The 64,590-nt window shown below is 67.9% G+C and overlaps 5 protein-coding genes and 1 long non-coding RNA gene across 13 annotated transcripts; 3 read left to right on the top strand and 3 right to left on the bottom strand.

The window, feature by feature from the left end:
• The first annotated feature begins 21,593 nt into the window (after positions 1-21,593).
• On the top strand, positions 21,594-27,272 carry LOC149125866 (uncharacterized). Of its 4 annotated transcripts, XR_016211344.1 has the most exons (5): positions 21,594-21,914; positions 22,254-22,330; positions 23,188-23,257; positions 26,455-26,513; positions 27,025-27,272. It is a non-coding gene; the product is annotated as an uncharacterized LOC149125866 (long non-coding RNA). The 4 variants fall into 4 exon arrangements; XR_016211342.1 differs by lacking the exon at positions 22,254-22,330 and having other exon boundaries at positions 21,616-21,914; XR_016211345.1 differs by lacking the exon at positions 21,594-21,914 and having other exon boundaries at positions 21,921-22,293.
• Positions 27,273-30,294: 3,022 nt separating this feature from the next.
• On the top strand, positions 30,295-39,212 carry TTLL10 (tubulin tyrosine ligase like 10). Its single transcript, XM_089299409.1, has 11 exons — positions 30,295-30,311; positions 30,380-30,661; positions 30,909-31,024; positions 31,922-32,051; positions 32,589-32,674; positions 32,747-32,918; positions 33,514-33,685; positions 33,951-34,091; positions 38,210-38,326; positions 38,418-38,511; positions 38,797-39,212. Exons 1-11 carry the CDS (start codon positions 30,295-30,297, stop codon positions 39,078-39,080), a joined length of 1,611 nt encoding a protein of 536 aa, XP_089155535.1. The 3' UTR covers positions 39,081-39,212.
• A 3,341-nt stretch (positions 39,213-42,553) lies between these two features.
• Positions 42,554-45,486, bottom strand: TNFRSF18 (TNF receptor superfamily member 18). The gene is made up of 5 exons (XM_051840520.3): positions 45,251-45,486; positions 44,722-44,841; positions 43,320-43,407; positions 42,993-43,195; positions 42,554-42,925 (listed from the first exon to the last, which is right to left on the bottom strand). The coding sequence occupies exons 1-5, from the start codon at positions 45,396-45,398 to the stop codon at positions 42,798-42,800; spliced, it is 687 nt and encodes a 228-aa protein (XP_051696480.1). The 5' UTR covers positions 45,399-45,486; the 3' UTR covers positions 42,554-42,797.
• A 2,698-nt stretch (positions 45,487-48,184) lies between these two features.
• Positions 48,185-50,067, bottom strand: TNFRSF4 (TNF receptor superfamily member 4). Of its 3 annotated transcripts, XM_051840549.3 has the most exons (7): positions 49,909-50,067; positions 49,703-49,825; positions 49,323-49,424; positions 49,162-49,228; positions 48,721-48,917; positions 48,516-48,632; positions 48,185-48,434 (listed from the first exon to the last, which is right to left on the bottom strand). In XM_051840549.3, the coding sequence occupies exons 1-7, from the start codon at positions 50,045-50,047 to the stop codon at positions 48,364-48,366; spliced, it is 816 nt and encodes a 271-aa protein (XP_051696509.2). In that variant the 5' UTR covers positions 50,048-50,067; the 3' UTR covers positions 48,185-48,363. The 3 variants fall into 3 exon arrangements, with proteins under 3 accessions (XP_051696509.2, XP_051696508.2, XP_089157721.1); XM_051840548.3 differs by having other exon boundaries at positions 48,185-48,632; XM_089301595.1 differs by lacking the exon at positions 49,162-49,228.
• Positions 50,068-52,560: 2,493 nt separating this feature from the next.
• On the bottom strand, positions 52,561-60,429 carry SDF4 (stromal cell derived factor 4). Of its 3 annotated transcripts, none has more exons than XM_089301594.1 (7): positions 59,643-60,429; positions 58,772-59,100; positions 57,536-57,672; positions 56,513-56,626; positions 53,648-53,806; positions 53,394-53,569; positions 52,561-52,968 (listed from the first exon to the last, which is right to left on the bottom strand). In XM_089301594.1, the coding sequence occupies exons 1-7, from the start codon at positions 59,733-59,735 to the stop codon at positions 52,792-52,794; spliced, it is 1,185 nt and encodes a 394-aa protein (XP_089157720.1). In that variant the 5' UTR covers positions 59,736-60,429; the 3' UTR covers positions 52,561-52,791. The 3 variants fall into 3 exon arrangements, with proteins under 3 accessions (XP_089157720.1, XP_051696506.1, XP_051696505.1); XM_051840546.3 differs by having other exon boundaries at positions 60,334-60,429; XM_051840545.2 differs by having other exon boundaries at positions 58,772-59,078; positions 60,334-60,429.
• Positions 60,430-60,656: 227 nt separating this feature from the next.
• B3GALT6 (beta-1,3-galactosyltransferase 6) lies at positions 60,657-63,944 on the top strand. Its single transcript, XM_051840547.3, has one exon. The coding sequence runs from the start codon at positions 60,799-60,801 to the stop codon at positions 61,789-61,791; it is 993 nt and encodes a 330-aa protein (XP_051696507.3). The 5' UTR covers positions 60,657-60,798; the 3' UTR covers positions 61,792-63,944.
• The last annotated feature ends 646 nt before the right edge of the window (positions 63,945-64,590 follow it).

Genomic DNA, 64,590 nt, shown 5'->3' with positions numbered 1-64,590 from the left:
ATGGGCACAGGGACACACAGGGACACAAATACACAGGCACATGCACACACATGCACACAGACACACACGTGCACACACACCAGCAAATGCAGATATGCACACACCTGCACTCAGACACAGACACACACGTGCACACAAGCGCACGCACACACATGAATAGAGGCACATGCAGACCTGCACCCATGAGCACATACAAGGACACAGAGATGCACACCCTGCACCCACACAAGCACACATGCACACACACGCACACACGTGGGCACATGCACACACACATAGTCGCAAACAGCTACAGGCTGCAAACAGCTGCCTGGCCGACCGCAGTGCAGCCAGGAACAGGAGGGGCAGGAGACGGGGTCCCCCTGCTCAGGACCCCCTGAATGGCAGAAGGAGCTGAGTCGCTGAGGCAGGGGGTCGGGGGGCCAGGGCCAGGCTACCTGGGTGCCCTATGGGAGAGGGGCCAGGGCCAGGCTACCCTGGTGCCTTGTGGGAGAGGGGCCAGGGCCAGGCTGCTCAGGTGCCCTGTGGGAGAGAGGCCAGGGCCAGGCTACCCTGGTGCCCTGTGGGAGAGGGGCCAGGGCCAGGCTGCCCTGGTGCCTTGTGGGAGAGGGGCCAGGGCCAGGCTGCTCTGGTGCCCTGTGGGAGAGGGGCCAGGGCCAGGCTACCTGGTGCCTTGTGGGAGAGGGGCCAGGGCCAGGCTACCCTGGAGCCTTGTGGGAGAGGGGCCAGGGCCAGGCTGCCCTGGTGCCTTGTGGGAGAGGGGCCAGGGCCAGGCTGCCCTGGTGCCTTGTGGGAGAGGGGCCAGGGCCAGGCTGCTCAGGTGCCCTGTGGGAGAGGGGCCAGGGCCAGGCTGCCCTGGTGCCTTGTGGGAGAGGGGCCAGGGCCAGGCTGCCCTGGTGCCTTGTGGGAGAGGGGCCAGGGCCAGGCTACCCTGGAGCCTTGTGGGAGAGGGGCCAGGGCCAGGCTGCCCTGGTGCCTTGTGGGAGAGGGGCCAGGGCCAGGCTGCTCAGGTGCCTTGTGGGAGAGGGGCCAGGGCCAGGCTACCCTGGAGCCTTGTGGGAGAGGGGCCAGGGCCAGGCTACCCTGGTGCCTTGTGGGAGAGGGGCCAGGGCCAGGCTACCCTGGTGCCTTGTGGGAGAGGGGCCAGGGCCAGGCTGCCCTGGTGCCCTATGGGAGAGGGGCCAGGGCCAGGCTACCCTGGTGCCTTGTGGGAGAGGGGTCAGGGCCAGGCTACCCTGGTGCCTTGTGGGAGAGGGGCCAGGGCCAGGCTACCCTGGAGCCCTGTGGGAGAGGGGCCAGGGCCAGGCTACCCTGGTGCCTTGTGGGAGAGGGGCCAGGGCCAGGCTGCCCTGGTGCCCTGTGGGAGAGGGGCCAGGGCCAGGCTGCTCTGGTGCCCTGTGGGAGAGGGGCCAGGGCCAGGCTGCTCAGGTGCCCTGTGGGAGAGGGGCCAGGGCCAGGCTGCTCAGGTGCCCTGTGGGAGAGGGGCCAGGGCCAGGCTGCTCAGGTGCCCTGTGGGAGAGGGGCCAGGGCCAGGCTGCTCAGGTGCCCTGTGGGAGAGGGGCCAGGGCCAGGCTACCCTGGTGCCCTGTGGGAGAGGGGCCAGGGCCAGGCTACCCTGGTGCCCTGTGGGAGAGGGGCCAGGGCCAGGCTACCCTGGTGCCCTGTGGGAGAGGGGCCAGGGCCAGGCTACCCTGGTGCCTTGTGGGAGAGGGGCCAGGGCCAGGCTGCTCAGGTGCCTTTTGGGAGAGGGGCCAGGGCTAGGCTACCCTGGTGCCTTGTGGGAGAGGGGCCAGGGCCAGGCTGCTCAGGTGCCTTGTGGGAGAGGGGCCAAGGTCAGGCTTCCCAGGTGCCTCGTGGGAGAGGGGCTAAGGCCAGGCTGCCCGGGTGCCTTGTGGGAGACGGGGCCAGGACCAGGCTGCCCAGGTGCCTCGTGGGAGAGGGGCCAGGGCCAGGCTGCCCAAGTACCTCGTGGGAGAGGGGCCAGGGCCAGGCTGCCCAGGGCCATTTGGCTTTTGTGCTCTGAACTGCAGCCTGGCCGTCTGCTGCCGCTGGAGGGCGAAACCGAGGCAGGCTCCCGACAGCGCTGGAGTCTCCAGACCTGAGAGGTGCCAGCCGGGGCCTCCTGGAGGGACTGTCCTGTTTCATTAGCTCAGGAGCGGGGCCCCGGGGCCCAGCGTGCCCAGGCCAGCTCCCGGCTCCTCGGGGGACACAATTATCCACAGTTGGCTCCCGGGGGGGCAAATTTCCTGGCAGCCCAGCTCCCTCTACGCCGGGGGGGGGGGGTGCCCCGCAGCTCATCAGCTCCTCCCAGACGCCTCCAGTAAGAGCAGGTGTCTCCTCCCTGGGCTGCGGCCAGTCCCCACCTGCTGAGCAGAGCCGGCAGAGAGACCTGCAGCCTGTGTGCCTGCCCTGGGTGGGCCTTGCAGCCCCCCTGGGCGCTGGGCCGAGGGACCCCGTGTGAACGCAGGTGGCCTGGCCATGCCCCTCGTGGCTCGGGGCCAGGCGGAGCGAGGCCTCCCGCGCTCTGGGCAGGAAGGGGAGGCCCAGCCCCGGCGAGGGCGCGACAGCCGTGGGCCCTGAGCTCACTCGGAGGATTTTGCACCCGAGCACCCTTGGGGCCTCTCCGGGTGGCCATTCTGGAGCCAGCCTGCAGGGGGCGCCCCTCCACCCGGACGAGGCCAAAGGTCCCCGCGTCTCTGCTTGATGTCCGTGGGAAGACCCTGGCCAGGGATATCGCGGAGGTGCCCCGCCCCACGCCTTCCCCACACCAACACCTGCAGGGGCAGTGGGCACCATGCCGCCCAGGTGTGCTCTGGATGCTTGCAGGGGCTCCCGGGGAGTGGCTCCGGCAGCGCGGTGGACGCTGGGGCCTCCAGCATGGACATTGCCTGGCGTCCGGCTGCGAGGACGTGGGCTCCCTGGCACGGAGCCGCTTGGCTCAGGACTGGGCAGAAGGAGCCATGACCACAGCGACAAGAAGCAGAAACCCTCGGCCAGCCTGGGCCAGGGCCCTGCAGCGGCCTTGACCTGGCATTGGGCTGGGCCTCATGCAAGCTGGCTGATCCGCCCTCACAGACCCCCCTGGAGCCCCTGGCCATGCAGGGCTGCGGTGTCCAGCAGCCCTGGCTGTCGCCTCCCGGCTGCTACCTGGGTTATGAAAAGCCCACTCTGCTGGGACCGCCCTGGGAGCACGGCTGCTACACACGTGTGTGCGTGCGTGTGAGGGGGGACAGCCGTGCCCCTCAGGGTCCCCAGCAGTGTCAGGGCGGTGGCGACAGGAAGTGCCCTGAGACTGCTGGTGTGGCCACTGCCCCAGAAGCCCCTGCCCTGCCCTCTGCCCACTGGGGCCTGGTCACCATTGCTGGCCTCTGGGACCCCCGGGCCTCCTCCCGGGGGTCAGCGCGAGGTCAGCCCTGCCCTCGGGGGGCGCTGGCCCCTGTGCCATGGAGGGAGGCAGCACCCCCAGCCGCGCTACCTGTTCTTGGGGTGCTGCGCTGGGACCCTCCCCTCAGGCCCCCTCACTACTTCCTGCAAAGCCGAGCCCCACCCTGGGCAAATATTTGTTTGGAAACAGGCTCACCAGGACCTAGGCAGCAGCGGAGATGAAGGAGCCACTGAGGCCCCCAAGCCGGGGCGGAAGCAGAGGGGCGTGACCCCTGCGCCCCTGTGGCCGCCAGCCTAGCCTGTGGGCTCTGGCAGGTGACGCAGTGACCACAGAGCCCAGGGCAGCTCTGGAGGGCCTTCCCTGGGAGGTGGACGCTGAGGGCCGGACCCCAGGCTGCTGCCCGCTCCCCAGCCCTGGTCACCGGCCTCAGGCGGCAGCACAGCCAGTCTGGCCCTGGGTCTCCTGCAGCCCTGTGTCTCCTGCAGCCCTACCTCCACCTCTGCCCCACAGGACTCATACCCGCCCTGCAGGCCTCGGGGACCGAGCCCCACTCTGACGCTGGGTGGGGGCTGGCTGTGAGGGCTGGTTCTGGCTTAGCATCCACCCAGGCTTGGACACAGACCCCTGAGTTGCCCCAGGGGAGCTCCTGGGCTATGCCGACCTCCCTGGGGGCAGAGAGGCTTTCAAGGGGAGAGAGAAAGAGAGATGCCAGCGCCGCGGCTCACTAGGCTAATCCTCCGCCTTGCGGCGCTGGCACACCGGGTTCTAGTCCCAGTCGGGGCGCCGGTTCTGTCCCGGTTGCCCCTCTTCCAGGCCAGCTCTCTGCTGTGGCCAGGGAGTGCAGTGGAGGATGGCCCAAGTGCTTGGGCCCTGCACCCCATGGGAGACCAGGAGAAGCACCTGGCTCCTGCCATCGGATCAGCGCGGTGTGCCAACCGCAGCACGCTGGCCGCGGCGGCCATTGGAGGGTGAACCAACGGCAAAAGGAAGACCTTTCTCTCTGTCTCTCTCTCTCACTGTCCACTCTGCCTGTCAAAAAAAAAAAAAAAGAGAGAGAGAGAGAGACGAGGCCCACCTGCCCGCTGCATAGCAGTGGGCTTTTGGAAAGCCCATGGGCAGACAGGAGGGCTGGGCCTGGCCCAGGAACACCTGTTGTCAGTTTGGGGCCTGTGGGAGACGGGTGGGCAGAAGTGGTGGGGAGTGGGAGGCAGGGGCCTGGGGTGCCCACAGCTCTGGCAGGCAGATCCACTCATAAACTCAGCAGCCCTGTGGCCAGGCCCAGCCCTTCCAGGCCTCCCCAGGGCAGCCCGTGGAGCTGCAGGGACTCAGCCTGGCCGGGCCTGGCCTGGGCCCCAAGTCCCCTCCATGCCTGTGGGGGACGTGCCAGGTGTCTCCCACCCATCCAGCACTGCTGGGCTCTGTGGCTTTGCCCTGGGCTTCTCAGTCAGCAATGGGCAAGGCGCCCACCTGCTCCCCCCATTTAGCACAGGAGACCACACCTCGAACGTGGGACATCCTCACCCCGCACCTGCCCCTCAGCACCCACTGGGACGGGGGCGGCTTGGCTACGAACCCCACGGCCTTCTGAGGCCGTAGAAGTAGTGCCATGCCGCCCCAAGGCCCGGTCTTGTGGGGCTCTCGTCCTGGGTCAGCTGCTGCTATGAGCGCAGCCCCCCGACCCCTCGCAGGAAGGGACCCCCACTTTGGGCCCCTTGATAGCTGGGTCCTCCACTGGACCTGCCTCTCCCTGTCCTGGTAGACACTGAGAGCCCCCTGGCCAGCACTGCCTGCCCAGGACATGAGAGCTGGGTGGAGCCGACAGGAGGCCCCAGTGCAGGCCACCAGCTCTTGTTGGGGAGGGGTCTACACCCCTGACCCCTGTGGCGGCGTCCTACCCTCCCCCCTGCTCATGCATGTTGGGGTCCTCAGGATCTGGTCCCACCACCACTCCCCAGGCTGGTCCTGGCCCCACCCCGTGCCTGCCTGGCCCTGCCCACTCTGTCCACTGCCCTCCTGGGGACGCTTTCCCCCAGAGACCCTCAGTCCTGCCGCCTCTTCAGGCCACAGGCAACCCCCAAGGCAGCCCCCACCCCGGTCTCTCCCACCACCTGCTCTGATCGGGATGGGTGCAGGGTCTTCCCCAGGGGTCTCATCGGGGGCCACGGCTCCAGCACCCCTCCCGGCTCAGATGGTGCCATCGCTCCTGTGACCCCCCCCAGCTGTGGCTCTGAGTGCCTCCTGGAGCGGTCAGCAGGCTCCTTGCCTGTCACCTTTCCCGGGGAGGTGGGGGTTTGCAGTGTCCCTGAGCCCGAGCGCTGACACGAGCATTGCAAACACCATGGGGACTCCCATGGCCACCGTGGGGTCTCCTCCAAGGCCCTCCACCTTCCCAGAGTGCCCGGGGGCCAGGCAGAGGACCGGCCCTGCAGCTGGCCAAGCGCAGCCGTGTGCCGACCCCGGGAGCGTCTCAACAGACGTTCTTCAAAGTCAGGGTCCGGCGCCCGGTCACCACGAGCCGCACAAACACACGGGAGGCGCGGGGTCCCTTGGGGAGAGAGGACAGGGCCGAGGCACGCGGTGGGGGGGGGGGGTCTCTGCGCCAGAGCCCAGGGCCGGCCTGGCGGCCTCGTGCCCGCAGTAAGCGGGGCTGCACCTGCAGGAGGCCCTGGAGACCGAGCAAAGAGCAGGTCCCCGGGCACGGGCGCGAGGAGACAACCAGGCCTCCCAGCCCCGCGTCCAGCCGCGGGAGAAGCCGCCCCCGACACCTGCGTCGTGCCCGGGATCCAGGGTCACCTGCACTCCCGCCCCACTGCACGCGAGGACAGAGACCGGGGTGGAGTCCCCGGCTCGGCCCCGACCACTGTGGGATGGGGGGGGGGGGGTTCTCTCTCCCCCTCCCCAACTGCGCTAATGCGTTAATGAAATGAATGCAGAAATGTTTAAACCCGCGCCCGCCGCAGGGGTTTCGGGACCCGGGCGCACTTGTCGCGGAGGCTGCGAGAGACAAAGCAAGAATAACCAGGAAAACTGCAGAGGAGAGAAGGGACCCCGGCCCCCACACACACACTGCACACGCGCGCTGCGGACAACGGGCGCCCCACGACCTTGAGCACGCGCAGTGCGGACAACAGCGGACCTGGCCAACCCTAGGCTTTGCGCACGCGCAGTGGGGGAACAACGGCCAACGGCCGCTCCCACACTGCGCACGCGCACTGCGGACCACGGGGGGGGGGCCCGCACAAACTTTGCGCACGCGCAGTCGGGATAACTGCAGCCCCGGCCAAGTGCAGGCTTTGCGCACGCGCAGTGGGGACGCGGGGTGGGCACTTTGCCCGATGTCGCTGGGGACGCGGGCTCCTAATGTGCACAAAATAAAACGGGGTGCACCCCAGCGGGCATGGAGAGAGCTGCTCTCTGAGGATCTGGTTGTGTAGTGCAAGAGCAGCCTGTGGGCCCAGTGGGGCTGAGGGCGCCATGGTCCGGGCCGAGCCTGGGCGGGGGTCCGGGGGAGGTTCATGAGGGCCGGCGGCGCTGTGACCCCAGGCCCCCCGGGGGGGGGGGGAGAAGCGGCGCCTTCTTCTTGGGGGAGCCCCTCCACCTGGAGGCCTCACCAGAGCCGGGATCGCGCGGGTGGGCAGGGACCCCCCTGAAGCCAACGTCGGGTGACCGGGGGAGGCCGAAGCCGCGTGTCCCCAGTGCCCAAGGGGAGCTTGGCCAGGGACGCCGGGGTGGGGTGAGAGGCACCAGGGCTCCTGACCGCCAAGCCACGCTGGACCCGACTTCAAGGGGCGGATGGGGCAGGTGCTAGGGGTCCCCGTTCCCGGCCCGAGCCAGCGGGGCCCAGCGGCAGCCAAGGGGATGTCTCCAAGTGAGCAGGGCCGAGGGTGTGCAGGGAGCTGAGACCCCGGTTCTGGCCCCGCCTTCCCTCCACGCTGTTCCTAGAGAGGCCGAGCAGGGGCCACAGGAGCAGGCTCAGGTGGGCGGCGATGCCCCCCCAGGGCCCCTTTGGCGGAGCCAGGCTCTGGTGACCTCGCAGGTGTCAGGTGACAGTAACAGGGAGGGAGGCCAGGCTGTCGCCTGGTGGTAGCCTGACCCAGGTGCACGGGGGCTTCGCCCTGGGTTCAGTGGGTGCTGCAGCCGCCAACGTGTGCAGGGTGGGTGTGCCTGGCCTGGCAGAGCCCGGATCACCGGGTGGGCACGGGGGTGGGGGAGCGCCCACCAGGCCAGCACTGCCGGGGGCGCAGAGGAAGCTGAGACCCACCCTGGGTTTCTCCCAGGTGGCTTCCCTCTTGCCCCCAGGCCCCTGCATTCCTGTGTAGACGCCCCTGCAGGAGCTCTGGTTCCCCCCAGAGCAGAAGTTAAAGATTATTCAACGCAGAATTCCTGGGCTGCGGAGCCACTGCCGCTGTACCAGGCAAAGGTTTCCACGGCGTTCCGCCCGGCCAGGCTGCAGTGAGACAGCGTGGGCGCCCTGGGGAGCCGCTGGGCCCAGGTAGGAGTGCGGCTTGGCCATGGTGGGAGGCGCCGGGGGCAGGCGGTCTGGGGGCCGTGGTTACCTCTGCACAGCCGGAGACCCCCGCCCCACCCTCGACGTCTGGACTCAGCACTCAGGAACAGCCTGGCTGAGGCCCAGCCCCCGGGTGTCTGCGGTGTTCCTGGGAGGGCCTGGGGTCCCGGCCTGTGAGGTGGAGGGGAGGGCTCAGCCTGGCTGGAAGCTGAGTGGGGTGGGGGTCTGTCCTGCCTGTGGTCTGGGGTCCTCTGAAAGCAGCTGGGAAGGCGGGGGCGTGGCCGGCCTGGGGTCCCGCAGTGCAGAATCCGTGGGGTAGCTCGGGGGTCTGGACCTCTGGGAGCTTCCTGTGTGGAGATGGTGAAGGCCCCAGGCCATCCTGGCCCAGCTGGGCGGCGGTGTTGGCCTACACTCGGGGTTCTAGAGGCATCCCCAGTGTACAGGTCGCGGCTGAGAGCCAGTGGAGCTGTGGCCGCTGCGGCATGTGGCCACGGGACGGCCATGGAAGCAGCAGGACACAGCCTGCACTTGGCCTCAGACACAGGGAGGCTGCCAGGGTGTGTGGCCAACTGTGGCCAGGCAGGGTGCAGAGACCACACTGGCCAGCATGGGAGGGAAACAGTGGTGGGCAGGTGACCGGGTCTGTCCTGGCAGAGGGCGCTGGGGACGGTGGCCTCAGCCGGGTCTCAGCTGTCCCGACCCAGTGAGCAGTGTGTTCCCTGTCGGAGCCGTACGCCTCGCGCTCGGGGTCCAGCGTGTGTCCAGCTGGACAGACACAGCCACGGCCACCCCCAGCGGCCTGAGCACTGTGCGTCCAGCGCCTGCTCTCCCTCTGTGTTCAGGAATGGGGTCGGATTCTCCGGGCGGCGCCTGCAGCCCTGAACCCCCACCCCCCACCCCCCCACCCCCGCCCCAGGCCTCTGCTGTTTTCCCCAAGTTAATCATTGCCGGCTTCTCCCTGCAGTTTCCCGAGCTCATTCCCAAGTCGCACTCAGACGCCCCAGTGCCTCGCTCCCCCTGTGCCTCTCCTGCCCCGGCTGTGGCCCTGTGCCGGCTGCCCCTGGCTCCGGGTCTGGGTCCTGCTGGCCTCTCCCTTCTCTCTGCTCCGTGTGCTCGGCTCTGGTTTCTGCTGTCACACCGACTGTCGAGAGTTCATCTTGTTCTCTGAGTAATCCCCGCCGTAGAATTCTCATTGTGTCCTGTGGTCGCATGGTTGTCTCACCGCGTTGAAGACATCAACAACAGCTGTTTTTATTTTCAAAGTTTTCCTGCTTGTGGGCTGCTAAGGACGCAGCCACACAGCCACTTCTCGGAGCCCATTTGGGGATGGGAGTTGAGACATTGTAGCAGAGTCCGCCAGGGCCGTGGAGGAGAAAATCTTTCAGTGCAGATGAGGAATGTGTAAAGTTAGTATCAGCTTATTTTTTTTTTAAATTTAGGGGGCAGGACCCAGTGCTGTGGCGCCGTGAGTTAAGCCTCCGGCTGCAGTGCCAGCACCCACAGGGGCACTGGTGCGGGTCCCGGCTGCTGCGTTCTGATCCAGCTCCCTGCTGAGGCTGACCCAAGTGCCTGGGCCCCTGACCCTCCTGGGAGACCCGGGTGGAATTCCTGGCTCCTGGCTTTGGCCTGGCTGAGACTTGGCTACTGTGGTCATTTGAGGAGTGAACCAGCAGGTAGATCCCTCTCCCTCTCCCTCTCCCTCTCCCTCTCCCCCTCCCCCTCCCTCTCCCCCTCCCCCTCCCCCTCCCCCGCCCCCGCCCCCTCCCCCTCCCCCCCCTCTCTCTGTCTCCCTCTCCCTCTCCCTCTCCCTCTCCCTCTCCCTCTCCCTCTCCCTCTCCGTCTCCCTCTCCCTCTCCCTCTCCCTCTCCCTCTCTTTCTCTGTTGCCTTGACTTTCATATAAATAACTTTAAAAAACTATCAAAAGTCTCTCTCAAAAACTCTCTTTAGTTTGTTCCATTTCAGAGAGGCAGAGAGAGCTCCCAGCTGCGCTCTCCAGGCACCCTCAGTGGCCAGGTTCCGCCAGGGTCGGGTGGGTCTGCAGCTGGGACCCGGGAGCTCCCTCCTGGTCTCTCGCAAGGGCTGCAAGGCCCCCAGCTCACAGCTCCCCCACCCCCAACAGAGGCCCCTTTGCTCTCTGCCTTTGTGCACCCCCACTCTGAGCAACCCCACCCCCAGCAGGCAGCAGGCGTGCCAGCACCATGCCCAGGGCCCTCAGCCACCATGACCTGAGCCGTCACTGCTGCCCCCCAGGGTCTGCATCACAGGAACAGAGCTGGGAGTCGAACCCGCACACTGCAGCGTGGAAGGCAGGTGTCCTAACCACTAGGCCAGACACCCACTGCGGGAGTGCCTAATGGTTTCTAATGATGATAGTTATGTATTTGTTTATTTATTTGAGAAAGAGAGAGATCTTCCACCTGCTGTTTCACTCCCTAAATGACTGCAACGGCCAGGGCTGGGCCAGGCTGAAGCCAGGAGCCAGGAGCTTCTTCCGGGTCTCCCACATGGGTGCAGGGGCCCAAGCACTTGCGTCATCTTCCACCGCTGTCCCAGGTGCATTAGCAGGGAGCCGGATCAGACGTGGAGCAGTGCCCAGGATGCCGGCGCTGCAGCCGGTAGCTTTACCTGCTATGCCACAGCGCCGGCCCCAACCCACGTGTGCTTTGAAATTATCCAGAGAAAGGCAAGAACCTGTGGGAAGGCAGGAGGAGTCTGGACGGGAAGTCAGGGAGCCAGGCCCAGGGACCTGAGCGCAGAGCCGAGGCCCCCCTGCGGTGTGGGGTGTGCGCGGGAGGGGCCTCTCAGGGCTGAGAACCTGGGCCTGCTAGGGGCCGGGTTGCCCAGGGTGGGGGTGCACAAAGGCAGGGAGAGTGAAGGGACCGAGTGCTGGGGTCCATGTCAGGTCTGAGGGGGGCTGGGGTGAGGCTCGCTCCTAGCGTGACCGACCCTACAGATGGCAACCCCCAGCCCCCGCCCAGAGCTTGCTTCCCCCAATGTGTCCCCACACACGGTGGCTGTTCAGGGCCAGCAGTAGCCACACGAGGTGACCTCGAGGTCTGCCCACAAGGTGTGTGGGCCCAGGGGCCTGCAAGGCGGGCCCTGGGCTTGTCCTCTGGAGCAAGGGCGCTGCTCCGCTGTGGGCGAGAACGCTGCGGCCCCGAGACACTGGGCTCACGTCAGTGGCCCCATCGCCCCCTCACTGCCCACCGCGCCCGCTGCCCCACCCCCTCCACTCTGCACCGATCAGAACAGATCCCGCCAATAGACTCCTCACGGCTCTGCCGCCCACTTCTCCCTGCTGTCCCCCAGGACGTGGTCCTCCGGTGTGGTCAAGGCAGGGAGGGGCCCACGGACGTCCTGGGAAGATGCTGACCGGCCCCGGGGTCTGCCCAGCATCTTCCAGGCAGAGACCAGGGGCCTGGCCTGTGACAGCTGCCAGCCCCTCCCGGCTGCCTGCAAGCCGCAGAGCTGGGCAGAGACAGGTGTGGTCGGCTTTTTGCCTTAGCTGGGCAGAGATGGGCGTGGCTGACTTTTCGCCTCTGCCCGTGGCCATGGCAGGAAGGGAGGATCCCCAGCCTGAGCCCGTGTCCGCACTGACCCCGCTTGTCTGCAGCCACCGCTCTAGCTTCCAGGAGTCAGGGTTTCCTCTCAGATCAGAACCGGGTCTCTGGGGCGCAGTGGGAAAGCTGGTTCCAGTCCCACCGTCCTGCTCCCATCTAGCTCCCTGCTGTGGCCTGGGAAGGCAGCAAAGGATGCCCACTGCGGGGGCCCCTGCACCCACGTGGGCGCCTGGCTTCATCCTGGCCCAGCCCTGGATGTTGTGGCCATTTGGGGAGTGAACTGGAGGTCTCTCTCTCTCTCATTCTCTCTCTCTCTCTCTCTGTCTACTCTCTCTCTCTGTTGCTCTGCCTTTCAAATAAACAAACATATCTTAGAAAGATGGCCGGTACTGCGGCTCGCTAAGCTAATCCTCCGCCTGCGGCGCCAGCACATCGGGTTCTAGTCCCGGTCGGGGCGCCGGTTCTGTCCCGGTTGCCCCTCTTCCAGGCCAGCTCTCTGCTGTGGCCCGGGAGTGCAGTGGAGGATGGCCCAGGTGCTTGGGCCCTGCACCCCATGGGAGACCAGGAGAAGCACCTGGCTCCTGATCAGCGCAGCGCACCAGCCGCAGCGGCCTTTGGAGGGTGAACCAACGGAAAGGAAGACCTTTCTCTCTGTCTCTCTCACTGTCCACTCTGTCTGTCCAAAAGAAAGAAAGAAAGAGAGAAAGAGAGAGACAGACAGACAGACACAGGTCCCTCTGTCCAGGGGCCAAAACCAGGTCAGAGAGTCGTGGATGACAGGTGGGGGAGGGGCAACACACGGGCCGTCCAGGGGCCTGGGCAGGGTTCCGGGCAGAGCCAGGCAGCTGGGTTGGTGTGTGTGTGTGTGTAGTGTCCGTGTGTGTAGCATGCGTGTAGTGTATGTGTGTGTGGTGTGTGTTCTGTCCGTGTGTGGGTAGTGTCCGTGTGTGTAGTGTCCATGTGTGTAGTGTGTGTAGCATGTGTGCAGTGTATGTGTGAGTGTGTAATGTGTATGTGTGGTGTGTGTACTGTCCGTGTGGGTAGTGTCTCTCAGGCTGAGCTGGCAGCGTTAGGCCGCGGCCTCCTTGTCTCGGGCCGGATCAGGGTCTCAGTGCAGTCCACAAGCTCAGGATTTGTCCATCCTGCAGGGCTGGGCTGGGGGCTTCAGGGCTGAGCGGTGAGAAACCCCCTGGCACCAGTCAAAGCCAGGGCTGAGTCAGGGCCTCAGGTGAGGCAGGGCTGTGGCGGGGTGGGGGCGGGGTCCCCAGTGAGGCTTCTGCCCTACACATCCGGGTTAATGGGGAGCAGGTGCAGACTCAGGCAAACAAAGGTGGGGTTGGCCTCGGTTTAACCCTTCCCTGGCCGCCCAGGGTCTGCAGGTGGGTCAAGGGGTGGGGCCCACAGCCCGGCTGGAGTGGGCAGGATGGGGTTGTGGCTGGGGAGGGATCGGTCAGATCCCCTTTCCCTTGCCGCCAAACCCCCTACTCTTCCTGGGCTCAGGGCAAAAGGAAACCCTGGGGCCTCCTCTTGGGGGCAGCTTTGCAGGAAACCTGAGCCTGGACAGGTGCAGGGAGACAAAGGCGGTGCCACCCCCGCCCCACCCCACGGGGCCTGTGCCCGGCCCAGCTGAGCGCCACCCCTTCCAGCCTGAGCCCTCCAGACTTGAGGGGTGTCTTCAGGCTCCATCCCCCACCTTCTCTTACCCCCCAGGGCCTGGGCAGTAGCCCCCAACAGGGCTGCAGGCGGCTGAGGGCCACCTGCCTGGGGACTCTGGGGAGACCGTGTCTGGCTGAGCCACAGCCTGGGGGCCACGGGACCCCAGGGAGGGTGCACACTCCCTTCCCCCAGGGACCAGCACGGTGGGTGTCGTCCCGCCCAGCGGGGAGGGGCTCTCAGGGGAGGTGGCACCGTCTTCTCAGGCACCAGCCCCCACCCAGGACCCCTCCTCTGACACCCAGGGCCCTGTGCTGCCTCTGCCCAGCCTCTTCCTCTGGGCTCCTTCTGCATGTGTCACACATGCAGTCACACACGCTCAGACACGCGTGTATCACAGGTGTGTGCACCTGGAGCCCGTCTGCCCTGCCCCTCAGTGCCCGCGGTCCGTCCCGGGCGCGTTCACCTCTGAGGGCTTCCTGCCTCCCCTCGCCTGGCACAAATCTGCAGGGCCCTGGGAGGCGGCGAGGCGGAGGCTCAGCCACAGGCCTGAGCATTCCTGGGGGAGGCCTGGCTGGGGCTGAGCTGCTGCTGACCCCTCTCGAGGCTCAGGGCAGGACTGGAAACCCTGGTCCTCCCAGGTCTATTCCTCCAGGAAGCCCCCCACTCCCACCCAACCCCAGCGGAATGGAAGGAAGAGGGGACAGAGCTGCCAGCCACGGGCGGTCAGGGCCTGAAGCTGCAGGACGGCCCCTGGGGGCCAGGCCTGGCTTTCCTGATCTGGGACCAACTTTCTGGAAAGCTAAGTGTGAATCCGGACACGAGCATCCTCTCCTGAGTCCTTCCAGCCTGCCGGTCGCTTGCAGCTCTTTCGCAGGGCCACACGGCTGGTTCCCAGGACCAGGCCCTATGTCCCCAGGCCCCCAAGTCCCCATGTCCCCCTATCTCCAGGCCCCCATAACCCTCTTTCCCCTGTCCCCAGGCCCCCATGACCCCCTGTCCCAGGCCCCCTGTCCCCCTGTCCCCCTCCCCCGTCCCCTGTCCCCCAGGCCCCCCGTCCCCCTCCCCAGGCCCCCTGTCCCCCTCCCCAGGCCCCCTGTCCCCCTCCCCTGTCCCCCGTCCCCCTCCCCAGGCCCCCTGTCCCCCTCCCCTGTCCCCCTGTCCCCCTCCCCTGCCCCCCTCCCCCATCCCCTGTCCCCCAGGCCCCCCATCCCCCTCCCCTGTCTCCCTGTCCCCCTCCCCTGTCCCCTGTCCCCCAGGCCCCCTGTCCCCCCACCCCCTCCCCTGTCCGCCAGGCCCCCTGTCCCCCTCCCCTGTCCCCCTGTCCTGTCCCCCTGTCCCCTGTCCCAGGCCTTTGTCTCCGAGGCCCCAGTTGATCCATGAGCCCCAGTGTCCCTCACTTCACCATCCAGGCTGTGGTCTTGGTGCCCAGGGCCGGCTCTGCATCACAGAACCCAAATGTCCAGCCGTGTGCCTCAGGCTGTGGTCAGGGCTGAGTGGGGACAGCTGCTCCCCAGCAGGGGGTCTCAGAGGGCCGGGACCCCCGAGTCTCCTGGGGAAGTCAGACTTCTTGACTGACTGCCACTCAGTGAGAGGCTGACACAGACCCGAGCCCTCCCTGGCACCTGCTGCCGTCCTGGGGGTGCCCTCTGCTGCTTGCTTCGGGGTTTGTCACAGAAAGATGGGCAGAGGAGGGAGGCTGTGTGCCCCCTACCACCATGCAGGCTGCCAGGGGCCATCTCTGGGCACGGACGGAAGCAAGCAAGGCTGGCAGCCTGGGCTGGACCCGTGGGCACCTCCACACCGGCAGGTGCAGTGCTGCGCCTCGGAGGGGGACAGGCTGAGCCGCGACCCCGAGGCTGGGCTGTGGACAGCTGCCCCTTCCTGGCCTCCTTCCTGGCACAGGATTCCACTTTTGCTTCGGGTGGGTTTCTGTGTTGAGCGTCAAGGAAACCCTCCCCTCTGGGATTGGCCACTCTGTCTCAGCCCCGCCCGGCCTGGGCCTCCCTCCCTGCCAGGCCATCTGAAGAAAAACGTTTGTGTTGGAGAGATGGAGATGGCGCTCCCATCCCCTGGCGACTCCCAAACTCTGACCACGGCCGGGCTGGGCCGGCTGAAGCCAGAAGCCCGGCGCTCTACCCAGCCCCCACGAGGGCGCACTGAGATCCCGACCCTGGCTGCTCCCTGGGGGCCCCGTGCCCTCAAGGATTCAAGAGCCAGATCTAAGGGGGCTGCGTCCAGCCAGGGCAGGGAGGGGACGGCGGCCTTGGGCTGTGGTGACTCTGTGGATGGACGCTGCCCTGCAAGACACGGACGCTGGGGGGCTGGGGCCACTGCATCCCCCATGCAGCTGAACCCCCCCAAGTACGTGGGACAGATGTCCGTCACCACTGGCAGCCCCCTGGGGATCCACAGTGACCACTGTGGGCTCTGCCACCTCTCCCTGCTGGAGAACGGGCCAGGACCTGCATTGACAGGGTGGCCCACCAGTGACTGTGGCCGGGCCTGGGGGTGTGGGGGTGGTGAGCACCTGTGGGGCCACCTCCGAGGAGCCTGAGGGGCTGGGCGGGGCCCCCTAGGCTGGAGCAACTGCCCTACGTGGAGGCCAGGGTCCCGAGGCTGTGTGTGTGCTGGGGGCAGCACCTGTGCCTATGGGAGGCAGAGGTGGCCTCAGCAGGTGGAGGCTGGCAAGGGTCAGGAAGGCCAGGGGCTGCCGTGGACTCTGGGAGGAAAGCTGCCCCAGGACCCGCCCTTGGTGTGGCCTGGCCCACCTGCTCAGGTGCTCCTGTACTCAGGGCTCTGGGTGCTGGGGCCTCCAGGGCCCACGTCTGATGCAACCCAGGTGCCAGGAAGCGGTTGTGACTGCCGGGCTGTTGCCACGGCAGGGAGCAGGCTCTGCCACCTGTAGCGCTAGGCGGCCAGCCCCTGGGGCCCCCTCAGCCCTCCAGGCCTCCAGCTGTCCAGACAGCTGGGAGCCCCAGATGCTCCGCCTTCCCATCCTGAGTGACGGGTCCCCGGAGGCAGGAGAGAGTCACAGAGCCACTGGGGACAGGCACAGCCTGCCAAGCACAGCCCCACTCTCCCAGCCGGGGGCCAGGCGGGCCACAGGGGCCGTGGCAGCACCTGGACCTTGGTCTGGGGCTGGGCGGGGCACAGGGTGCACTTTGCCAGGGGCTTTGTCTTTTGTGTGGAAGAAAAGTCACACAATGGAAACTCAGCTGCTTTAGGGTGGCGTTCACTGGGCAGCCACCCTGCCTAGCTCCAGAAGCCACCATCATCATCACCACCATCAAGCCCACTAGCCACTGACCCTGCCCAGTGAACTTGCCCGTCCTGGGGCGTCTCCAGCTGTAGACAGCTGTTCAGCAGGAGCCCTGGCCGGAGGCCGAGCCCCTGGTCATTGCTGGGCAGGCCTGGGCTTCAGCCCCCATGTGGGGTCTCCCAGCTGATTTGTGGGTGGGGTCTCAGCCTGGGCCAGCTGGGACACAGTCTCACAGAACCTGAGGACCTGGCCCTGGCTTGGCTCAGAGCTGGGTGCGGGGCGGGGGACCTGGCCAGGGCTCCTCATCCCAACCTGGAAGCCAAGCCAGCAGAAGCTCACTGGGACCTCAGCCGAGGGCGGGGCAGGAACAGTCCTCCCAAGGGTTTAGCAAAACCGGACACAGAGAAAGGGAGGGGACACTCAGGGACACTGGGCAGAGGTGGGGCGGCTGAGGGGTTAGGATGCTACTGTGGGAGCCAGGGGCCCAGATGACCCTCATGGGCAGGGCCAGAAGGGACCTGGGAGGCAGGAGTGGGGACGGGGGGAGGTTGGGAAAGAGTGGGGGGACCCTGGGAGGGATCTGTTGGCTCTCAGCTCTGCTGACCCCAGCTGACCTCCTCCCTGGCCCTGGCCCTGGCCTCGTGCTGTGCCTGCGCCCCCCCCCTTCCCCATTCCCACAAGGTCAGGTGCATCTGTGTCCACCTCAGGATGCCTATGCCCTGTGGGAGAACCTTCCGGAAGAGGGGCTGCGTGCCCACAACAGGGCTGGGGTGGGAGCTGTGGAGGCCAAGGGTCTTGACTGCAGGGAGCAAGTCCCTTAGGCCTGACCCAGGCAGGTCAGGGTTCAGAGGCCACTGGGAGCCAAACAAGGGCCAGGGTGCAGGGCACACGGCTGCCCCAAGACCCCAGGCTGGGAGGGCTGCTCTCTGGGGAGGCCCCTTTCGTCCACCCACCTCTGACCGGTGGCTCCCTCCCCCTTGCCCTCTCCCCCTCCCCCTCCCCCTCGAGCTGCATGCTGATGTGGGAGCTGCTGCTTTGGGAGGCAAATCTGGCCCTCACTCCTGTGGACCTGGGCGGGACTGAGCCTTCCATGGGCTGGGTGCCCAGTGGGGCTGGACGCGCCCACAGGGTTCAGGGCAGTGGCCTCAGAATGGGGAGGAGGGAGGTGGAGGGGGCATGGAGGCCACACTGCCTGGCCCGTAGCCCAGCCTTGCCCAGGGTCTGGAGGGGCCGTGGGTGGAGGAGGGGCGCTGCCTGCCCACTGAATGCTTCAGAGAGGCCTGGGGCAGAGTGGGTGGAGCACGGTGGGGCTGGGGTCCGGGGGTGGCTGCAGACCCCACTGGACAGGGGTGAGAAGCCGGGGGCAGCAGGGACACTGGCCTGGGCCAAGCCATGGAGCTCCAAGTGGCCGCTGGGTTTGGGCCTGAAGCTCACGGGGCCTCAAGCACCAGGGCTGGTCCCTTTCTCCCTGGGCAGGGGCGTGACCACAGGCTCCTGGGCCTCGTGCCCGCTCGCACGCACAGCCAGGCCCTGCCTGGTCCCCGGCACCTGCAGGAAGCCCCACCCACCCCGGCTGCTTTGTGTTTCTTCCTGGACTGCTGGTCAAGGCCCTGCCCCCACCTGAGAGAGCAGGCCCCAGGCCCGGGTCATGGCTGTGGCTCAGGGCAGACATGCATGTGGTCATCGTGTCCTCCTGTCCCCAGGGCCAGCCCCACTGTGTTTTTGTTTGGTTGTTTTGTTTTTTAAGATTTATTTATTTACTTGAAAGGCAGAGAGACAAAGAGGGAGGGAGGGACAGAGAGAAAGAGACAGAGAGAATCTTTCGTCTGCGGGTTCACTCCCCAATGGCCGGAGCTGGGCCAGGCCTCTGTCTGGGTCTCCTGCGTGGGTGGCAGGGGCCCAGGTCCCTGAGACATCGCCCACTGCCTCCCAGGGCACCTCAGCAGGAAGCAGGAGCTGGACTTGAGCCCAGGCACTGCACACGGGGTGCAGGGTCCTGACCGGTAGATGGATGCCCTCCCTCTGACGGTGGCCGTGGAGCCGTTGTCCCCGGGAGGCATCCACCGTCGTCTTGCTGGCCCCTGGCAGGGGACCTGCCCTGCTCGGCCCGACAGCCTTCAGCACCTGGTCCTCGGGCATGGATTCGGTTTACTGGTCCTGCTCGAGACCCCTGGGTTTCTGAGTCTGAGCCGGGGTTCGCAGTTCTGGAAAATCGCCCCTCAGCCCCTGCTGCCAGCGACCCTCCCGCCGGTGCCTGTCGTCCTCACACCTGGCTTTGCCCGGGGTCCTCACGTGGTCCTTTGGTTTCTCTTTAATCTCTGACTTCTGTTCTGGGGAATTTATTCCAAGTGTCTTCCGGTTCCCAACTTCTCTCTTCAGCCCTTTGACGCGCCGAGTGTCATTGGTTCTCGATCTAGCAGGTCACTTTATGGCTGTATGGTTTCCTTCTCCGTTCCTCCACAGGGCGTTGGCCGGCTCGGGTGTGGATCTGAGCTCCTGCCGGGCTCTCCCTTGTCTGCGCTTGCCCTGGCTCTAGCGAGTGATGTCCACGTCCTCGCAGCGCAGGACTCCCACACTGCGTCCAGCTCTGCACCTGGACTCCTGCCATAGGTTTGGTGTCCGGGAAGAAGGTGCTATCCCAACTTGGTTTTCTTCCCTGGGCACCTGGGACACGACCCAGGTCCCGACTTGAGGCTTCCTGGAGGACCCAGGGGCACGAGGGCCCACGGCAGGTTCACTCGTGCTGCACCCTCATTTACGGGTGGAAGCCTTTGAGGTTTGCAGGTGTTGAGGGAGGGTCCCTGTGGACACGCGCATGCACGCACATGCAGGCTGGCCCCTGAGCTCACAGTCCAGCGCCCAGCAGGCCGCCCATCGGTTTTCAGACTTCAGGGCTAAGGCCCAGAGCTCAGCGGCCCTGACGGCCGGACCCCAGGCCAGCCCAGCAGGATGTGCAGTGTCCCCAGAACAGGGCGACTTCCTGCCCTGGGCTTGTGGCAGCCAACAGCGGCCTGGGCCTGGAAAGGAGTGAGGAGGGGCCTCCTGCCCTGTGCAGCAGCCGCCGGGGCGGGAAGCACCTGCCCCTGGGTCCTGCCACGGGCTGGGAGGGGCCTCGGCCACTCAGAGCGAGCACCCTCAGGGGACGGTGCCCAGAGCAGAACCTGCACTCCTGCTTTGATCCCAAACTCTGGGGTCAGGCTCTGCTGCCCTTGGGATGCCGTGGCCCAGGCCGGGCTGACCAGCAGGCAAAGGGGCAAGCGGCCCCAGGCCCTTGCCCACCTCAGAGGACCAGGGACAGGACGGTGAGAGCAGAGGTCCAGGCTGAGTGTGGCCTGGGGCGTGCAGCGGGTCAGGTGCACATGGTCCTAGGCAAACCGTGTCCGAGGCCACCCACGCCTTCCCTGGCACGGCGGCCAGCAGCCCGAGTCACAGGTGTGGGGGCTGCACAGGCCGGGACTGAGGGACCCGCATGAAGTCGGGGCCTGGAGCCAGCCCTGTCCTGAGAACCTGAGCCCCTCCCAGCAGTGACTCCAGCACGTGGGACCCCCAGCCCAGCCCTGGGTCCCGCAGTGCCCAGGCCCTGTGGCGGCTGCAGCTGGCAGCCACGCAGAAAGTGGTCTGGACGCCGGAGGACAAAGGCCTTTTGTCCGGCCCACCGCGCCCAGAGGTCTTGGACTGGCTGGGGCCTGGGGTGGGGGGCCAGGGGCCGGGTCCCCCACACCAGCTGTGCTGAGGGCCCCAGTGTGCAGGGCTCTGGCCGCCATGGCCAGGTCAGGCCTCGAGGTGGAGCAGCCAGGCCCCCCTGGCCACCTCCCCCTCCAGCTACCATGGCGATGGCACACCCAGCAGGTGGCCGGCCACAGCCTAGGTCTGGTACCACCTGCCTGACCGGAGCCTGCACTCACATGCTGACCCATGGGGATGTTGCCCAGGGCTGAGGCCTGCTTCAAGACAGACCTGCGCTGGCCACCGCGACCTCCCTTGCCTCAAGGCCTCAGAGCTGGCCATCGGCAGGACCCGGTGGAGAGCTGCCGTCAGGTGGCCATGACCCAGGCTGGCTAGGAGGTCCCATCTCGCCAGGTGTGGCCTTTGACGTCCAGCTCAGGAGAGGCGGCCACAGGGCTGGGGCTGTCCTGTGAGTCCTGCAGAAGCTGGCCCTGCTCAGCGGTCAGGCCCCCTCCCCGGCCGGCTCTTACATGCCCACTGTAGGGAGGGCCAGGGGCAGCCACTACTGGGCCAGGAGCTGCAGTCAGCCAGGCCAGCATCTTGCTCTCTGAAGTGAGCACGTCCGGCCCAGCCCCACGCCGGGCGGCTGACCCTGCTCTGGCTGTCTGCTGCACTGGGCCCGCGCAGCCGCCACAGCCCGGTGGAGGGCTTTCAGCAGTGAGGCCTGGACAGGGGGTGCAGGTGCTTGGGCCTGGAATCCACCCCAGGGTGGGTGGGGTCCTGGCAGCGGTGAGGGGCGGTATGTCCTCCACAGCCTGTGGGGGTGGGGGCCAGGCGGAGGGTCAGAGGTCGCCAAAGCCCCAGGCTGTACTCTCTGGAGTGCGGGAGGAAGGTCCAGGCCAAGATGCCCCTGCCCCAGCTCAGCGCTCTGGGGTGGGGGGTCGTCCTAAGCCTTGTCAGCCCTGGCGTGCGCCTGGCACAGCCCCTGAGGGCCCGGGGGACAGGGCGCAGCCGCCAGGAGCTCGTTACGGAAAACTCGGGGCTAATTGCTGGGCCCCTGAGGTTCGTTAGGTGCCCTCCGGAGGCCCCAGGAACAAACAGCTCCCTGCCGGAGGCACATGGAAGCCTCTGGAAGCTTCAGTGGGGCCCTGCCCACCGGGCTTCCGCCCCCTGAGCCCCCAGTCCAGCACAGGGGTCTCACAGGAGACCCCAGAGCTACGTGAGGGCGGCCCACCCGCAGCCGTGGGTCTGCGGTCGGTCAATCCCAGGGTTGCGTGGGGGGCAGCGCGGGGCACAGCTGCTGGGGCGGGCACAGACCTGACCGAGACACCTGGCTGCCCGTCCATGGCAGCCGGGGGCGGGGCCGGCCCCCAGCCCCATCTGAAGCAGCCTCAGAGGCACCTGTGGTGCTCAGGTTTTTGTTCAGCCTCGCTGGGCCACGGCCGAGGTGGGGGGAGGGACGTGTGGAGCCTGCGTCACCCGAGCGGCCTCCCTCCCGGCCTATGGGAGCCCGGGGGACACACCTGTCGGCGGCCGAGAGCAGAGATTGGCCGCCCGGGAGCAGGCACCTGCGCGGGGCGGGCCGAGGGGCCCCTTGTAAGGCCTGCGGGGGCCTCGCCCCTCTTCCCTGGCAGCGCCCGCCCACCCCTCCCATTGTTCAGGGGCCGAGAAGCTTCCCGCTTGCTTTTGTGCCGGTGGCGAGCTCCGCCTAGCCTTCTCGTACCTGTCTGCAGGTGGGGAAGGCTGGCCGCAGGCCCACCGGCTTTGGGAGACCCAAGCGTGGCTCGCGCCCTGCCCTGTGCAGGGACGGCGCTGGCCGCGGCCGGGGGCGGGAGCGACCTCCAGCTCTGCTTCTCGGCTGCCGGAACCAGTCTGGGCAGGTAAGGGCGGGCGGGCGGGAGGCCCGGCTGTGCCAGTCCCGCCGTGGCTGCCACGGAGGACGGGGCGATGGTGACAGATGGGCCTCGGCACCCCAGCCGGCATGTGGGGAGGCTTCCGCATCGGCGGACAGAGTGAGGCAGGCCCTTGGCTCCCGAGGGCCGGGTGGGACCCCAGGGCTGGGACATCGCTGGGTTCCGGGTGTGGAGCCATCTTGGCCGGACGTGGGAGCTGCCTGGCCCCACAGGCCACGTACTGGGGGCCAGGTGGATGTGGGCTGCAGCCTCGGGTGGAGGGCAGACCCCAAGGGAGTGGACGGTCCCCATCGTCCCTGGCGACAGCACCTTCTAGAAGCTTCTGCAGCAGCCACTGACATCTGAGGTACCGCGTCCCCCGACCCAGGGGCGGTGGCCTGGAGGTGGGTGTGGGGCCTCTGGCTGGATTTCCTGGGGAGGCTTCCATCCGCCGTGTGGGCAGCAGTAGGCCGGGCCGTGCTGGTGGCGACGGCCTGGACATGGCCCCTGCTCGGGGCAGCTCGGGCAGCACCATCTGGTGGGGGCGGCTCCCTGTGCCCCCGCGCGGGGGTGCGGCCCCTCTGCCGGGCAGTCCAGCTCACTGCGCTCTGTGCTCCCGCTGGCCCTCAGGGGTCTCCCAGGGCGACGTCCGGCACAGCGAGTTCTGCGGCCGCCAAGCTTGGACAAAGCCTGGTGATCTGCAGAGACGGTGTTTGTGGGCGTCTTGTGCGTGTCTGGGACGACAGCACACGGCCCCAGGAGGAGCCGTGTCCAGGGTGGCCGGGGAGGGACCATGGGCGACGCCTGCCGCCCGCGGTGAGGGAGGAATGGCGGCTCGGCCACACAGCCACACCGCTCTAGGAGTCAGCCGGGCGCAGACGGGGCCGCCCCCTGCACCGCCACCCTACGGGGGTGGGGGAGGGTGTCAGGGCTTGGTGGGCTCGCCATTAAGACTGGGGCAAGTTAACCGCGAGTGAGTCTCACACGGAGGACGCACTCCTGCCCCGGCTGGGCCCCCGGGGGCGCTGGCTCTGTGGCTGGGGGGGCTCCTCCCTGGATGTTCCCGTGCTGGGCCTGGCCACAGCCCCGATGATTAACCAGGCCGTAGGGCGGGCTCTGAGGGGGCGCGGGAGGCGCTGCCTCGGCAAGGCTCTCCACTTCCTGGCCGGCGGCCACCGAAAGGCTCGGCCATATTCTCTTCCCTCTTGTCGGCCCGCACCCCTGTGCCAAGCAAAGCTGGAGCCATGTCCGCCCCCTGCAGGCTCCGAGCTCCGTCCTTGAACTTGTCCTCTGCCTGTCCCGGGCCCGGCCATGCAGTTCGAGGCCCCCAGGTAAGCACAGAGTTGTGGTTGAGCCTGCTGGGCAGTGGACGCTGGTGTCCGGTCCCTCTGGCCCATGTCAGGCCAGGCCAGCCTGGGCCCTCGGTGTTCCTGTGTGTCCAAGGGCACTGCGGGCAGCAGGTGTACTCCAGAGCCGTGCCACAGGAATGAGCGTGGCCTGTGTCCCCGTGGCTGGGGCTGTGAGGGGAGGCAGCCAAGCACCTGCCCCCAGCCCCTCCCAGCCTGGCAGCCAAGACTGGGGCCTGAGACCCGTGCCCTGGTGCCCGTAGCTCGCAGACAGCGAGGTTGAGGCTCTGATTTTGGGGGGGTGGGGACAGACCTGTGCCCATGAGAGTGCTGGGCAGGGTATCAGGCAGTGGGCTGGACCCCTGAGCCCCAACAGAGTCCGTCAGCTGCTGGGTCCTGCGGGCACGGGGGCAGGCCTGGATGGGGGCAGATGGCCGGGCCCTGAGCCCCTCCCTGCAGCCTCTGTGGGTGGAAGGTGCCAGAAAACCGAGGGCATGCCTGGGTGGGGATGGAGAAGGTGGGGATGCCGCAGGCTGGGCCCTCCGGGCTCTGAGCAGGCGCCTGGGAGCTGTGTTTCGGGCTGTGACCGCCCACAGCGAGGGCCAGGTGCAGGCACAGGGCCCCCTCTGTCCCCCGCCCACCTTCAGACCTGTAGCTCTGGCCGGGAGTCAGTGGGAGGAAGGGCACAGGCCTCACCACTCTGCTCCCAGTCTCCAACCTCTCCTGGGCTGTTGAGGGCCAGGCGAGGGCTGGGCAGGGAGCTGGCCATCGGGGCACCCACAGCTGTGGCCCCTGCAGCCTCAGACCCAAGAATGGACCACACCAGGGACTTCCAGGGGCTGGGCCTGCTGCCAGGCCTGGGAGAGGCTCTGGCTCCTCTCCCTCAGGCCCCCTTGGGTGTCGGTCCTAGCTCCAAGCACTGGGGCCCAGCTGTGGCTCCCCCTCCTGGGACGTCCACAGGCCCAGGAAGCCCTGGCCCAAGTCCACCCTCCAGTTGGCTCTGTCCTGTCGTGGCCCTGTCCCCACCTCCAGTAGCTCCTCCCCCTCAGGGTCCCACTCTTCTTGACCCCCAGTGGGCGGCCCCAGACCCCTCGGGTGGCCGTGGCCATCTTACTGGGCAGCATTGGATGGTGACTGGTCTCTAATACTGCCTGGTAATGATGGCGGCGGGGCCCAGCACGCAGCAAAGGGGCCGCCCCGCAATCCTGCCAGGGCCCTGGGCAGAGGCACCCCTCCCCCACCCAGGAACCCCCAGAACACAAGGGTTGCTGACGGCACTGGGGGGTCTGGCCCTGCCCACAGCGCCCTGGGCAGGTGCAGCTGCCACACCTGGAGAGGGAAGGCCCAGCCTGCAGCTTCCTGGCCCCAGATGGCTTCGCCGGGAGCCGCCTCGCCCGGCCTGGCCTCGGGGTGGCCAGTTCTCCCCAACAGCCCCCTTGGCTTCCTGCCGCCCACCTGCCGTGGCGGTGGCCCAAGGTCTCCCTGCTCCAGAGCAAGCAGGATGGCTGGCCTCGGGGTCTCCGCGGCTGCCTGGCCTGCCCTCGGGCCTCTGTGGGCATCTTACTGGACAGTGCTGGATTCTCGGCATGGCTCTAACACTGTCTGGTAACGATGCTCACCGCTGTCCCACGCTCATCGGCGCCATCCAAGCTCCAGGACGCTGGGATGGGTGGGGGCGGCGCGGCCCCTCCCCAGGTGGGTGGTGGGGCTGCCTGGCACCAGGGTGCGGCCCCCTCACACCTCCAGCTGTGGCTTCCCTGCCAGGCAGGACCCCTCCCCCGGGGACCCTGGCCTGCGGGGGCAGGTGGGGTGGGCTTCCAAGCCTGAGGACAAGGAGTCTCCATTCCCTCCCTGGGGCCGCGGGGGCGGGAAATGTGGCCAAAGCCCAGAGGCCAGGGTTACCCATGGCTTCCCCTTTTGATCTGAGGCCGGGACGCAGGGCCTGGGAACCCCACCCTGCACCAGGCCCCAGCTGGCCTCTCCTGGGGGGAGGGGTTATTCATTAACCCAACCGAGAGCAAGGGCAGGTGGCAACCTCTCCCGGCTGCGCTTGCGCCCACCCCTGGGCCGGCAGCTGCCTGGGGCCCGAGCCTGGGAGCCGCCAGCCTTACCCCCACAGCACGAGCTCCAGGGCCGCCTGCTCTGCCACGCTGCCTGCCCACGGGCGTCTTACCAGACACGGTTAGATCTGGGTCCTGCCGTCTAATACTGTCTGGTAACCCGTCCGTCCGCCGGACCCTCGCCACGCCGCCCGCGGGCCGAGCCCTGGCCTCCAGGACCTCAACTGCCCCATCCCACAGTGGCTGTGACCCCTGACAGGCACATGCAGAATCCCACGTCCTGGCTGTCCCCAGCCCCCTCCTTCCCCTGAGAACCGGGGCTGCTCTGTGATAGGGGCTGGGAGGGAAGCCCCTCCCCAGGGAACGGATGTCACACCCCCCCAGACCAGGCCCTGACCCCAGTGCCTGGGTGTGATGTCACACCTCCCAGACCTCAACTCTGCATCTGGGACAGGGCCTGGGCGCTAGCCCCGCCCCTGTCGTGCCCTGAGGGATGGCAGTGTCCTGGACAGCTCCGAGGGCCCCTCCAGCCTGCGCCACACTTCCTGTGCAGCTAGGAGAAACCCCAACAGAGCGACTCAGGAGCCCTCAATAAACGGAGTGGTCGTGACATCATACCTGCGTCAGGTCCTGATTTTATTCATGCCCAGGGCTCACCTGCAGCCTTGCACAGGACAGCTGAGGACACGGCCCAGCCCCTCCCCGCCTGCACTGACGGAGGCCTGGCCGGTTCTCCACACGGGGGATGGGGAGGAAGCCCTGACCCACACAGGGCAGGTTCAGTGTCTAAGCCCTTGGGCCTTCCTTGGTAGGGGCAGGGCCCCCTCCCCAGAACCCCGTGGGGGGCCCAGGGTGTCTGGGATGAGGCCCTTGAAGTGATGGACGGGGCAGGGTTGGACAAGGGCCCTCCCTGGTACTCACCCACCCAAGCTCAGCACCCTCTGGGAAAATGGGGCCTCCGGGGGCAGGTGCCTGGACCTCGCCCCTGCTGCTCTGGGGGTGAAACCTCCTGCCCCAGGGCCCCCGACAGGACCACCAAGCTCTGTGAAGCAGGGGGACCGCCAGACTCTAGGAGTGGGGGCTGGGAGAACCCCAGCCCTGGCTTGGTGGTCCCTCTTCCAGGCAGGACTCTCAGTGGGACGGATGGAGCCCTGTGGACCCCTGTGGACCCCGGCCAGCAGGTGAGACTCCACGTGGGGAGGAGTGGGGGGTACCCTCGGGGCGAGGATGGGTTCCAGGGGAGGTTCATTTCCTGGGGCTGCCAGGAAAAGCTGCTACAGAGAAATCACACACGGGGCCAGTGTTCTGGCGCAGGCGCTTATAAGACCCCACCTGCGACGCTGCCATCCCATGTGGGTGCCGGTTCGAGTCCCAGCTGCTCCACTTCCTGTCCAGCTCCCTGCTAACATGCCTGGGAAAGCAGCTGAGGATGGCCCAAGTGCTTGGCCCCACACTGTGTGGGAGACCCAGAAGGAGCTCCAGGCTCTGTTTCCACTTGGCCAAGCCCCGGCAGGCACAGCCATCTGAGTTGTGAACCAGCCAATGGAAGTGCTCTCTCTCTCATTTATTTGAAAGAGAATCTCTTGGCCGGCGCCGTGGCTCACTAGGCTAATCCTCCGCCTGCGGCGCTAGCACACCGGGTTCTCGTCCCGGTTGGGGCGCTGGATTCTGTCCCGGTTGCCCCTCTTCCAGGCATGTGGCCCAGGAGTGCAGTGGAGGATGGCCCAGGTCCTTGGGCCTTGCACCCCATGGGAGACCAGGAGAAGCACCTGGCTCCTGGCTTCGGATCGGCGCAGCGCACCTGCTGCAACGTGCCGGCCATGGTGGCCACTTCGGGGGTGAACCAATGGAAAAAGGAAGACCTTTCTCTCTGTCTCTCTCTCTCACTGTCTAACTCTGCCTGTCAGAAAAAATAATAAATAAATAAATAAATAAAAGCACTCTTGGTGTGAGCGTTTGGCCTAGTGGTTAGGACCCGATGGAGCTCCAGGCTCCTGGCTTCAGACATTTGAAGACTGAACCAGTGGACGGAGGACCTCTCGGGGTCACCCTGGAGGGTCATGAGGACAACAGAAGAACCAGGTGAGGGTCAGAGGTCATGACCCCAGCAGTGGGGGTGCACCCAAGGGTTAGAGACCCCTGCCCAGTCCACCTAAAACCCGCAGGGCTCTGCTGGATCACGGTTGCCAGGTAACCATTGCTGGGAGACAGTTGCCAGGTCGCCACTGTTGTGTCCAGCAGAGGGCTCTCACGACCTCGCCAGGCAGGTAAGAGGGACAGGCCGGCCGCCAGTCTGCACCTGCGCTCCTGCGCCCCCCTCGGCCACCAGACCTGGGCCCCTGCCTGAAGCAGAAGGCCGGCGGGGGAGGGGAGTGGACAGGGAGGGGGTGGGGCGGCTGGGCTGGGCACTCTCAGGACCACCTGCCTCCTGTCTCCCTGAAGTCCGCGGGCCCCGTGTCTCTCGCAGTCCCTGGCCAGAAGGCGCCGGCTTCCATGCACGGCAGCTCCTCAGAGCCCGCGGCAGTGTGCGGGCAGAGGCTGATCCGTGCGCGGTCTCTGGTCACTTGTTCCCAGGTCTGGGAATACTTCGCGTGTCCCTTCCCAGGGGGCGGCCTCCTGCCCGCCCGTCTCACCAGGTAAAAACCTAGAGTTTGCCCCGCCGGCTGGGCAGCAGGTCCACGGCGCCCCCCGCAGGGCCAGGCCTCGCCCCCGCGAACCACACCGGGTGGTTTCAGGCTGGCGTGGCCTCCGGGGCAGCGGCGCCTGGGGCTCCTGACCCTTGGGCCCCTGCGTCCTCCGCCTGGTGGCGCTGCTCACAGTGCGTACAGGAAGTAGCCATGCAGTCCACTCAGGAACCTGGCGTGCGAGCGACGGAAGAGCCGAGGCTGCCTGGGGCTCCTCCGGCCGCGGCCAGCGCGAACCTAGGCCTCCAGAGCCCTCACCCCTGGACCCTCCTCCTCCCGCCTGCCTATTGCAGGCGCCTGCCGAAGCCCCAGATCTGCACCTGCAGGCGGGGCTCAGCCCCAGCACGGAGGCCCTCCCGAGGCCCCGCTCCCGCTCCGCCCCTCCCGCGACGTCGCCTCTCGAAGCCCCGCCCACCCCTCCCGCGGCCTCCCCCCACCTCGGCTGCCCCCACCAGGTGCACAATTCCAGGGTTCTGACCAGGACCCTCCTGCGGCCTCCCTCCGGCCACACCTCGCGACACCCCCACAGTGCTCGCAGGCCCCTGGGCGGGGCTGGAACTGGGCCCTTCCTGTCCCGGGGGGCCCCTTTGCACAACCTCCTGGACAGGACCCTGCTGGTTACTCCTCACTGTTCCCGTGTTCACAGTGCCCAGCTGGAGCCTGGGGGAGCAGCCCTGCCCGCACCCTCCCAGCTCACCCCTCCATCAGCATCCATGACGCCCACCTCCGCCCATCTTCCTCCACACCTCTCTGTGTGTGTCCCTGCATATCAGGGCAGGTCCACTTGTGTCCGTGCCTGTGTCTCTGTGTGCTTGTGTCTGAGTGTCTGTCCAAGCGTGTCTACGCATACGTGTCTGTACACGTCTGTGAGTGCCCGTGTGTCCACATGTGCCTGTGTCCCTGTGTGCCCCCGCATGTGTCCAGCTGTGTCCGTGTCATTCTGCGGCTCCCACTTGGAACTCCTCCCTAAGAAGCCTGGGCTCTGGGCACTGCTCAGCGGCGTCTTGGGGGTCCCAGCGCCCCAGAAGGACTCTTCGGAGCAGGGTGCTGGGGGGGTCTAACTGATCTGCTGCCCCATCGTCAGGCCCTGCAGGCCAGGTCCAGCGTCCACACCCGGCCCTCCTGTGTGGGGAGCTCCTAGCTTCTGCCCGCGCCCCCACCCTGCCCTGGGTGCCTGCCAGCCTCGGTTCTGGCTGCTCCAGGCCTGGCCCCATCCTCCCAGTGCCTGGAGCCGGGCAGCTCCTTCGCTGCCACTCTGGGGCAGAGGCCACGGGCACCTGCATCACCGCCATTGGGCAGGCATCCGCTGGCTGCCCAGGGATTCACTCGGGAGCAGCACCCAGGCCCCTCCCAGCCGCCCCAGCATCCCCACTGCTTGCTTTCTTTCAGACCTGCAGAAAGTCCTCTCCCCCAGCAGGCCACCCATGGACTCGCAGGCCAGGAAGTGGCCACAGGTTCCCTGACATGCTGCAAAGGTGGCACCTGGGGACCAGATCCAGGGGTCGGGCCGTGGGGCCAGGCAGCCACAGGGACGGCAGTAGCAGGCGGGGTGCCGCTCAGGATGCCCCGGTCCTCCAACCCCTGACCACGGCCTCCTTGCAGCCGACAGCCAGACCGCGCTCCTCAAGGCCAGATGGACGGGCCGGGCAAGGCAGGGCTCGCCCCGCAGAGATCCGACTCGGAGGGCACCGCGGCAGCACGGGCCGCCCGGCCCCACAGCCACCGTGGGGTTGGGAGCCGGCCCCGGGGGGAGGCCCCCACCCAGCCCCCTGGGAGACGCCTTTCCCCTGGCAGGGGGGGCCCCACGTTGCGCCCTGTCCAGAGGCTGGTCCCGCGGGCTGCCCAGAGATCCCGCAGGAGAGTGGGGGTCCCGTCTTCCCAGCGGGGCTCTCGGCCCGGTGCCCCCAAGCCAGCCGGCCGCAGCCACACCCGGTTCATCCACTGCCGGAGACCGTCCACGCGGGCCCAGCTCAGCGCCAAGAGGAAGAGGCGGTCCAGGCTGTGCCGGTGCCGGGCCAGGGCACCAGGTGACCGCTAGGCAGCCTCATGGCCAAGGGCCTCCCAGTCAGTCCCGGGAGGGCCCCCACCCCACCCCATGCCACCCCACAGCCCCAGCCTGACAGCGGCCTTTGGGTCACTCATGACATCATCATGGACATTGTGACCCCGGCCCTCCAGGCAGGCCCCGGCGCTGTGTGTGCCCCCACTCCGCCTCACTCCCCAGCCCTGCCTGCTCCTGTCACTATCACCCTCAGGCTCTGGTCAGTTGCAAGCCGCAATGAGGCAGGGGCTGGGGTGAGAGCCCGGTGCAGCTGGTCGTGGGCTGGGCTTGGCCCGACAGACGGGTGCCCCCCACCCACCAGATCCGCCCCTGCACAGGCTGGGCCCCTGGGAGACGGATGGGCAGCGGCCGAGACAAGGGGCTCCTGCCCACGCAGGGCCAAGACGCAGGTGGGGGCTGCCAGGGCTGGGAGGTCCAGGGGTCCTGGCCGCATAGCGGCCTGCGCGTCTGACCTTCACCTGCCCTCAGACCACCCGGACCACGCTGGCGCCGCCCCGCCCGCGGCCGCTCCCCAGGGCGGGCAGCCGCCCAGCGTGGGACAGGGGCCCTTCTTCTACATCGGAGGCACCAACGGGGCCGCAATGTGAGTGGGGGAGCCCCACCGTGGGACCCTCCTCCCATGTCAGTCACCGCGCCCCGCCCCGCCCCCCGGGGGAACCCTCCTCCCCAGGCCCCGCCCCCGGGGCCATGTCAGTCACCGCGCCCCGCCCCTGGACCCCTCATCCTACGCGACCCCGCCCCCGCGACCCCGCCTCCCACAGGCCCCTCCCCCGAGGCCCTCCTCCCGCGCGGCCCCGCCCCCTACGCCCGTCCCCGCGCCCGTCCCGCAGAATCAGCGCCTACTGCACGGGCAAGGGCTGGCGGCGCACGCAGGACCGCTGCGCCGACTACAAGCTCAAGTGGTGCGAGGTGAAGCACAGAGACAGCTACTGCAGCTTCCGGGAAGGTGCCTGCGGGAGGGGGGCCGGGGGCGCACCTGCGGGAGGGGGGCCTGGGCGGTGGACCTGCGGGAGGGAGGATGGGGGCGCACCTGTGGGAGGGGAGGTGGGGGGCGCACCTGCGGGAGGGGGGCCTGGGCGGTGGACCTGCGGGAGGGGGGCCGGGGCGCACCTGCGGGACGGAGGATGGAGGGGGCGCACCTGCGGGATGGGGGGCCAGGGGGCGCACCTGCAGGAGGGGGGCCGGGAGGCGCACCTGCAGGAGGGGGGCCGGGGGGTGCACCTGCAGGAGGGGGGCCGGGAGGCTCACCTGCGGGAGGTGGGGGGCAGCACCTGTGGGAGGAGGGCCGGGGGGCGCACCTGCGGGAGGTGGGGGGCAGCACCTCTGGGAGGAGGGCCGGGGGGCTCACCTGCGGGAGGTGGGGGGCAGCACCTGTGGGAGGAGGGCCGGGGGGCTCACCTGCGGGAGGGGGGCCTGGGCGGTGGACCTGCGGGAGGGAGGATGGGGGGCGCACCTGTGGGAGGGGAGGTGGGGGGCGCACCTGCGGGAGGGGGGCCTGGGCGGTGGACCTGCGGGAGGGGGGCCAGGGGCGCACCTGCGGGAGGGAGGATGGAGGGGGCGCACCTGCGGGAGGGAGGATGGAGGGGGCGCACCTGCAGGAGGGGGGCCGGGAGGCGCACCTGCAGGAGGGGGGCCGGGGGGGTGCACCTGCAGGAGGGGGGCCGGGAGGCTCACCTGCGGGAGGTGGGGGGCAGCACCTGTGGGAGGAGGGCCGGGGGGCTCACCTGCGGGAGGTGGGGCCTGGGCGGTGGACCTGCAGGAGGCGGGGGGGGGGGGTGGTGCACCTGTGGGACGCGGTTCGAGGCCGGCGCCCGTGCAGCCCCACCCTTCCTCTGCGCCACAGGCGAGCAGCTGCTGTTCCAGCTGCCCAACAACAAGCTGCTGACCACTAAGATCGGGCTGCTCAGCGCCCTGCGGGAGTGCGCCCGCGTCTCCAGCAAGGTCCACCAGCCGGGCCCCGGGTCGCAGGCCAGGTGAGCCGGGGCCTGCTCTGGAGTGCGCTGCCCCGCCCCCACCTTCCCACAGCCCCCGCCCGAGAGCCCGCCCCCCGCCCTGCAGCTGGACTGATCGCCCTCAGGTGTCCACCACGAAGCCTCTGTCCGTCTGCTTCCATCCAAAGGCTCTTCCCCACCCCTCCCCCTCTTCAGACCCTCCTCCCAACGCCAGCCAGGGTCCCCTGTGCACTCGGTGCACATCTGGAGTTCGGGGCACGCCTCTCTGGTGGAGCTTGCGCGGGGCAGCCCTGGACACCACGAGCCCCCGAGGTAGATGCTTCCAGCCCAGCGCAGGGGGGGGCTGGCCAGAGGGGGCCTGGTGTTAGCTGGGGAGGGCAGGGCGGGCAGGGAGAGGCCTGGCCCAGTTCACACAGGTCCACTGGCCACCCAGGGCAGGCAGCACTGTCCCAGCACTGAGGAAGGGGCCCCGAGAGGCAGGGACACTGCTCCCCTGCACCCCGCCTGGCCACCCCTCCCGCCCCTGAGGGCTGCCCTGCCCACGACCCTGCTGTCCAGGGCCCTGAAGATGGAGGACTTTTTTCCGGAGACCTACCGCCTGGACGTCAGGGAGGAGCGCCAGGCCTTCTTCTCGCTGTTCGATGGTGAGGTCAGGCCGGCGGGGGCAGGACGCAGCCCGGGCAGTCAGGGCCAGGGCTGAGGGCCACTCTCCGCAGAGACCCAGGTGTGGATCTGCAAGCCCACGGCTTCCAACCAGGGCCGAGGCATCTTCCTGCTCAGGAGCCAGGACGATGTCGCCACCCTGCAGGCCAAGGCCCAGAGTGGGGAGGAGGACGCCAGCTCCCGCAAGATGCCCTTCCGGGTGCCCCAGGCACGGGTGGTGCAGAGGTGAGGGCCTGGACCTGCTGCAGGGGTGGGGTCCCATCTGCCCAGGGCCACAGACACGGGCTCAGGACCAAGGAGGGCTTGGTGAGTTTGCTCCTCTGTCCCGCAGGTGGCCTGAGCTGCCCAGGTCCCCCATGCCAGCCTTCCCAGCCCCTGCCCAGCCCCTTTCCTTCCCAAGAGTACCCCATGGCTCTTATCTTTGGGCTGAGCTCAGACCCTGAGCTGCCCACGGGGGCCGGGGGTTCAGGGCCGGCTTCAGAAAAGTCCACCGGCCCTCAGCCCTGGCCAGCGTGGGCCTGGCTCTGGCTGCGGCCGACCTCCCCTCCCACCTGCCCCACAGGGGTCCTCCCTCCCTCCCTGCTGTGGGCGCCGTGGCCTGTGGTGCCCCAGACATGTGAAGAACCCAGAGCCTTCCTCTTCCTCTTCCTCTTCCCCACCCCGACCCTCCCACGGCTGCAGCTCAGTCGGGCACACCTGGGACCCCGACCCTCCCACGGCTGCAGCTCAGTCGGGCACACCTGGGACAGGGGCAGAGGCCCCAAAGAAACCTCCCGGGCCAGGTAGCGGCCTGACCCCTGCAGCCCCGTGGTGCCCCCAGGTACATCCAGAACCCACTGCTCCTGGACGGGAAGAAGTTTGACGTGCGTGCCTACCTGCTCATCGCCTGCGCCGTGCCCCACATGGTGTTTTTCGGCCACGGCTACGCCCGCCTCACCCTAAGCCTCTATGACCCCGACTCCAGTGACCTCAGTGGCCACTTGACCAACCAGGTGAGGGACCCCCCTTCCAGGTGAGGGCCCCCAGCCTCGGGGTAAGCTCAGAAGAGGGGCTTCCTGCCTGGGAACTGAGAGAAGGGGTCCTGGCTGGTAGCCTCTGACCTGGCCAGGGGCTGTGAGAGGACCTCGGTGGAGAAGGGGGCCTGTGGACAGGGGTCTCTGGCAGTGGCAGGGCTCCTGGGCAGGGTCCCCGGGGTGCTGGGTCAGGAGCCCTGGGTGTCTGGGTGCTGGCCTCCAGCTCCTGCACCCACCCCTCCAGTTCATGCAGAAGAAGAGCCCCCTGTACCTGCTGCTCAAGGAAGACACGGTGTGGAGCATGGACCACCTCAACCACTACATCAACAGCAAGTTCAGCAAGACCCCCGGCCTGCCCCGAGACTGGGTGCTCACCACCTTCACAGTGCGTCTGCGGCGGCCATGTGCACACGCATGTGTGTGCGTGTGCATGTGTACAGATGTGGGAATGCGACATGGGCTCTGTGGGGATCCTGCCGTCCCAGCAGGGGGCAGAGGGGCCCAGCAGGGGTGCCCTTGTGGACCCGGGAGCTGGGCAGCTCAACGCCCAGGTGTCTCGTTCTGAGTCTCCGCCTCCTGGCGGGTGCTCCGAGGCCCAGCCAAGGTGGCCAGGGCGGCTGAGCAGCTGGGCATGAAGCTGGCGCTGAAACGGGCTCCCTGGGCACAGCAGTGTGTGCGGTCACTGGCCCCTGTGCTTGTCCCGTGTCTCTCCCTGATGGCAGTTCCCAGGAGATGCACCGGGTCAGTGGTCTCTCCTGCGTTCACAGAACTGTGCAGCCATCACCACTGAACTTCTGTTGCCCCAAGAATGAGTCCTGTGCGGGCTGCCCGTGTCCCTCCCCGCCTGCTCGGTCAGCGTGCAGGCTGGCCATGCCCCCCCCCACCCGGTGTCTGCTGCAGAGCCCGAGGCCTGTGCCCGCTGGAGGACAAGCTAGGGTGTGGATGGGATTAATTCGGTTCTCTTGGGAGCACAGCTGGGGCTGGACCGCGGGGCCGTGTGGCAACACTTACATCTCACTTAGAAAATAGTGGTGAATGTATGAGAGGCAAGGGGCAGGCAGAGCTGCCAGTCTGGGTCTCTCCCCATCACCACAGCCCCACTCCCTGACCGCTCCGCGGCCTCATCCACACCGGCTGTTTCCCCCGCGGCACGGGAGTGCAGTGTGGCTTGGGTCGTGTTTCCCTGATGGCAGCAGCACCGAGCCATCTTTCTGGCCGTCTGTGCCTTCTCCGGAGCCCGCAGTGTGCAGTGCCGTTGTCTGCACTCGGTAGTAAAAGGTCTTCGTTCTGGACACGACCCGGAGCACCCGCATTTTGCCGATGTTCTCCCCCATTCTGTGTTTGTCTTTCCTCTTTTTTTTTTTTTTTTTTTTTTTGACAGGCAGAGTGGATAGTGAGAGAGACAGAAAGGTCTTCCTTCCGTTGGTTCACCCCCCAATGGCCGCTGCGGCTGGCACACCGCACTGATCAGGAGCCAGGTGCTTCTCCTGGTCTCCCATGGGGTGCAGGGCCCGAGCACTTGGGCCATCCTCCATTGCACTCCCGGGCCACAGCAGAGAGCTGGCCTGGAAGAGGGGCAACCAGGACAGAATCCGGTGCCCCGACCAGGACTAGAACCCGGTGTGCCAGCGCCGCAGGCGGAGGATTAGCCTAGTGAGCCGCGGCGCCGGCCTTTCACTTTCTTGATCATGTGCTTTGATCACAAAAGTTATTCTTAAGGAAGTTATTATTTTATTATTTGAAAGGCAGAGCAACAGAGAGAGAGAGGTCTTCCATCTGCTGGTTCACTTCCCAGATGGCTGCAATGGCCGGAGCTGCACTGATCCAAAGCCAGGAGCCAGGAGCCAGGAGCCAGGAGCTTCTTCCGGGTCTCCCACGCAGGTGCAGGGGCCCAAGCACTTGGGCCACCTTATACTGCTTTCCCAGGCCACGGCAGAGAGCTGGATTGGAAGTGGAGCAGCCGGGACTCAAACCGGCGCCTCTCCAGAGCCACACTGCAGGCGGCGGCTTTACCTGTGCGCCACAGCCCCGCATGTTGCTCTCATGTTGTTGCTGATTTGTCAGCTCTAATAGCATGTGCGTGTGTGCGTGTCATCGTGTCCATGTGTGTGCGCACATGTGTGCCTGGGTGTTCATTCATGTGTGTGTGTGTGTGGATGGTCTAGGATCAGGTTCCTCAGGTCCTGTCATCTGACAATGGTGATGGTTACTTCTCCTTTCAAACTCCAGTGCGTTTGCCTGGTGTCCGTGGGTGCTGCAGGCACAACAGTGAACTGGCACAGCGGCGCGTGTTCCGTGTGCGGGTGGGGGTGGGCGTGTCCTGTGCGCGTGTGTGGGGTAGGTGTAGTCCTTGTGGGATGTCCTGTGTGCGTGTGTGGGGTAGGTGTAGTCCTTGTGGGATGTCCTGTGCGCGTGTGTGGGGTAGGTGTAGTCCTTGTGGGATGTTCTGTGTGCGTGTGTGGGGTAGGTGTAGTCCTTGTGGGATGTCCTATGTGCGCCTGTGGGGTAGGTGTAGTCCTTGTGGGTGGTGGGTGTGTTCCATATGTGGGGGGGTGCATGTTCTGTGTGTGTGCGTGTGTGGGGGTGCATGTTCTGTGTGGGGGTGGTGGGGATGGGTGTTTGTGCGGGCGTGTTCTATGGCATGTGTGGTAGGCGTGCTTCGTGTGCGTGTGGGTGTGGGTGTGTGTTTGGCCCCTTTCCTTGTGTGTCCTCTGGGTCTGCTGTCAGGGTGCTGCTGACCCCACTGTGAGTCAGGCCACACCCCTGTTCTGGGTCTTTCTGGCTTCATCTTGTTGGTGTTGGGTGGGAGGGGTCTGCGCCGGGCTGGTGCTAACTCTGGGCGTCTCCCGGGGGCTACTCCCGTTGCTCCAGTCTCATAGCGTCCTCGCGGGGGTCCTTGTGGGGTCACAGCGTCCTCCTGCGGTCCACTCACCTCCGCAGGGCCTGACCCATCTGGCGCCCTTGATCTGTGATCTTAGTTTCGTTTGTTTTCCTCTGGGGTTCCGGCTGCTCCCTCCCACCTGCTCTCTGTAGTCCCCTGGGGTCAAAGGTGACTGTTGCCCTGACCGTGGCTGTGGCCGCCTCAGCACTGCTCCCGCTGCGCCCATGGGCTTTGCTGGGTCCTGTTTCTGTTTTCATTTGTCCCGAGTAGTTCTGTGTGTTCTTTGACCTGGTGGTTGCTGAAGACTGTTGTGGGGGCCAGTGCTATGGCGCAGTGGGCAGAGCCGCTGCCTGTGAAGCTGGCATCCCACATGGGTGCAGGTTCGAGTCCCTGCTGTGGCCTGGGAAAGCAGTGGAAGATGGCCCAAGTGCTTGGGCCCCTGCACCCATGTGGGAGACCTGAAGAAGCTCCTGGCTGTCCCAGCCCTGGCCATTGTGGCCATCTGGGGAGTGACCCAGCAGGTGGGAGATGTCTCTTTCCCCCTCTCCCCCCATCTCTCTCTCCCCCTCTTCCTCCACCTCTTTTTTTTTTTAAGATTTTTTATTTTAAAGAGTTACACAGAGAGGAGAGGCAGAACGAGAGACAGAGAGAGAGAGTGAGAGAGAGAGGTCTTCTATCCACTGGTTCACTCCCCAGTTGGCCGCAACGGCCAGAGCTGCACTGATCCAAAGCCGGGAGCCAGGAGCTTCTTCCTGGTCTCCCACGTGGGTGCAGAGGCCCAAGGACTTGGGCCATCTTCCACTGCTTTCCCAGGCCACAGCAGAGAGCTGGATCAGAAGTGGAGCAGCCGGGACTAGAACTGGTGCCCATATGGGATGCTGGCGCTGCAGGTGGCGGCTTTACCCGCTGTGCCAGGCAAATGTGTCTTCAGAAGCAGGGGGCTGGGCTCCTCCTGAGCAGGGTGAGCCGCTCTCCTGGGCTCAAACTCTGAAGCTTGGATGAGGTCGACCTGAGCGTGTCCTGCTCAGGGTCACGGTGGGAACTGGGGCCTTGCCTGCCTCCCCTCCCCTCCTTGGCGCTCTGCGTGTGTCGGCCGGGCGGTGCCCGCCCGCGGGTCCCTGGGCGTCCTTCCTCCTCTCTGGCCTGCGATCCTGCACCTCAGCTGGCAGCCGCGCCCCCAGGGCCTCGCTGCCTTCTCTCCACTGCCACCCACGGGCGGGCATCGTCCTGCTCCGCCCTTCCTCGAGACCTCTCCCCCAGGAGGCCCTTCCTGGGCCCGCTCACTGTCCCTTTTCCTGGAAGCGGGGAGTGCGAGGAACCAGGGCCAGCTCCGTGTCCTGGCCGTCAGCGCCGGGCACCCCCGGGTGTCTCTGGCTGCGGGCGGTCCCTGCTGCCGTCCCCAGCGCCTGCTCCCTGGCAGGCGCACTCTGTGTGCATGGGCTAACCCTGGGGGAGTGCACGTGTGCTGGGGCCAGGGTGACAGCCGGGGCAACCGGGGTGACAGCCAGTGTGACTGACAGCCAGTGTGACTGACAGCCAGGTGACGGCTGGGTGACTGACAGGTGGCTGACAGGTGACTGACAGGTGGCTGACGGCTGGGCACCCGCTCGCTGCCCCCCCAGAAGCGCATGCAGCAGATCATGGCCCACTGCTTCCTGGCCGTCAAGTCCAAGCTGGAGTGCAAGCTCGGCTACTTCGACCTCATCGGCTGCGACTTCCTGGTGGATGAGAACTTCAAGGTGCCTGGGGCTGGGCGGGCCTCTGGCCAGACCCTCCGTCCACGGCGGGCAGGGCCAGGGACGGGTGGGGACGATGCTGTGGCCTGCGTAGGTGTGGCTGCTGGAAATGAACTCCAACCCCGCCCTGCACACCAACTGCCAAGTGCTGAAGGAAGTCATTCCGGAGGTGGTGGCCGAGACCTTGGGTGAGCGGCCAGCAGCCACCCCCCCCCGGCCCCCGCAGATGCCCCCCCCCGCAGCCCCCCGCCCCCCCCCGCCCCCGGCCCCGCGGTCCGCCCCCCGCCCCTCCTCTCCCCGCCCCCGGCCCCGCTGCCCGCCCCCAGCCCCCAGCCCCCGCGGCCCGCACCCCGCCCCTCCTCTCCCCGCCGCCCGCCCCCGCAGCCGCCCCGCCCCGCCCCGCCCCGCGGCCCGCCTGTGCGCCCTGCTAAAGCGGCCCCGCCCCGCCCCGCCCCGCCCCGCCCCGCCCCCAGACCTGGCGCTCGAGACCTTCCAGAAGAGCTTGCTGGGCCACAAGATGCTGCCTCTGCGCTCCCAGCGCCGCTTCGTGCTCCTGCACAGCGGCGAGGCCGACCCGCGCCCGCGGGGCTCGCGCCCCCTGCCCCGCGCGCCCCCTCGGGGTCTCGACGGCGCCCCAGGCGGGGAGTCCGGGACCCCGGGCGCGGAGCGGCCGCGCGGAGACTCCGGGGATCCAGCGCGCGGGGCGGCCGAGGCGGAGCGCGAGGGGCGCAAGCGCGCGAGCCCACGGGGCTCCTAGGGCGGGCGCCCGGGGACCATAAAGGCTACTTTGTTACGGTCGCGGCTCTGTCCCGGACGTCGGGCGGGTCTCAGCTCGGCCCGAGGACGCGCACCCCGCGCCGAGGGCCCGTCTCGCGGTCGGCGGCCTTACCCTCGGGGGTCCCCACAGTCCCGCGGGTTCCCACGGCCTGGCCCGGGACTGGTCCCCCTGGGCCTGCGGGGCCCAAGCGCTTCCGCACCCCCCAGACTCCCTGCCCAGGGCAGCGCTGAGATGGGAGCTGCAGGGCCTTGGGGTCGGGGTCTCCACGCAACACCAGTGGCCTCTGCCCTCCTCGCCGGCTGACAGCAAGCCAAGGCCCAGCCCACCCCTCCCCCCATGTCCTCCACCTCAGCTCTCCAACGACCCCCCAGTGACCAGACGGCAGCGCCGGCCCCACCTCAGGTCCCCGCACCCGAGGGGGCCCAGGAACCTGTCCCAGCTTCCCGCAGAGCGCACCGGGGCGGGACCCAGGAGGGAGAGGAGGCCTGTCCCCCACGCCAGGTGACAGCCGGGACACCTGCAGCTCCTCCGCGCAGGGTCTGGGCGCCCCCTGCCCCAAGGCCTGGAGGTCCCTCTGGGAGGGGCTCAGGGAGGGTGAAGACCAGGCTCAGGGTGTGGCAGGGGTCATCCCCTGCCCGGCTCCACTGCCTCCCCCTCCCTCCCGCACCCCCGGTCGGGCTGTGTTGATGACCCCTTCACCCTCTACCCCCCTGCTCCTCCTGTGCCAGCCTCGGGGGCTGGAGACCCTGGCCCTCCAGCAGGTGGGACGGCCACTGTCCTCACTGGCCCTGAGCAGGTGCAAGGACCCGCGGCGGGCGTGCCCTGGAGGAGCTGCCCTCAGCCTGGGGCCCCTGCCAAGGCCAGGCCCCCCTGCTGCTGTTCAGCCTTCTGCCCTGGGGCCCTCCCCCAGCCCCACTCAGCCAGGTGGCCGCTAAGGGCTTGGCCACCAGAGCCGCAGCTGGGTATCTGGCAGGTACGGGGCGCTCCCAACATTTCAGTGAGGTGGCGGCTGCAGGCGGCAGCACGTGCGGGCCGGCCCTCCCTCAGCTTCTCGGCAGGCGTGGGTGTTTGGCAGAGTCACTGAGACCCCCCCCAGCCACATCCCATGCTGGAGTGCTGCGCATGCGCGCCCTGGAGGCGGCCGGCCATGGGCCCAGCGCTTGGTGTGGGACACCCCGGACTGAGTTCCAAGCTCCTGGCTTTATTGTGGCCCAGCCCTGGCTGTTGGGGGCACTGGGGAGTGAGCCAGCACTGTCTGTGTCACTCACTGTCCTGTCACTCTGCCAAATAAGTGAAGAATAACTACTGCTTAAAAACGCAAAGGTAAGTCACAGAAGAAAACGGCCCGAGGCGCGGAGGGTTCAGCCCACTTCCTGTGTCCGACTGCCCCATGGAGGAGACCCAGAGGGGGCCGGCGCTGTGGTGCAGCCGTAAAGCCACTGCCCGCAGTGCCGGCATCCCATGTGAGCGCCGGCTCCACTTCCCATGCAGCTCTCTGCTGTGGCCGGGAAAGCAGTGGAAGGTGGCCCAGGTCTTGGGCCCTGCCCCCGCATGGGAGACCTGGAAGAGGCTCCTGGTTCATAGCTTTGGGTCAGCCCAGCGCCGGCCATTGCGGCCACCTGGGGGGAGAACCAGCAGATGGAAGACCTCTCTCACTCTCCTCTCTCTCTAACTCTACCTTTCAAATACATATTGTTTTAGAAAATAAATGAAAAACATTATTTAAAAAAAAAAGTTGCTTTGCAGATCAGCCTCTTACCGAGGGTCCCTGACCACAGGACTCTGAGGTCATTTGTCTCCCTATGGATAACACATGGTTGGTCTTCTGTGCCAAAAATGGCCAAGCGTGACCGTGCAGCCCGCTCCGCCATCATCAAAATTCCCCAAAGGACAGCATCACCAGCCAATCAGAGCAGGGCCACGGGCACAGCGCACCAGCCAGGGGCCCGCCCACGAGCCGACCCCCACTTCTGTCCCTAAGAGCCTTCGCCCCGACCCCTTGACCCCTCGACCCCGCAGGGAGCTGGGACACAGTGGTGGCTCCCTGCTTTGCAATAAGCACCTTCCAGCTCCTGGTGTCTCGGCTGGGACAGAGCCGGGGGCCATGCGCCTGTCCCAGAGGGAGTCTGGGGTCCTCCAGCAGGGTGGGAGCCTCAAGCAGTGCCTTCCACCTACAGGAGACGCTGGGTGGCCAAGCTGCCCGGCCCTGACCCCTGCGGCCGGGGGCCACGGTTCTGTGGGGCTCTCCTGCACCCACCTCCTCCAGCCCCTCCCCCGGAGTCTCTCGGAAGGGAGCCAGAAACAGCCCCTGGCCTGAGTCTCTCTCTGGAGAGTTCTGGAAGCTCCCGTGGGAGAAGCGATGGTGGAGGTGGGTGTCTGTCCCCAGCCAGACGGGGACCGGGGACAGCTGTGGCTGAGAGGCAGCCCCTCCTGGGGCGAGTCCTCGGGGGCAGGAGGTGGGCTCAGGTGCCACAGCCAGACCAGGCTCCCGCCTGCCCCCCCCCCGCAGCCCCGGGCTCCCCTGAGTCCAAGTCTGGGGAAGGGCGGGGCCTCCTGCAGCCAGGTGAGTGGGCGGGGGCGGGCGGGAGCCGCTTCTGGGAACCCTGCAGCCTCAAGGTGAAAAACAAGGTGAAAGCCAGCACTGGGGGAGGGGCTTCCTGTGGGCTTCCTGTGGGGCGGGGGTTTCCACAGGGAGCCTGTGGGGCCCAGAGCTGGCCTGGACAAGGCAGGGTCTCCCGCGGTGCTGGGCCAGACCTGCCCCCCCCACCCCCTGCTGGAGGGGGCCTCGCCACAGCACCCTCCCCGCGCCCCTCCCCGGCTCCCACCTCCCAGCAGCCCCCAGCTGGGCAGGGAAGAGGCGCTGCCTGTGGGGTCCCCACCTCCTGCCTGTCTCCTGGAGCCTTTGCTGGGGGTGGCCCAGATCCTGGCTCCGCCCCACTGGCCCCCTCTGGGCCCTGGGAGGAGGGCGGTGGCCCAGTGAGCGGGTCTCCACTGGCCTGCCTGCCACTCCCCGAAAGCTGCACCAAGCTGTTCAGTCAGCCAGCCAGTGGGCGGCTGCACAAGTGGGTGGGACTCAGAGCCAGGCCCCCAGGGGTGAGGATGGACAGGGCCCCCGCCCCGAGGCTGCCACCCCCAACAGTGCTGGGTGTGGAACTGGCCTGTCCTGTGGGAGGCGGGGGTCTCAGAGACCACAGGGCCGGACACTGCTGTGACAGGCGGGTGACTGGGCAAGGGGTAGGGTGTCCCCTCCTCCAGGAAGCCTCTGAGTCCTGTGGGCCTGGCCAAGCATTCCTGCCTAGGACCAAACGGCCCCTGGCCCCGTGTCCTACCCCCCACCCCACCTAGGCTGGAGCCCCTAGGACAGCCTTGGCTGCCTCCCCCGTACCCTGTGGAAGAGGGGGCTGTGGGCACCAGTGGGCGAGGCGTCCCCAGTGTACGTCCGTCCACTCAGGTCGCTGGACAGGTGTTTATTGGAAGCTGCCTGAGGCCAGGTCCTCTGCTGGGCTCTGCTTGCCACAGCCTCTGCACTGGGGGGAGGGGCTGGCGAGGGAGGGCGGCAGCCACCCCAGCCCCACGTCCATCTCTCCCCTGCATGGTCACCGTCCCAGGCCTGCTTCCGCCATCGAGGGGAGCAGGGCCAGGCCCAAAGCAGCACACAGCGCCCTTGCGCCCTGGGGCCCGCCTGCCTGAGCCGCCTCACACCTGCAGGTGCCCCGGCCGGCCCTTCTCCTCGGCCAGCCGCTCGCCCCGCTCCTCCTCCGGGAATTGGCAGCTGCAGGTGTCCTCGGCTGGGGGCAGCGGCGCCTCCAGGAGCAGCTGGGTCTCTGCAGGGAGGCTGCGGTCAGCAGGCAGCCAGGGCCTCGCCTCCCACCACCCCAGGGCGTCACTGACCTCGGGGCCACGCGTGTTGCCTCCTCAGCCGCCAGATGTGCAGGCCGAGCTGGGCTGCCGTGAGGACCAGGATACAGGCAGCCATGGCGAGGAGGGGTAGGAGCAGCCCGCCGAGCCGGTCAGCGGGCCCCGGCCCCGGGGTGCAGGCAGCGTTGTGGGTCTTGTTCCCGGGGAACGAGGTGAGAAACCCAAATTGGGAGCAGCTGGGACAGAAGTGGGCACGGTCAGCCCCGGCCTCCCAGGAGCCCCACCCCCAGGGCTGCTGTGTGTAGAGGTGGGGGGGCCCTCAAGGGCGCCTGGGCCACCCCCCTGCCCCCCAGGACTCACTCTGCCCAGGGCCTGCAGCGGCCGGCGTTGCCCGCCGAGAAGGTCCCCTCAGCACAGTCCACGCACCGAAAGCCAAAGTTGAAATTCCCTGGAGGGAGAGAGAACACACAGGTCGCCCCCATGAGGCCCCAGCAGAGGGGCGGTGGGGGCTGTGTGGGGAGGGGCCAGAGAGGACTGAGGTGCTGCAGCTGCCCCCCCACCTGGCCCCGAGCGCCACACAGAGCTGGGGGCCGGGCAGGCCTGCCCCAGACCCCAGGAGGGGACACAGGGACACAGGACCGGCTCTGGACAGGGCTGACCGCAGGACCTGGGCCAGGGGCCCAGCCCCCAGGGGACCCTTTCTCCCGGCCGTGTAGGCTGGGGGGGCTGGCCTCCCTGAGCCACAGCCTGGCACGCCCACACCCAGGGGCCTGCCCACGCAGAGGACGAGCCCCCACCCACACCCCACACTCACACGCTCTCCCCCACACTCACCCCCACACTCACCCCCACGCTCACCCTCACACACCCCCACACTCTCACACCCCCACACTCACCCCCACACACACCCCCACACTCACCCTCACACACCCCCACACTCACCCCCACACACACACCCTCACACACACCCTCACACACACACCCTCACACTCACCCCCACACACACCCTCACACACCCCCACACTCACCCCCACGCCCACCACCCCCCACACCCTCACACTCACCCCCCACCCCCCCACCCCCTCACACTCTCACACCCCCACACTCACACCCTCACACACACACCCTCACCCTCACACCCTCACCCCCCACTCACCCCCACACACCCCCACGCACCCCCACACTCACCCCCACACACCCCCACACTCACCCCCATGCTCACCCCCACACACCCCCACACACACCCTCACACACCACCACACACCCTCACACTCACCCCCACGCTCACCCCACACACACCCTCACATGCTCACCCCCACACTCACCCCCACACTCAGCCCCACACACTCCCACACACCCTCACACTCACCCCCACGCTCACCCCCCACACTCACCCCCACACTCACCCCCCACGCTCACCCCCACACTCACCCTCACACACTCCCACACACCCCCACGCTCACCCCCACGCTCATCCCCACACCCCCCCACACACCCCCACGCTCACCCCCACACTCACCCCCCCACCCTCACCCCACGCTCACCCCCACCCTCACCCCCACTCTCACCCCCACCCTCACCCTCACCCCCACTCTCACCCCACGCTCACCCCCACGCTCACCCTCACAGACACCCACCCCCGCTCACACCCCCACCCTCACCCCCACGCTCTCCTCCGAGTCCCGCGCCCTCGGCTCCCGCCAGCTCTCCCGCGGCCCTGTGCGGACCAGGCCTGGGCAGGTGCAGGAGCCCCCTCACTCACCTTGCGGCTGCGCCTCCTGCCCGGGTGGACAAGGGTGGTGCTTGCAGGTCCGGCACTGGGGGTCTCCGCAGTGGAAGCCGGGCCGCACGCAGGTGCAGTTCCGCGCGGAGCACAGCGGCGCTGGCGCGGAGGACAGGGCCCCTCAGCCCTCCGGCTCTCTCCCGCCCTCTAGGGGGCCCTGGGCCACGTCCAGCTCCGCCTCCCTCCCAGGTGGCCAGGTCCGCAGCCACAAGGCCTGGATGCACTCCCAGTGGCCCTGGTCACTGTCTGCTGGACAGTGAAAAGTAGCCAGGGCTCTGCGAACACTGGGCCGGCTTCCTCCGCGCCGCGCACTCCGCGCCGCGGCCCGTTTCACTGGCCCCCCAGAGGAGTGGGCGGGGCAGAAGTGAGGTGCTCGGACCCTAACCTGAGCCCTTCCGCCACCCCGGCGGGGCCCCCGCGCCTCTGCTCCCCGCGCCAGACGGGGCGCCCACCCCTGCCCCTGCCCCTGCCCCTGCCCGCTGCCGCGGCCCGCCCCGCCGAGCCTCACCGGGGGCGCACGGCCCGCAGCAGCGCGCGTCGGCGCCCTTGCCTTCCAGCGAGCGGCCGGGGCCGCAGCTCGGCACCCCAGCTGCGCGCCGACCCAGGCCCAGGGCGCAGAGCAGCGCGACCCCGCACAGGGCCGTCCGCGCGCCCATCGCCCCGTGCCCGCGGCTGCTAGCGCGCGGGGATTTCAGAAGGCCCCGCGCCCCGCCCAGCCCCGCCCGCCTGGAGGCGGCTGGAGGCCATGTAGCCCCAGAACCACACTAAAGAGGCCGAAATGGCGGGGCGGGCAGGCGCTGGGGACCCCAGCCCGCCCAGCCGGATGGGCTCGGGGCGCCCCCGGGCTCAGCTTTGCCTCCGCAGGGAGCTGGCAGGAGGGGCCGGTGGGGACACACCAGGGCACGTGTTGCCTTTACTCAAAAGATGCTATTCCTTTTTAAATTTTTTATTTTATTATATTCTATTTTAGAAGCAGAGTTACGGGGTGGGGCAGAGAGAGAGGGGCGGGGGAGAGAGAGGTCTTCCATCCGCTGGTTCACTCCACAATTGGCCGCAATGGCCGGAGCTGGGCCCATCCAAATCCAGGAGCCAGGAGCTTCTTCCAGGTCTCCCTCGTGAGTGCGGGGCCCAAGCACTTGGACCGTCCTCCGCTGCTTTCCCAGACCATCAGCAGGGAGCTGGATGGGAAGAGGAGCCGCTGGGACTTGAACTGGCGGCCCTGTGGGACCCCGGTGGCTGAACCTGCACCACAGCGCGGCCCCCAGTTTTCCCTTCCCAGGTGAATGACAGGTGTCAACTGGAGATGCCTGGCTCCTTGCAGAAGGGGCGTCTCCAGCACAGGCTGTGGCTGCGGCGGGGGGGCAAGGCTGGCCAGGCCAGGGGCTCTCCCTGAGGGAAGAGACGGGGCGGGCAGCGGGTGTCGTGGTGAGGGGGAAACCACAGCGGTGACGCCAGCTGCACTTCCGACCCAGCTCCTTGCTGACGCACCGGGGAAGGCAGTGAGGACGACCCACACGCCTGGGCCCCTGCACCCACATGGAGGGCCTGCCCAGCCCTAACTGTTGTAGGCACTTGCTCGTTCTCTCTCTGTCTCTCGGGCCCTGTTTCTCTGCTTCTCAAATAAATAAACACAAATAAGCAAATTAAACAATGAGCAGGGGCAGTGTTGTGGCAGAGTGGGGCACTGCATCCCACATCGGGGGCCTGGGTTCGAGTCCAGGCCGGTGTGCTTCTGCCGATGCACCTGGGAAGCAGCTGGGTCCCTGCCACCCACGTGGGAGACCCACAGCTCCTCGTGCTGGCGAGCCCAGCCCTGGCTGTTGTGGCCATGTGGGCAGGGAGCCAGTGGGACGAAGATGTCTCTGTGTCTTTATCTCTCTGCCTTTTTTTATTTGAAAGTCAGAGTTACAGAGAGGCAGAGACAGAGAGACAGAGAGCCAGGAGCGTTCTCCAGGCTTCCCATGAGGGTGCAGGAGCCCAAGGACTTGGGCCATATTCCACTGCTTTCCCGGGCCACAGCAGAGAGCTGGATTGGACGAGGAGCAGCTGGGACTCGAACCAACGTCCATATGGGATGCCGGCACTGCAGGCAGCGGCTTTATCTGCTCTGCCACAGCGCCGGCCCCTAAATAAATCTTTCATTTTTTTCTCCCAGAACCTTGTAGTAAACATTGCTCACTTTTTTAAGAGTTGTATTTATTTATTCAAAAGGCAGAGTTACGAGGGAGAGGGAGAGGGGGAGGGGAGGGAGAGGGAGAGGGAGAGGGGGAGGGGGAGGGGAGGGGGGAGAGAGAGAGAGAGAGAGAGAGAGAGAGCCCGCGAGAGCTCTTGCATTCGCTGGTCCACTCCCCAGATGGCGGGGCTGATCCAAAGCCAGGAGCCAGGAGCCGCTTCTGGCTCCCCCACGCGTGTCTGGGGTCCACTAGAGCAGTGACTGCTCCCTGGGAAGTGCGTGCCTCAGCGAGAGGTCAGGCCTCTGCTAGCACAGGGTCGTCCCCACCCAGCTGGCCACAGGGCTCGGCACCCTTCTGGGGGCTGGCAGAGTGGCACCCGGGGGAGGGGTGCAGGCTGGGGGCATGGCTGCCATGCAGACCGCGGAAATCCGAGGGCGGGGGCGCACGCACGCCCGCCAGGGCAAAGTCAGCAGGCAGCTGCGCCCCGGCCCCTTCCTGTCCCCGCTCCGGAAGCCGCCCTGCAGCTGCTGTGGCTCCCCGGCGTGAGCAGGGTTTCGCCAGCAGTCAGCTGTGCTCACCGGGCTGCCCGAGCCCAGGGACAGCTACAGCCCTGACCCTGGCCAGCCCAACCCCCAGCCCCAGGGGCGAGGGGATGGAGGGACGGTGCCGGAGCAGTGGATCCAGAGAGTGGTGGGCGCGGGGCGTGAGCGGCCGGGTTCTATCCCTCCCAGGCTCCCAAGGCGGGGACTGTCTGCTGCTGGCCTGGGGCGGTCTGGGCAGGGCGTGGGGAGGACGGGTCAGAGGTTCCTGCCAGGATCACAGGGTGGACACTGCCCCAGTCACTGAGAAAGGAGGGGTCTGGGCCCTGCACCACTGCCACCAGCCAGCCGGCGTTTTCCTCCCGGGCGCTGGAAGGTCTCGGTCAGGCCCACAGCTCCTGACCTGGGGTCAGTGCCCAGAGCAGAATGGCCGGGCCTCAGGTGGGTGCAAACCTGGCTCCGTCGGAAGCCTCCCACTGCCCACGGCGGCCATCCCGGTGGACACCGTCCACACAGGGATGCCGGGGCGGCAGTTAGGGGGTCCTGGGGCCGCCCCCCACTCCAGTGCAGCAGGGAGGCCCCCTCAGGGCATGCAGGTGCCAGATGCCTGCCTCGGATCCTGGCCTGGCCCCGCCACAGCGGACTCGGGGCCCCTGGAAGCTGCGGCTCTGGCCCCCGCAAGACGTGGGACCCCAGCCACCCCCCCCCCGGGGCCGAGTCACAGACCCGTGGTTGCTGGCGTGTTTATTGGGTGAATGACCTGGGCAGGGAATGTGCACAACACACACGGGAGAGCCTGGAGCCCAGCACCTAAAACGGCACCAGGGCCGTGGGCGGGAGGCCTGCTCCTGGCCCCCTACCCCGAGGGCCAGCCTGGGTGAGTGCAGCCCCCTCCCCGGCGATGCTGCTCAGATCTTGGCCATTGTCGAACCAGCATCTGCCTGCTCCTCCTGGATGGGGGTCCGGAAGCTTCCTCCTCCTGGGAGAGGGAAAGAGCCAGAGGTGGGAGGGGCCTCAGCCCCCAGGGGTGGTCTGGGCTGGATCCACAGTGGACACTCACCAGGGAGCTTGGGGGGCCTCCAGGCCCTTTGGTGCAGGTACAGGGCCAGCAGAGCAGCCAGGAGGGCCAGCAGGCCCAGGCCCAGGCCCAGGCTCAGGACAATGGCCAGCTGGGGGCCTGTGGAGAGGGGCTTGCTGGGTAGAGTCCATGGGAGGGGACCCAGCGAGGTCACTAGACAGCGCCCCCCACTCCTCGTGCCGCTTACCCTTGGAGGCCTCCAAGGTGGGTGTGGAAGGACCCTGGGCTGTCCTGGGCCAGGCTGTGGAAGTCCTGGCCGTGGGGGGCCGGTAAGGGGCACTGGGGGTCTCCCAGGGCTGTGTGGCCAGGGAGCTCCTGTCCTCACAGACAGCGTCCGAGATGCTGCTGGCCGGCTGCAGTGTCCGCTTCCCAGCTAAGGTGCAGCTGGGGGAGGAGCAGGTGTCAGCCAGGCCAGAGACACCCCTTCCCGTCCACCCTGGGCCACCCTGGGAATCCAGACCATAGGCAGCCAGGCCCAGCCCCGCGCCCTCGCCCGCCGCCTCCCCTCACCCTTCGCTCCCTCTGATGCCCACCCCCGGCGAGGGTGAGGGTCTTCCTCACACTTCCAGGCCTGGGTCCCCAGGGGAGGTTGGGGGGGCCCCTGAGCGTCTGAGCCCCCAGCACTCACTTGGTCCAGGGCCTGCAGGCCCGGTTGTTGCCCTCGGAGAAGTGGCCCTGGGGGCAGGGGGCACAGTCTGCAACACAGGCCAGTGCCGAGGAGTGGGGTGAGCGGAGGGGCGGGGGCGCTGGGGAGGGGTGTCCAGGCACAGGGGCCCAGCCGAGGCTCACCCACTCCGTGCTTGTAGCCGTTCAGGGGCTGGGTGCCTGGCCGGCAGCGGCAGACGGTGTCTCGTGTGTGGGTGCATTCCTGCTGGGGTTCACTCCCGCTTCCTGGGCAGGGTCGGCGTGGAGGGGCGGTCAGGGGGAGGCCTGGCCAGCCCAGCCCTGCGGATGGATGGGGCCCCAGCGAGGCCAGCCCCAGAGCCCCCCCCCACAGGCCCTCTCCCCGTCCTCAAGGGCTCTGGGACACTGCGGCCAGCGGGCTCCACGTGGCCCTTGAGGACGAGGGCAGGGACAGATGGCCAGGGGGTGCCGTGGCTCCTTGGGGGCCACCTGGGGCAGTGTGGGGCTGGAGGGGGTGGGGGGCTCAGGGCGGGGGCGTTGCTCACTCCTGTTGCACTGTGTGCAAGGCTTGCAGGCTTGGTAGTTGACAGCCTCGTTGTAGAAGCCGGGTTCGCACGGGTGGCAGATGGTGTCCTGGCTGCGGTTACAGCGGCTCACCATGCCGTAGCCTGCAGTGGAAGCCGGCGGTGTCAGGCCTGCTCCCTTGTCCTGGGCCTCGGTCCCTGCCCCCACCCCAAGGCAAGCCACTGACCTGGCTGGCACTCAAGGCAGCACCGGTCCCCGCCGGGGTAGGTGTCCCCAACGCAGTCCGGCCTGGGCTCAGCACCCAGCAGGAGCCCGAGGAGCAGCAGGGCCAAGCCGAGCGCTGCGGGCCAGGCCCCCACACACATCACTGTCGCACCGTGGGACTGTGGGCTCTCCTTGCAGGATGTGGCTATAAGGGCTGCGGGGGAGGGGCGTGCCTGTCTCCGTGTGTGGGAGCGCCCTCGGCACAGCCCAGCCTCTGTGGCCCTGGAAGCTGGCCCAGGCCCCCAGGTGCCAGGGTCCAGGTGTGGCCACTGCCTGGAGTTGTCCTCAGGCTGGACCTGGACTCCACAGGCAGGCTGGGGCTAAACGGGGCGAGAACACACGTGTGTTCACGCACACGCCTGCAGCAGGTGCATGGGCGGGCACAGGGCGACACCCTGACTGCGTTGAGGGGGTGACATGGCAGGATGATTCAGTTTTTCTAATTCTTCGTTTATCCATTTTTATTACTTGATAGGCAGAGAGGAAAAGAGAGACCCGCATCTATGGCTCACTTGCCGAACGCCCACCACAGCCAGGGCGGGGCCAGGCCCACGCTAGGAGCCTGGCGCTCCCTTGGGTCTCTCACGTGGGTGCAGGCGTCCCAAGCAGGGTCTTGACTGCATCAAACGCCCCCCTCAACGTTTCAAGTCCGGGCAGGCGCTGTGGCGTAGTGAGTAAAGCTGCCACCTGCGACCCAGCACCCCACGTGGGCACCGGTTCGAGTCCTGGTTACACCACGTCCCATCAGGCTCTTGCTGTGGCCTAGGAAAGCAGCGGTGGACAGCCCAGCCCTGGCATTGTGGCATCTGGGGAGTGAGCCGCCGGTGGAAGACCGCTCTCTCAATCCATGCTGCTAGCCGAAAGGCTCGGGCTGGGGTCTGCCCCGCACCCACAGGATGGCAGGGGAGGGTGGAAATCCCCTTCCTCCCCCCAGGCTCAGGGCAGGGAAATCCCCAGCCTTGGAGGCCCAGGCGGCTGGGGAGGGGGAGAGGCCAGCTCTGCACCTGGCCACCACGCGGCCACTCTCCCAAAGCCCCTGAGGTACAGAGAGGGCCTGGGGTGGGGGTCCAGCCATCAGGCGTGTGACCTGTGCGCATGTGTGTGCTGCCACCTGCAGGCCCGCCAGCAGAGGAGGAGCTGCCCCCCTGCTGCCCAGGGATCTCAGCCCCAACTTTGCCCAGGGCCTGGGGGACCCGGGGTCTGGGTGGGCAGTGCTGCCAGAGACCCCACCCTGGCCACTCAGCCATGGGGGCTGTACACATCACCGGCCACAGATGCGCAGGGACAGGGACTCTCGGACCCGCCAAGGATCCCGTGAGTCTGCCAAGGAAGTCAGGGCTCCTGGCCTCCACCCCGAGGAGACCCAAGGTGGACGCCCCCTTAGATTTTGGCAAATTGAGGGCCCCTCGCTGTGGGCACAGGAGGCTCGCGGCCTGGCCTCAGGCCCCGCAGGGCTGTCCACTGGCTGGCCGCCCCCCCCCCCAGGAAGACAGCGTGACCCCACGTGACCCCTACGAGCACCACGGAAGGCCGCAGTCGGCACGTGGAGCAGCATGGGATCTCCACACAGGAATGGTCTCAGATGTTTATTTTTTAGTTGTCATTAATTTAAAAGACAGACACGGGGGTCTTCCACCCACTGGTTCACTCCCCTGGCTGGGCCAGGCTGTGGCAGGAGCCAGGAGCTTCTCCTGGGCCTCCCACACGGTGCGGGGGCCTGGCCCCTGGTCCGTCCTCCTCTGCTTTCCCAGCCACAGCGGGAGCTGGACAGGAAGTGGCGCAGCCAGGACTGGAACCAGCGCCCACAGGGGAGCCGGCGCCGCAGGCTGTGGCTCTACTGATCTCCTCCCCTCTCTGTAGCTCTGCCTTTCAAACAAACACATCCTTAAAAACCAAACATTTCAGTCAATGCAAAACTCTTCGAGCAGTGAGCATCTGGAAGACGCTGGAGGCCCCAGCAGCCCTCGGGAGAGAGACTGAGCGCAGCGGCGACGGGCTCGGCGTCCGCCGCAGGCCACCACGGGGCCTGAGCGAACTGGCCAGGGCCGAGGTCTCCCGCGAGAGCTCCTGTCCAGTGCTTCTCTCCCCAGCGGCCACCCCCACCCCCGTGGGTTCAGGATGGACCGGCCGCGGGGCCGCGCGTGGGAGGGGCCGGCGCCTGCCCCAGCCGGCACACTTCTGGAGAGGAGACTGACGCTCGTGAGAGACCAGTGGCCCAGGAAGTGAGACTGCGTCACGGAGACGTGCTCCCGCCTGGGCAGGGCCGCCCTGTGCTGTCCTTGTCCGTCAGCCTGCCGTGGCCACCGGACGTGCTGGCCAGGGGCTCGAGCTGCATGCCCAGTTGGGGGGAGGCCCGGAGTGGCCCCAAGGGACGACTGCCCCTGAACACCGGCCTGGAGCTGCAGGGCCACTGCGCAGCCAGACGTCCAGCCCAGCGTCAGCACACACCTGCCCTGGGAGGGCAAGGACGCTGCCGGCACCCGCGGATGAGCCCCGCCCCCAGGGGCATCTGCGGCCCCACCCGCACGCACCACGGCCCCAGGCCCTGAGTGGGAGGTGCCAGGCCACAGGGAGTCCTGCCCTTCAGTTTTGTTTGTCAACAGAGAAGCGAGGCTGAGAGAAAAAGGCAACTGTAATTTAAATTAACTGCAGCTCCCGACCGGCCAGGGAGGGCCCCGCACGCCCCGCGGCTCACTTCCCGCAAACCTTCCGACTCTGTTTTCAAGGAAACAGCAGGAGCTGCGTGGTTTCCCACGGGGCCCAGCCCGGGGCACGGGGCCCTGATGTGGTCGGCACCGGGCAGGGCTCTCGCGGTTCTCGGAAGCCAGAGGCCGCATGGGCGGGCTCAGAACTCCTCGTGCACGCTGCGCGCGTAGTCCATGAGCTTGCTGCCCGTGAAGAACTCGCTGTACTTGAGGACCTCGTCCGCCTCCAGGTGCAGGTTCTGGTTCTCGTCGGCGATGGCGATCATCTGCTTGGCCTCGTTGAGGGCGTTGTACTCGTTCATGGGGTCCATGTAGCTCTGCGGGGGCATGGGGCGCAGGCTCCGTCCTGGGGGGCCGGCCCCGCCCCGCCCCAGCCCCACCGCACCCGAAACACAGCGGCACCCGCAGCGGGGGGGCAAGGCCCAAGGGCCCGGCGCGAGCGTCTTCACCCCGCGGCCCTGGCTGAGAAGGGGGCTCGTTCTGGAACACTCACTCCTGGGGGGTGCCGGGCAGGGAGAAGCCGAGGGCCCCGGGGTACACGGCAGGGGGGTGGGGGCTCATGGGGCTGCCAGGCCCCAGGTGGCCCCACTGGGCCATCAGCGGCTTCTGGTGTAGAGAGAGTGACTCATCCGAGGATGAGAGCACACGGCACCCACGCAGCTCCCAGCGAGCATGCCTGGGGGCAGGGCGAACGCCCCCCGCCCGGCCGTCCTGAGTGTGAGTGGGGCCCCGCCCGGCTCACCTCCAGCTCCTCCGAGGTCACGACCCCGTCGTGGTTGGCGTCGATCAGCTCCTCGAACTCCTTCCTCCGGTCTCGGACCCAGCTGTCATCCATGTCCTGGCCCTGCTGGTTCTCCACGGTGCCCACGGGCAGGGACACGAACTCGGGCAGAGACAGCTGCTTGTCGCCATCCTGGTCTGTGCACCGAGCCCGCGTGAGGCCGGCGGCGCTGCCCTGCTCAGCCCCTCAGAACCCCCGAGCAGCCCCCACGTTACCCAGGTCCCGGATGATCTCCTTGACCATGAACTTGAGCATGCCGCGGCTGTGCTCGGGATGCAGGAAGGACAGGAACTCGTCCTCGGTCAGCAGCAGGTCGGCAGGGGGGCTGTCGGCCTGATACCAGCGGTCCTTGAGGTTCTCCAGGACTTCCTGTGCTGAGAGCGGCCGCCCATGAGACCGGGCACACTGAGCCTGGGGCCTCAGGAGGGGACACATGGGACCCTGGCCCCGCAGGCTGCTCCCCGGGCCACACTCAGGTTCTGTTCCCGGGAAACTGTTCCAGGGCCCCTGCACAGCCACAGGCACAAACCCGGCCCTGAACACGCACCCACACGCAGCACCCGGCCCTCCACACGCACCCACACGCAGCACCCGGCCCTCCACACGCACCCACACAACACGCAGCACCTGGCCCTCCACACGCACCCACACAACACACAGCACCCGGCCCTCCACACGCACCCACACCCAGCACCCGGCCCTCCACACGCACCCACACAACACCCAGCACCCGGCCCTCCACACGCACCCACACGCAGCACCCGACCCTCCACACGCACCCACACAACACCCAGCACCCAGTCCTCCACGCGTACCAACACACAGCACCCGGCCCTCCACACGTACCCACACGCAGCACCCGGCCCTCCACACGCACCCACACGCAGCACCCGGCCCTCCACACGCACCCACACACAGCACCCGGCCCTCCACACGCACCCACACAACACGCAGCACCCGGCCCTCCACATGTACCCACACGCAGCACCCGGCCCTCCACACGCACCCACACGCAGCAGTGGCCCCACCAGGAACCCACTGTCCCTGGGGACACCCCAGAGGAGCCGAGCTGCCCTGTGCCACCATCAGGAGACGGCCTGACCCGGGCAGGCAGGTGGGAGCCCCACGCCTGGGTCATAGCTGTCTCTAGCCCCAACGGCTCCAGGGAGGGAGGGAGGCTGGCTCCAGGGCCCTCTCTCTAGCCCAGGTCACTGCAAAAGACAGCACAGGACCCTCTCAGGCCGGGCCAAGACCGGGGCAGACCTTCCACCCCCAGCTCCCACTGCAAACCAGACCTCGTGTGCAGAGAGGCCTCTGCAGCCATGACTGCTCCGGGGCCGGGCACAGCTGTGACAGCCCCAGACACGGGCCTGGGCCTTGGCCAAAGGAGGACACGCAAGGGAAGATGGCCACAGACAGCAGAGGCCAGAGGCTCAGGGCAGTGGTAGGAGCTTGAGGGGACAGGGCAGGTTCTCCCCAGAGACCCCAACCTCAGGAGCCCGCCCTGCCCACACCCTGCCCACAGCCTCCTCAGTCGGTCAGCCCAGGACTCAGCCGGGCCTTGGCACCAGAGCAGGCGGCCCCTCCGTGTCCTCCATGGCCAGAAAGCCGAGAGGGGGCCAAGGGTAAGGCCCTGAGTGTGGACCAGCCAGTGACCGCCTAGTCCAGCTCCAGGAAAGACAGAGCACCCTGCTGGCAGAGTCCATGTGCACACGGGGCAGGGTCAGCACTGATGCTAACCCCACGGTGCTGGGTGCCACTGAATCCTGCACGGCACCCAGGCGACCACACTCCACCTGTGGGTGCCACTGAATCCTGCACGGCACCCAGGCGACCACACACTCCACCTGTGGGTGCCGCTAACACTCTGCACGGCACCCAGGCGACCACACACTCCACCTGTGGGTGCTGCTAACACCCCACACGGCACCAGGCGACCACACTCCACCTGGGGGTGCTGCCAACACCCCGCACGGCACCCAGGCGACCACACACTCCACCTGTGGGTGCCGCTAACACTCTGCACGGCACCCAGGCGACCACACACTCCACCTGTGGGTGCCGCTAACACCCCGCACGGCACCCAGGCGACCACACTCCACCTGGGGGTGCTGCTAACACCCTGCATGGCACCAGGCGACCACACACTCCACCTGTGGGTGCCGCCAACACCCCGCACGGCACCCAGGCGACCACACTCCACCTGTGGGTGCTGCTAACACCCCACACAGCACCCAGGCGACCACACACTCCACCTGGGGGTGCCGCCAACACCCCGCACGGCACCCAGGCGACCACACACTCCACCTGTGGGTGCCACTAACACCCCGCACAGCACCCAGGCGACCACACTCCACCTGTGGGTGCCGCCAACACCCCGCACGGCACCCAGGCGACCACACTCCACCTGTGGGTGCCGCCAACACCCCGCACAGCACCCAGGCGACCACACTCCACCTGTGGGTGCCGCAACACCCCGCACGGCACCCAGGCGACCACACTCCACCTGGGGGTGCTGCTAACACCCTGCATGGCACCAGGCGACCACACACTCCACCTGTGGGTGCCGCCAACACCCCGCACGGCACCCAGGCGACCACACTCCACCTGTGGGTGCTGCTAACACCCCACACAGCACCCAGGCGACCACACACTCCACCTGGGGGTGCCGCCAACACCCCGCACGGCACCCAGGCGACCACACACTCCACCTGTGGGTGCCACTAACACCCCGCACAGCACCCAGGCGACCACACTCCACCTGTGGGTGCCGCCAACACCCCGCACGGCACCCAGGCGACCACACTCCACCTGTGGGTGCCGCCAACACCCCGCACAGCACCCAGGCGACCACACTCCACCTGTGGGTGCCGCAACACCCCGCACGGCACCCAGGCGACCACACTCCACCTGTGGGTGCCACTAACACCCCGCACGGCACCCAGGCGACCACACACTCCGCGTGCCTGAACAGGAGCTCCTGACCCTTTCCTCTGACCCAGGGAGGTGGGCCGCGCGCCCTGACTGCACCCCAGCCCCAGGGCACAGCGGCGCCCACGCCTGGCGGGCCGAGCACTCACTCTCCTCGTCCACCTGCAGCTCCCTCTTGCTCTGGACGGCGTCCAGCACCTCCTTCTCGCTGTGGCCCTTGCTCACCAGGAACTTCACCTTGTACTCGTCCCACGACACGCGGCCTGCAGGGCAGACAGCCCGCCAGGGCGAGACGCGGCTACTTCAGGACGCGGGCCGAGAGCCCCGTGCCACAGCCGCTGCACAGGCGGGAGGGGCAGGGCCAGCTCCAGGTGTCCAGCAGGGCTGCGGTGCAGGGGCGGGGCCTGCTGCACACATCCAAGGACACAGCCCCGTGCACAACCCAGCCCAGCTCGCTGACACCTGCAGCCCCAGCCACACTCAAGGCCCCTGCTGGAGCCCCGTGTAGCTGGGGCCTGGTGCCCGCCCCCAGGCCACAGCACCGCCGTCGTCAAGGTCCCCGTCCTGGTGCCCGCCCCCAGGCCACAGCACCGCCGTCGTCAAGGTCCCCGTCCTGGTGCCCGCCCCCAGGCCACAGCACCGCCGTCAAGGTCCGCGTCCTGGTGCCCGCCCCCAGGCCACAGCACCGCCGTCAAGGTCCGCGTCCTGGTGCCTGCCCCAGGCCCCCCCGGCCACAGCACCGTGGCCGTCAGGGTCCCCGTCCTGGTGCCTGCCCCAGGCCCCCCCGGCCACAGCACTGTGGCCGTCAGGGTCCCCGTCCTGGTGCCTGCCCCAGGCCCCCCCGGCCACAGCACTGTGGCTGTCAGGGTCCCCGTCCTGGTGCCTGCCCCAGGCCCCCCGGCCACGGTACCGTCGCCATCAGGGTCCCCGTCCTGTGCCTGCCCCAGGCCCCCCCCCCGGCCACAGCACCGTCGCCGTCAGGGTCCCCGTCCTGGTGCCTGCCACGGTACCGTTGCCGTCAGGGTCCCCGTCCTGGTGCCTGCCCCTGGCCCCCCGGCCACAGCACCGCCGTCAGGGTCCCCGTCCTGGTGCCTGCCCCGGGCCCCCTGGCCACAGCACCGCCGTCAGGGTCCCCGTCCTGGTGCCTGCCCCGGGCCCCCCGGCCACGGTACCGTCGCCGTCAGGGTCCACGGCCCGGAAGTGCATCTTGTTCTCCCTGACGGCCTCCTGGAAGTGCTCGGCTGTCTTCTCCATGATCCAGCGCTGCATCTCCTTGGCGCTGATCTTGCGGTCAGTGTTCACATCCACCCTGCATGACGGCAGACGGCAGGCAGGCATCAGACAGGGCCCCCGGGACGCTGGGCAGCTCCCCGGCCAGCCATGCCACCCAGCAGTGTATGGGAAGCTGCAGGACACGGGGCTCCCTAGACGTCTGAGAGGGGAGGCAAGACCCCCTCAAAGTGCTCGGCCTCAGGACCACACAGGCTGCCCTGCACAAGCCAGGCCCGAGCACGTCGGGAGACCCTGTGGGGACACAGCGCTTGTCTGTGGACAGGACGGAAGACTCCAGGGGCTGGCGCTGTGGCCTGCAAGACCGGCATCCCACATGGGCGCCAGTCTCGGGCTCCACTTCTGACCCAGCTCCCTGCTAATGGGCTGAGCCCAGGGACCTGGGCCCCAGCACCCACACAGGAGACCTGGACAGAGCTCCAGGCTCCTGGCTTCAGCCTGAACCGGCCCTGGCCCTTGAAGCCGTCGACAGGAGTGAATGTAGCCATCCATGGAAAGAAACATGGCTATAGGCAGAAGAGAACATGGCCGCCCGTGGGAATAAATGTGGCCTGTCCATGGGAGTGAGCGTGGCCGCCCGTGGGAGCGAGCGTGGCCGCCCGTGGGAATAAATGTGGCCTGTCCATGGGAGTGAGCGTGGCCGCCCGCGGGAGCGAGCGTGGCCGCCCGTGGGAATAAATGTGGCCTGTCCATGGGAGTGAGCGTGGCCGCCCGTGGGAGTGAGCGTGGCCGCCCGCGGGAGTGAGCGTGGCCGCCCGTGGGAGTGAACCAGCGGATGGAAGCACCCTAGCTCTTGCTCTCACTTTGCCTTTCAAGTAAATAAACGAAGCTCACATTAAAGAAAAAGACCCCCAACACAAGAGACCCACCCCAGCTCCTCCCCTAACTGGGATGGACCTGCAGTGGCCACGGCTACAGGCCGCTCCCAGAGCTCCTCAGGGTGCTGACCGGAGTCTGGTCAGTTGTGCAGGTGGGCAATAGGGACTGCTGTCCGCCCTGAGGGCCCCAGCTGTGACGGCTCGGCCCCAGCCCAGCCCAGCCCAGCCCCCCCGGCCCCCGTGTCCAGGCCCCCCAGGCCCCGTGTCCAGCCCCCCCGGCCCCCGTGTCCAGGCCCCCACTTGGAGAAGATGAGCATGAGCTTCCTCCGGCTGCGCCGCGGCTCGGCGTCCTCCTCGAAGCCGTCCACGTCCTTGCCCAGGAAGACCTCCTGGTGGAAGTCCTTGTTGAGGTGCCCGTCCATCTCCAGCTTCACCCCGTTCAGGTGGTCTGGGGGCAGGATCTCATTCTCCTCCCGCGTGGACGAGTGATTGGCAGGCCGTGCAGACACACCCCCCAGCAGGACGCTGCCCAGGAGCCACCAGAGCCAGTGGGGCAGCCGCCTGGACGCCATGGCCACACCGGGCAGCCCGTGGGATGGCCGGGGAGCTGGGGAGGGAGGAGGAGGAAGCTGAGACAGCCCAGGCCTGGGCACGGCTGTCCAGAGAAGCCGCGGCTGCTGCCCAGCCCGGTCCTGGCCTAGGTGAGGGCCTCACCCGGCCCCCCCGGACTCCAGTCTGCGGCCTGCATCTGCCTGGGCTCCCAGCCCAGCACCGGCCACGCCTTCAGCCTGCGTGGGGGGGGAGGGGCACAGCCTGTGACACCAGCTCCCCACAGGGGCGCCAGTTCAGGTGAAGGCTGCTCCACGCCAAGCCGGCTCCCTGCTGATGGCCCGGGAGACAGACGTGATGGCCCAAGTGCTTGAGCCCCTGCAGCCACGTGGGAGACCGGACAGAGCGCCAGGCTCCTGGCTTCGGCCTGGCCTGGCCCATCATCCGGGGAGTGACCCAGGGGATGGAAGACATGCTGTCTCCTCGCTTTTCAAATCCATAAAACACAAAAGGCGGGCCCCGAGCAGAAGTGCAGCATGCCAGAAACCAAGAGCTGTACCCGCGGGAGCCCCCCCGGAATCCCACTGCTGCCCTGCAGGCCGGGGAAGCGCTGTCTACTAACCAAGACCACTTCCGGGAGCCAAGTCCACCAGGTTGGCCGCAGAGCACCTGCTGTGGGCGGACTCTGTCCCCCAAGAAGCCTGCTTATCCCCATGGGCCGCGCGGAGACCAGGGAGTCGCCCCCAGTAACCGCGCATAAAGATGGGGTCCATCCGCGTCCCCACCGGCCCGGGATCTCCGTTCCCAGCAAGCCGCGGCTGCAGGAAGCCGGACACAGCTTGCGGGCCCCTCCCACAGTTTCGGGGACCTGCGCCCTCCCCAGCTCTCCAGGCGGCTGCCAGCGCGCCGGTCCCGGCTGCCGAGGGAGGGGCCCACGCCCCCCACCCGCCGCACCATCCCCGCAGCTGCGTCGGGAAGCCGCGGGACCAACGCCTGGGTAACGGGCGCCGGCCTCCGGGGGCCTCGTTCCGCGGGAAGCCAGGGGGTCCCTGGGGCCGGAACACCCCGCGCCCGCGGCTCCGAAGCCCGCTCGTCAGCAGCCGGCGAGTCTCGCCGCGAGCAAGCTGCGGCAGGAGTCCGCCGACAGTCCAAGGTCACCCCGCGGACGGCCCGGCTCCCGCAGCCTCGCTGGCGCGGCGCGGGGGACGCGGGGCCGAGCGCCGCCCTGCCTCGCCCCACGGCGGCGGCTCGCGGCCGAGCGGACGGCGTCCCGGCTGAGCCTGCCCCAGCCGCGGGCCCGCTTCCCCACTCACCGGCCGCCCGAGACCCGCGCCCGTGACCCGACAGGCGACCGAGCGCCAGTGACGCCTCGGACCGGGACCAGCTCAGACTGCGGCCATCTTTGTTCCGGGAAGGGGTGGGCCCGCGGCTGGGGCGCGCCACCTCGCCGCGCTGACGCCGGCGTCGCCATTTCGCGTCCGGGCGGAAGCGGCCGCCCGAACGCTACGAGCCCACCAATGAAAAGGCGGCGCGTTGCCCCGTGACGCCCGCCCGCCGCGGGTGTGTCGCTGGGCTGCGGGCACCCTAGGACTGGGTGCCACCCTCCGGGAGCGCAGCCTGGGACCCACGGCGCCCCACTCGGCCGCCGCCACGGCCGCCGACAGGCGCGGCACCCCGGGGCTGCTCCCTGTGCGCACGCGCCGCCGCCGCAGTGCGCACGCGCCGCCCAGGCAGGCGCGGCGCCTGCGCTCTCGCGCACCGGGGCCGCCGCGGGTGCCATGAAGCTGCCGCGGCGCGCGTGGCGGCGGCGCGCGGCGCTGGGCCTGGGCGCGCTGGCGCTGGGCGGCGCAGCGCTGCTGTTCCTGGCGCGCTGCTCCCCCGAGGGCCCGGGGGCGGCGCCGGGCCGCGGCCCAGCACCTGCCGCCGCGCCCGCGCCCGTGGCCACCGCCTTCCTGGCCGTGCTGGTGGCCAGCGCGCCCCGCGCCACCGAGCGCCGCAGCGCCGTGCGCAGCACGTGGCTGGCGGCGCGGCGCGGGGACCCCGGCGACGTGTGGGCGCGCTTCGCTGTGGGCACGCGCGGGCTGGGCGCCGAGGAGCTGCTTGCGCTGGAGCGCGAGCAGGCGCGACACGGGGACCTGCTGCTGCTGCCGGCGCTGCGCGACGCCTACGAGAACCTGGCCGCCAAGGTGCTGGCCATGCTGGCCTGGCTGGACGAGCACGTGGCCTTCGAGTTCGTGCTCAAGGCGGACGACGACTCGTTCGCGCGGCTGGACGCGCTGTTGGCCGAGCTGCGCGCCCGCGACCCCGCGCGCCGCCGCCGCCTCTACTGGGGCTTCTTCTCGGGGCGCGGGCGCGTGAAGCCGGGGGGCCGCTGGCGCGAGGCCGACTGGCAGCTGTGCGACTACTACCTGCCCTACGCGCTGGGCGGCGGCTACGTGCTCTCGGCTGACCTGGTGCACTACCTGCGCCTGAGCCGCGAGTACCTGCGCGCCTGGCGCAGCGAGGACGTGTCCCTGGGCGCGTGGCTGGCGCCCGTGGACGTGCAGCGCGAGCACGACCCGCGCTTCGACACCGAGTACCGGTCGCGCGGCTGCAACAACCAGTACCTGGTGACGCACAAGCAGAGCGCGGCGGACATGCTGGACAAGCACCGCACGCTGGCGCGCCACGGCCGCCTGTGCCGCCGCGAAGTGCAGCTGCGCCTGTCCTACGTGTACGACTGGTCGGCGCCGCCGTCGCAGTGCTGCCAGCGCCGGGAGGGCGTGCCCTAGGCGGAGGCCTCGCGCCGCGGCCACCTGCACTCCCTGGCCCCCAGCCCCTGGACTGGCCCTGCGGGGTGGGCTTGGTGGCGCCCGGGACCCCACTCCTGTGCCCGACGCTGCGCACTGCGGCCGTGGACTCGGGGTCTGCGTTGCTGGCGAGCACGAGCCAGCGTTCCCTTTGGCTTGTTCGTGTGTGTGCGTGGCGCGGGTCCTGGTATCTCCCAGATCCCCTTCCACCTCGCCGCCGGGATTCGGACACGTGGGCGGGAGCGCGTGGTTTGCAGGGGAATCGCGGCACCGGTTCCGGAGTCTGCAGCGGCGGCCGCCGTAGCCCCTGCCCTGTGCACCCCGGGCCCAGGCTCCGGGAGGCGGAGACCCAGCTGTGGCCCCGCTCCTCCGCCTGCAGCTGCCCGAGTGGGGCGGGGTCCAGCGCTGGCCTGCCTCCTCGTGTCCATTCGTTTGGATGCTCCGGTTTGCGCTGCTTTTGTTGGAAGAAGCATCCAGGACCTGAAGGGCTCCCGCAGTCCCGGAGGGCGGTGCCGGGTCTCCAGGCAGCCACCTCGGCAGCCAGCGCCACTGCCCTGCACAGCCCTGCCCTGATCAGGGTCCCTGAGGTGACCGCGGTTGGTGGCAGCAGGGCCAGCAGGATGAGGCTCTGCCCCCCCGTGGTGGGGTTAGGCCCTGAGCTTGGGAAGGGTGGGGAGGCTGACGCTGGCCGAGGACCACAGGGCAAAGCGGGGCTGAGCCAGGGTCCACACTGCCCGGTCTCTGCTTGGCTCCGGGGTCCATCCCTCTGCGAAGTCCATGAGTTTACTGATGGTTCCGGGGAAGAATTCTGATTCCCAGTGCCAGAGGAAGCTCTGTGTGGCCGGGCCCAGCCGGGTGGCGTTTGCTCTGGGGTTCGGCTACAACAGGCCAAAGAGCCAGTGCTGCCCAGGGGAATGGACGCTGCGTCACGGGCACAAGCACCGAGCAGGACAGCCTGGGGACTGGTGAAGCGGCCGGCTCCCTGCTGATGCACCTGGGAAAGCGATGGACGATGGCCCAAGAACTTGGGCCCCTGCCACCCATGTTGGAGACCCAGATGGAGTTCCCGGCTTCTGGCCTCCGCCTGGCTGTTGTGGCCACTGTGGGAGCAAGCCAGCATGTGCCAGAGCTCCCCCTGGCTCTTCCAAATAAACAACTCCAGTGAAACAACTTGGGCTGTGGTTAACACGGAGTCGGCACTCCCAGGATGCGTGGGAGACGAGGCCTCACGCCGTGGCCACCTGCTCTCCCTGGCCCTGCAGGGTGGCCCCCGTGGCCCCCTGCCTCTGCTCCCACCCTGTGCTGGACGCTGGACACCGCGCACTCGCTCTACAGGCTGTGTAGCTGTAGTGCTGGCCACGGCCTCCTCGCGGCCATGGACTGGTCACAGCGCCCCTTCCTGGTCAGCCTTCCTGGCTCCCCCGTGCTGTCTGGATCCCTGTCCCCGGAAGGCAGCAGGCCCCCAAACTCGTGGAGGACCTTAGGGTGCACAGCAACTTCCTAGGCCAAACATATCTGCTGTTGGGAGAGGGTCCGGGTAGGGGTCAGACCCAGCCCCGCCCTGCAGCAGTGCCCAGGGGCCCTGCTCCCCTAACTGCCTGCCTCTGATCCCAGGAGGTGACAGATGGCCAGAACAAGGCTGCCGTCCTGGGGCAGTAGCACGAAGACCACCTACTCTGGCTGGGCCTGGCCTCCACAGAAAGGCCCTCAAAGCCTGTGCCCGGCATCCTGCACAGGCTGGAGACAGGTGTTCCGGGACCGGCAGGGCTGGTGACCTGCAGGGAGGGCTCCGCGGGGCCCAGACGTGGACTCGCGGCTTAAAGGGTCTGAGGAGGGTGGGGCTGTGCCACAGTGGGCTGAGCCGCCTGCTTCAGCACCAGCATCCCACCTGGGCGCCAGTTCGAGTCCCGGCTGCTCCACTTCCCATCCAGCTCCCTGCTAATGCACCCGGGAAAGCAGTGGAAGACGGCCCAGGTGCTTGGGCCCCCGCAGCCACATGGGAGACCTGGAAGAAGCTCCTGGCTCCTGGCTTCAAATCGGCCCAGCTCCAGCCATTGTGACCGTTTGTGGAGTGAACAGATGGAAGATCTGTCTTCCTCTCTCTCTCTCAAATAAATAAAATCTTTTTTTAAAAAGCAGGTGGTCCTGTGTCCACAGCTGCCTCCAGTGCCCATCTTCCTTCTGGCCCCCACCTTGCTGCCGGCTCACACACAGGTCGCAGCAGGACAGCCTCGGGATACCTGGCTGTTACACAAGGCATGCCATCACAGCAGGAGCCCATGAATCACTGCCCCCAAACCCTGCCACGCAAAGATCTTTTGTCCCCACATCTCCTGTGCCCACCCCGCCTGCCCGGCACACGCACCAGCTAATGTGAGGGGGCCGTCTCCGTCCCTGACCCCAGGGCAAGGCCTCTGCCCACCTGGACCCAACCCTGGGGGGCCAAGAGGCTGCAGGAGATCCTGGGTCACAGAGCCGGGCATGGCCTGCACTGGCGTCCAGAGGGCAGGCTGGCCCAGCCCAGTTCAGCCAGAGCCCGGGCAGGCCTGCTCTGTGGGCGCGACTAGGTTCCTTGCTGCCTCCCAGGTGGAGCCAGTAGGGGCCCTTGTGGGAGGCCTCTCGCTCAGCCCAGCCAGCAAACTCCAGCTGCAGGGCAGGCTGCCTCAGTGTGTCCAGGCCAACACACAGCCCCCTGCACAGGCCCCAGAACCCAACTATGGCCACCTCTGAGCTACCTGACTGCTCAGCCCAGGGCTCCTGCCCCTGCACCCAGGGGCCCTG

The sequence above is a fragment of the Oryctolagus cuniculus genome, chromosome 7 (assembly GCF_051225735.1).
Source record: "Oryctolagus cuniculus isolate XC-2025 breed Fujian yellow rabbit chromosome 7, ASM5122573v1, whole genome shotgun sequence".
Taxonomy (NCBI): Eukaryota; Metazoa; Chordata; class Mammalia; order Lagomorpha; family Leporidae; genus Oryctolagus; species Oryctolagus cuniculus.
Note: the sequence above shows the minus strand (reverse complement) of the source record. Positions and strands in the feature narration are given on the sequence as shown.

Coding starts and splice junctions, on each gene's coding strand:
- TTLL10 (XM_089299409.1), top strand. Junction 30,662..30,908: donor GGCACCAACGGGGCCGCAAT/GTGAGTGGGGGA, acceptor CCCGTCCCGCAG/AATCAGCGCCTACTGCACGG. Junction 32,919..33,513: donor CAGGCACGGGTGGTGCAGAG/GTGAGGGCCTGG, acceptor TGGTGCCCCCAG/GTACATCCAGAACCCACTGC.
- B3GALT6 (XM_051840547.3), top strand. CDS start 60,799: ATGAAGCTGCCGCGGCGCGCGTGGCGGCGGCGCGCGGCGCTGGGCCTG.
- TNFRSF4 (XM_051840548.3), bottom strand. CDS start 50,047: ATGTGTGTGGGGGCCTGGCCCGCAGCGCTCGGCTTGGCCCTGCTGCTC. Junction 49,425..49,702: donor TTGCACACAGTGCAACAGGA/GTGAGCAACGCC, acceptor GACCCTGCCCAG/GAAGCGGGAGTGAACCCCAG. Junction 48,918..49,161: donor GCCTGCAGGCCCTGGACCAA/GTGAGTGCTGGG, acceptor CTCCTCCCCCAG/CTGCACCTTAGCTGGGAAGC.
- SDF4 (XM_089301594.1), bottom strand. CDS start 59,735: ATGGGGATAAGCAGGCTTCTTGGGGGACAGAGTCCGCCCACAGCAGGT. Junction 59,101..59,642: donor GGCTCCCGGAAGTGGTCTTG/GTTAGTAGACAG, acceptor GGGCTGTCTCAG/CTTCCTCCTCCTCCCTCCCC. Junction 56,627..57,535: donor CGTGGACCCTGACGGCGACG/GTACCGTGGCCG, acceptor TCTGCCCTGCAG/GCCGCGTGTCGTGGGACGAG.
- TNFRSF18 (XM_051840520.3), bottom strand. CDS start 45,398: ATGGGCGCGCGGACGGCCCTGTGCGGGGTCGCGCTGCTCTGCGCCCTG. Junction 44,842..45,250: donor CTGCGGGCCGTGCGCCCCCG/GTGAGGCTCGGC, acceptor CCTCCGCGCCAG/CGCCGCTGTGCTCCGCGCGG. Junction 43,408..44,721: donor GCAGGAGGCGCAGCCGCAAG/GTGAGTGAGGGG, acceptor CTCTCCCTCCAG/GGAATTTCAACTTTGGCTTT.